The sequence below is a fragment of the Panulirus ornatus genome, chromosome 1 (genome assembly GCF_036320965.1).
Source record: "Panulirus ornatus isolate Po-2019 chromosome 1, ASM3632096v1, whole genome shotgun sequence".
NCBI classification, from domain to species: Eukaryota; Metazoa; Arthropoda; class Malacostraca; order Decapoda; family Palinuridae; genus Panulirus; species Panulirus ornatus.
The window spans coordinates 52,289,508-52,357,645 of NC_092224.1; the positions used below are offsets into that span (position 1 = coordinate 52,289,508).

At 42.0% G+C, this 68,138-nt stretch overlaps 2 protein-coding genes and 1 long non-coding RNA gene across 3 annotated transcripts; 2 read left to right on the top strand and 1 right to left on the bottom strand.

Moving 5' to 3' along the window:
• Positions 1-30,151: 30,151 nt before the first annotated feature.
• LOC139748970 (uncharacterized) lies at positions 30,152-56,246 on the bottom strand. The gene is made up of 2 exons (XR_011712852.1): positions 55,830-56,246; positions 30,152-37,663 (listed from the first exon to the last, which is right to left on the bottom strand). It is a non-coding gene; the product is annotated as an uncharacterized lncRNA (long non-coding RNA).
• Positions 42,740-48,046, top strand: LOC139748949 (uncharacterized). The gene has a single exon (XM_071662305.1). It carries the CDS (start codon positions 46,494-46,496, stop codon positions 47,163-47,165), a length of 672 nt encoding a protein of 223 aa, XP_071518406.1. The 5' UTR covers positions 42,740-46,493; the 3' UTR covers positions 47,166-48,046.
• Positions 48,990-50,801, top strand: LOC139748961 (uncharacterized; the record flags this gene model as incomplete). Its single annotated transcript, XM_071662315.1, has 1 exon — positions 48,990-50,801. A coding segment is annotated over one exon (1,215 nt), but the record flags the coding sequence as incomplete, so codon positions are not given.
• Positions 56,247-68,138: the final 11,892 nt, after the last annotated feature.

Below are 68,138 nucleotides of genomic sequence, written 5' to 3' on the forward strand. Positions count from 1 at the left end.
CCCTAACCCTCTCACTTTGCACACCACCTCGACCAAAACACCCTATATCTGCCACTCTATCATGAAACACACTCAACAAACCTTCAAAATACTCACTCCATCTCCTTCTCACATCACCATTACTTGTTATCACCTCCCCATTAGCCCCCTTCACTGAAGTTCCCATTTGCTCCCTTGTCTTACGCACTTTATTTACCTCCTTCCTTATTTATTTATTTATTTTGCTTTGTCGCTGTCTCCCGCGTTAGCAAGGTAGCGCAAGGAAACAGACGAAAGAATGGCCCAACCCACCCACATCCACATGTATAACATACACGTCCACGCACGCAAATATACATACCTATACATCTCAACGTATACATATATATATACACACAGATATATACATATATACACATGTACATAATTCATAGTCTGCCTTTATTCATTCCCATCGCCACCTCGCTACACATGAAATAACAACCCCCTCCCCCCTCATGTGTGCGAGGTAGCGTTAAGAAAAGACAACAAAGGCCACATTCGTTCACACTCAGTCTCTACCTGTCATGTAATAATGCACCGAAACCACAGCTCTCTTTCCACATCCAGGCCCCACAGAACTTTCCATGGTTTGCCCCAGATGCTTCACATGCCCTGGTTCAATCCATTGACAGCACGTCAAGCCCGGTATACCACATCGTTCCAATTCACTCTATTCCTTGCACGCCTTTCACCCTCCTGCATGTTCAGGCCCTGATCACTCAAAATCTTTTTCACTCCATCTTTCCACCTCCAATTTGGTCTCCCACTTCTCGTTCCCTCCATCTCTGACACATATATCCTCTTGGTCAATTTTCCTCACTCAGTCTCTCCATGTGACCAAACCATTTCAAAACATCCTCTTCTGTTCTCTCAACCACACTCTTTTTATTACCACACATCTCTCTTACCCTATTATTACTTACTCGATCAAACCACCTCACACCACATATTGCCCTCAAACATCTCATTTCCAGCACATCCACCCTCCTCCGCACAACTCTATCCATAGCCCACACCTTGCAACCATATAACATTGTAGGAACCACTATTCCTTCAAACATACCCATTTTTGCTTTCTGAGATAATATTCTCGACTTCCACACATTCTTCAAGGCTCCCAGAATTTTTGCCCCCTCCCCCACCCTATGATTCACTTCCGCTTCCATGGTTCCATCCACTGCCAAATCCACTCCCAGATATCTAAAACACTTCACTTCCTCCAGTTATTCTCCATTCAAACTTACCTCCCAATTCACTTGACCCTCAACCCTACTGTACCTAATAACCTTGCTCTTATTCACATTTACTCTCAACTTTCTTCTTTCACACACTTTACCAAACTCAGTCACCAGCTTCTGCAGTTTCTCACATGAATCATCCACCAGTGCTGTATCATCAGCACACAACGACTGACTCAGTTCCCAAGCTCTCTCATCCACAACAGACTGCATATTTGCCCCGCTCTCCAAAACTCTTGCATTCACCTCCCTAACAACCTCATCCATAAACAAATTAAACAACCATGGAGACATCACACACCCCCGTCGCAAACCTACATTTACTGAGAGCCAATCACTTTCCTCTCTTCCTACACGTACACACACCTTACATCCTCGATAAAAACTTTTCACTGCTTCTAACAACTTGCCTCCCACACCATATATTCTTAATACCTTCCACAGAGCATCTCTATGAACTGTATCATATGCCTTTAGAGATCCATAAATGCTACATACAGATCCATTTCTCACATACAATCTTCAAATTAAACACCTGATCCACACATCCTCTACCACTTCTGAAACCACACTGCTCTTTCCCAATCTGATGTTCTGTACAAACCTTCACCCTCTCAATCAATACCCTCCCATATAATTTCCCAGGAATACTCAACAAACTTATACCTCTGTAATTTGAGCACTCACTCTTATCCCCTTTGCCTTTGTACAATGGCATTATGCATGCATTCCGCCAATCCTCAGGCACCTCACCATGAATCATACATACATTAAATAACCTTACCAACCAGTCAACAATACAGTCACCCCCTTTTTTAATAAATTCCACTGCAACATCATCCAAGCCCGCTGCTTTACCAGCTTTCATCTTTTGCAAAGCTTGTACTACCTCTTCTTTGTTTACCAAATCATTTTCCCTAACCCTCTCACTTTGCACACCACCTCGACCAAAACACCCTATATCTGCCGCTCTATCATCAAACACATTCAACAAAACTTCAAGATACTCACTCCATCTCCTCACACCACCACTACTTGTTATCACCTCCCCATTAGCCCCCTTCACTGAAGTTCCCATTTGTTCCCTCGTCTTACGCACTTTATTTACCTCCTTCCCAAGCATCTTTTTATTCTCCCTAAAATTTAATGATACTCTCTTACGTCAACTCTCATTTGCCCTCTTTTTCACCTCTTGCACCTTTCTCTTGACCTCCTGCCTCTTTCTTTTATACATCTCCCAGTCATTTGCATTATTTCCCTGCAAAAATGATTCAAGTTCCCCTCTCTTCTCTTTCAGTAATAATCTTACTTCTTCATACCACCTCTCACTACCCTTTCTAATCTGTCCACCTCCCACGCTTCTCATGCCACAAGCATCTTTTGCACAAGCCATCACTGCTCCCCTGAATACATCCCATTCCTCCCCAACTCCCCTAACCTCCTTTGTTCTCACCTTTTTCCATTCTGTACTCAATCTCTCCTGGTGCTTCATCACACAAGCTCACTTACTCTCACCACTCTTCACCCCAACTTTCTCTCTTCTTTTCTGAAAACCTCTACAAATCTTCACCTTCGCCTCCACGAGATAATGATCAGACATCACTACAGTTGCACCTCTCAGCACATTAACATCCATAAGTCTCTCTTTCGCGTGCCTATCAACACGTAATCCAATAACGCTTTGCTGCTGTCTCCTGCGTTAGCGAGGTAGCGCAAGGAAACAGACGAAAGAATGGCCCAACCCACCCACATACACATGTATGTACATACAAATCCACACACGCAAATATACATACCTATATATCTGAACGTATACATATATATATACACACACAGACATATACATATACATGCACATAATTCATATTGTCTGCCTTTATTCATTCCCATCGCCACCCCGCCACACACGAAAATAACCACCCCCTCCCCCCAAATGTGCACGAGGTAGCACTAGGAAAAGACAACAAAGGCCACTTTCGTTCACATTCAGTCTCTAGCTGTCTTGTAATAATGCACTGAAACCACAGCTCCCTTTCCACATCTAGGCCCCACAGAACTTTCCATGGTTTACCCCAGACGCTTCACATGTCCTAGTTCAGTCCATTAACAGCACATCGACCCCAGTATGCCACATCATTCCAATTCACTCTATTCCTTGCACGCCTTTCACCCTCCTGCACGTTCAGGCCCCGATCACTCAAAATCCTTTTCACTCCATCTTTCCACCTCCAATTTGGTCTCCCACTTATCGTTCCCTCCATCTCTGACACATATATCCTCTTGGTCAATCTTTCTTCACTCATTCTCTCCATATGACCAAACCATTTCAACACACCCTCTTCTGCTCTCTCAACCACACTCTTTTCATTACCACACATCTCTCTTACCCTATTATTACTTACTCGATCAAACCACCTCACACCACATATTGTCCTCAAACATCTCATTTCCAGCACATCCATATAACATTGTTGGAACCACTATTCCTTCAAACATACCCATTTTTGCTTTCCGAGATAATGTTCTCTACTTACACACATTGTTCAATGCTCCCAGAACTTTCGACCCCTCCCCCACCCTATGATTCACTTCTTCCATGGTTCTATCCACTCCCAGATATCTAAAACAATTCACTTCCTCCAGTTTTTCTCCGTTTAAACTTCCCTCCCAATTGACTTGTCCCTCAACCCGACTCTACCTAATTACCTTGCTTTTATTCACATTTACTCTCATCTTTCTTCTTTCACACACTTTTACAAACTCAGTCACCAGCTTCTGCAGTTTTTCACATGAATCAGCCACCAGCACTGTATCATCAGCAAACAACAAGTGACTCACTTCCCAAGCTCTCTCATCCACAACAGACTGCATACTTGCCCCTCTTTCCAAAACTCGTGAATTCACCTCCCTAACAACCCCATCCATAAACAAATTAAACAACCATGGAGACATCACACACCCCTGCCGCAAACCTACATTCACTGAGAACCAATCACTTTCCTCTCTTCCTACACGTACACATGCCTTACATCCTCGATAAAAACTTTTCACTGCTTCTAACAACTTGCCTCCCACACCATATATTCTTAATACCTTTCACAGAGCATCTCTATCAACTCTATCATATGCCATCTCTAGATCCATAAATGCTACATACAAATCCATTTGCTTTTCTAAGTATTTGTCACATACATTCTTCAAAGCAAACACCTGATCCACACATCCTCTACCACTTCTGAAACCACACTGCTCTTCCCCTCTCTGATGCTGTGTACCTGCCTTCCCCCTCTCAATCAATACACTCCCATATAATTTCCCAGGAATACTCAACAAACTTTTACCTCTGTAATTTGAGCACTCACTTTTATCCCCTTTGCCTTTGTACCATGGCACTATGCAAGCATTCCGCCAATCCTCAGGCACCTCACCATGAATCATATATACATTAAATAACCTTACCAACCAGTCAAGTTAGAGTTGATAGAGATGCTCTGTGGAAGGTATTAAGAATATATGGTGTGGGAGGCAAGTTGTTAGAAGCAGTGAAAAGTTTTTATCGAGGATGTAAGGCATGTGTACGTGTAGGAAGAGAGGAAAGTGATTGGTTCTCAGTGAATGTAGGTTTGCGGCAGGGGTGTGTGATTCTCATGTTGCACTTCAATTTGGTACTCCGGGTTCGTTAAGGATCATTCAAATCTCTCTGGGCAAGTCATATGTCATTGGTCAATGACAAACCATTGAATACACTCTTTGCCTCGTGAACCACTCTTTTATTACATCTGTAACCTATATACTTACCGATCATTTGAAAGTGTCTGAAAACATTCATTTCATAAGACAGTCATTAACATGTGTGAGGATCCAGATTCATTGGGAAGAGTCATTTTGTGCCGAGAATAATGTTGGTACTGAAGTGTTTAATGATACATGGGATTCGATCCTCTCAGCACCATGAACGATGATCATAGGCTGGGGTCTATCGGGCGAAATTTTGAGCACTTATAACCTCCAGTTTTCCGTTAAACTTATCCGAAATGCTAAACCCGGTATGCTTTAATAGTTGTTTTATCACATTTATTTTCGTGCTTCTTCACGATTTAGAGATGCCGACGGTGGAGTTTTACAACGATGTATTAGCACAGATGTGTCTTGAAGGGATTGATCATTCAAGCTCTCTACACAGAAGATGATATGCCACATTTCAAAACTCTTTGAATTCAGCCTAAACCTCTTAAAATTGAAACAACATGGAGAGCATACACACCTGACCGAAACTAATTCGAGAACAATATCGTCTTCAACGAACATGTTAATCCGGATAAAATTTCATGCTGTGAAAATGGCTCCAAAAAGATTTTTGTACTTCGGAGCATCGTAGGTGAAAGAGGCATCAGAATAATGTAATTAGAAATCCATTGGTTTCAGGTATTGTCAATGATTCTTCAAAGCAAATGACTGAGCTCCAGGATCCACTACTTGAAACGCTATGTCATTCCTTCTGATGTGTGACTGCTCTTAAAACATATGGGGGGGGGGATTTCCGAATACTCACATTTTCCTGGCTAACTTCGCACTCAGCTTTTAGCCCTTGCCTTTGAACAAAATAAATAAAGAATCAATCCCAAAAACACCATCACACATGTACCTTTATTTTAAAAACTTTACCAACAGTCAACATAAAGCACCCCTTTTTGCCGCATTTCACTTCAAAGCTTCCAAACCCTGCTTCCTTGGCGTTAGTCTGAGAAGTTTATTAAACTTTTGGAGATAAAGGCTTGGGGAAGGAGGAAATAATGTTAATAGAGAATAAAAAAGGCTTGGAAGGAGGAACTAAGGTGGTGTAGAAACAATTAGTGGGATAGTGAGAAGGGGGAGTGGGGAGTTTGAAATTGTGTGATGTGATTGATGATAGAGTGGCAGGTATTTGGAGATTTGGTGAAGTGTGTGATAGAGTGGCAGGTTAGGGTATGATTTGGTAAACAAAGGAGAGGTAGGATAAGATATTGAAATGCGGAAGAGAAAAGCGCGGAAGAGATAGCGGATAAGTATGGGAGGATGTATTGAGTGGAAATATGTTAACTAATGTGGTTAACTGTATGGTAGGTTATTTATTTAATGTTGTATGTAAGGTGGTCTGAGGATTGGCGGAATGCTTGCATAGTGCCATGGTACAAAGGCAAAGGGGATAAAAGTGAGTGCTCAAATTACAGAGGTATAAGTTTGTTGAGTATTCCTGGGAGGGTATTGATTGAGAGGGTGAAGGCATGTAAAGAGCATCAGAGAGGGGAAGAGCAGTGTGGTTTCAGAAGTGGTAGAGGATGTGTGGATCAGGTGTTTGCTTTGAAGATTGTATGTGAGAAATACTTAAAAAAGCAAATGGATTTGTATGTAGCATTTATGGATCTAGAGAAGGCATATGGTAGAGTTGATAGAGATGCTCTGTGGAAGGTATTTAGAATATATGTTGTGGGAGGCAATTTTTCAGGAGTGAAAAGTTTTTATCTAGGATGTAAGGCATGTGTACATGTATGAAGAGAGGAAAGTTATTGGTTCTCAGTGAATGTAGGTTTGCGGCAGGGGTGTGTGATGTCTCCATGGTTGTTTAATTTGTTTATGGATGGGGTTGTTAGGGAGGTGAATGCAAGAGTTTTGGAAAGAGGGGCAACTATGCAGTCTGTTGTGGATGAGAGAGCTTGGGAAGTGAGTCAGTCGTTGTTCGCTGATGATACAGCGCTGGTGGCTGATTCATGTGAGAAACTGCAGAAGCTGGTGACTGAGTTTGGTAAAGTGTGTGAAAGAAGAAAGCTGAGAGTGAATGTGAATAAGGGCAAGGTTATTAGGTACAGTAGGGTTGAGGGACAAGTCAATTGGGAGGTAAGTTTGAATGGAGAGAAACTGGAGGAAGTGAAGTGTTTTAGATATCAGGGAGTGGGTTTGGCAGCGGATGGAACCATGGAAGCGGAAGTGAATCATAGGGTGGGGGAGGGGGCGAAAGTTCTAGGAGCGTTGAAGAATGTGTGGAAGTCGAGAACATTATCTCGGAAAGTAAAAATGGGGATGTTTAAAGGAATAGTGGGTTCAACAATGTTATATGGTCGCGCGGCGTGGGCTATGGACAGTTGTGCAGAGGAGGGGTGGATGTGCTGGAAATGAGATGTTTGAGGACAATATGTGGTGTATGTGGTGTGAGGTGGTTTGATCGAGTAAGTGATAATAGGGTAAGAGAGATGTGTGGTAATAAGAAGAGTGTAGTTGAGAGCAGAAAAGGGTGTTTTGAAATGGTTTGGTCACATGGAAAGAATGAGTGAAGAAAGATTGACCAAGAGGATACATGTGTCAGAGGTGGAGGGAACGAGGAGAATTGGGAGACCAAATTGGAGATGGAAAGATGGAGTGAAAAGGATTTTGAGTGATCAGGGCCTGAACATGCAGGAGGGTGAAAGGCGTGCAAGAAATAGAGTGAATTGGAACTATGTGGTATACCGGGGTCGACTTGCTGTCAATGGATCTAAACAGGGCATGTAAAGTGTTTGGTGTAATCCATGGAAAGTTCTGTGGGGCCTGGATGTGGAATTGGAGGTGTGGTTTCAGTGAATTATTACATGACAGCTAGAGACTGAGTGTGAACGAATGTGGCCTTTGTTGTCTTTTCCTAGCGCTACCTCGCGCACATGAGGGGGGAGAGGGTTGTTATTTTATGTGTGGTGGGGTGGCGATGGGAATGAATAAAGGCAGACAGTATGAATTGTGTACATGTGTATATATGTATATGTCTGTTTGTGTATATATATGTATACATTGAGACGTATAAGTATGTATATTTGCGTGTGTGGACGTGTATTTATATACATGTGTATGTGGGTGGGTTGGGCCATTCTTTCATCTATTTCCTCTCTTCTCTTTCACTAATAATCTTACTTCTTCATCCCACCACTCACCACCCTTTCTAATCTGCCCACCCCCATGCTTCTCACGCCACAAGCATCTTTTGCGCAAACCACCACTGCTTTCCTAAATATATCCAATTCCTCCCCCACTCCCCTTACGTCCTTTGCTCTCACCTTTCTCCATTTTGCACTCAGTCTCTCCTGATACTTCCTCACGCAAGTCTCCTTCCCAAGCTCACTTACTCTCACCACTCTCTTCACCCCAACATTTTCTCTTCTTTTCTGAAAACCTCTACAAATCTTCACCTCCACAAGATAATGATCAGACATCTCTTTTGTTGCACCTCTCAGCACATTAACATCCAAAAGTCTCTCTTTCACGCGCCTATCAGTTTAAACGTAATCCAATAACGCTCTTTGGCCATCTCTCCTACTTATATACATATACTTATATAAATCTCTCTTTTTAAACCAATCACCAGTCCTTTTTCAGTACACAAATGTACAAGCTCTTCACCATTTCCATTTACAACACTGAACACCCAATGTACACCAATTATTCCTTCAACTGCCACATTGCACACCTTTGCATTGAAATCACCCATCAGTATAACCCGGTCTCGTGCATCAAAACTGCTAACACACTCACTCAGCTGCTCCCAAAACACTTACCTCTCATGATGTTTCTTCTACTGCCCAGGCGCATAGGCACCAATAATCACCCCTCTCTCCATTCACTTTCAGTTTTACCCTTATCAGTCTAAAGTATATTTTCTTACACTCTATCACATACTCCCACAACTGCTTAATGAGTAGTGCCACTCCTTCCTTTGCTCTTGTCCTCTCATTATCACCTGACTTTACTCTCAAAACATTACCAAATCACTCTTCCCTTTTACCCTTGAGCTTCGTTTCACTCAGAGCCAAAACATCCAGGTTCCTTTCTTCAAACATACTACTTATCTCTCCTTTTTTTCTCCTCTTGGTTACATCCATACACATTTAGACACCCTTATGTGAGCCTTTGAGGATGATAAGCACTCCCTGCGTGACTCCTACTGTTTCCCCTTTTAGAAAGTTAAATATATATAGAATATATATTTATATTTATTCATTTATTATACTTTACTGAATTAGTGAGGTAGCGCAAGGAAACAGACGAGGAATGGCTCAACCCACCAATATATACATGTATAAACACTAACGCCCACACACGCACATATACGTACATATACATTTCAATGTATACTTATATATACATACGCAGACATATACATATATACACATGTACATATTCATACTTGCTACCTTCATCCATTCCCGTCGCCACCCTGCCACACATGAAATGCCATGCCCCCTTCACCCTCCAGCGAGGTAGAGCCAGGAAAAGACAAAAGAAAAGCCACATTCATTCAAACCCAGTCTCTACCTGCAGTATATAATACACCGAAACCACAGCTTTCTTTCCACATCCAGGCCCCATAAAACTTTCCATGGTTTACTCCAGATCCCCTGATTCAATCCATTGACAGGACATCGACCTCGGCATACCACATCGTTCCAATTCACCCTATTCCTTGCATGCCTTTCACCCTCCTGTATGTTGAGGTAGGCCCCGATCGCTCAAAATCTCTTAACCCATTTTTCCACCTCGAATTTGGTCTTCTTCTCCTTGTTCCCTCCACCTCTGACACACTTATCTTCTTTGTCAATCTTTCCTCACTCATTTTCTCCATGTGTCCAAACCATTTCAACACACCCTCTTCTGCTCTCTCAACCACTTTCTTTTTATTACCACAAATCTCTCTTACTCTTTCATTACTCAATCAGATCAGTTCACATTACATATTGTCCTCAGACATTTCATTTCCAACACATCCACCCTCCTCCGCACAATCTTATCTATGGCCCTTGCCTTGCAACCATATAACATTGTTTAAACCACTATTTCTTCAAACATACCCATTTTTGCTCCGAGATAACTTTTTCGCCTTGCACACATTCTTCAGCGCTCCCAGAACCTTCGACCCCTCCCCCACCCTGTGACTCACTTCTGCTTCCATGGATCCATCTGCTAAATCCACTCCCAGATATCTAAAACACTTCACTTCCTCCAGTTTTTCTCTATTCAAACTTACCTCCCAATTTCCTAACCCTCAATCCTACTGAACCTAATAACCTTGCTCATATTTACATTTACTCTCAGCTTCCTTCTTTCACACACTTTACCAAACTCAGTTACTAGCTTCTGCAGTTTCTCACCCAAATCAGCCACCAGTGCTGTATCATCAGCGAACAACAATTGACTCACTTCCCAAGCCCTCTCATCCACAACAGACACCATACGTGCCCCTCTCCCTAAAACTCTTGCATTATGTCCCTAACAACCCCATCCATAAACAAATTAAACAACCATGGAGACATCATGCACCCCTGCTGCAAACCAGCATTCACTGGGAACCAATTACTTTCTCCCTACTTGAACAGATGTCTTATATCCTCAATAATAACTTTTCACTGCTTCTAGCAATTTACCACCCACACCATATACTCTTAACACCTTCCACAGAGCATCTCTATCAACTCTATCATATGCCTTCTTCAGATCCATAAATGCTACGTACCAATCCATCTATTTTTCTAAGTGTTTCTCACATACATCTTCAAAGCAGACACCTGATCCACACATCCTTTACCACTTCTGAAACCACACTGCTCTTCACCAATCTGATACTCGGTACATGCCTTTACCCTCTCAATCAATACCCTCCCATATAATTTCCCAGGAATACTCAGTAAACTTATACCTCTAATTTGAACCTTTATTCCCTTTCTCTTTATACAATGGCACTATGTATGCATTCTGCCAATCCTCAGGCACTTCACCATGAACCATACATACATCGAATATTCTCACCAACATTCAACAAGTCACCCCCATTTTTAATAAATTCCACAGCAATACCATCCAAAACCGCCACCTTGCTGGCTTTCATCTTCTGCAAAGCTTTCACTACCTCTTCTCTGTTTACCAAATCATTCTCCCTGATCCTCTTTATTTTGCACCCCACCTCGACCAAAACACCCTATATCTGCCACTCTATCCTTAAACACATTTAACAAACCTTCAAAATACTCACTCTATATTCCTCTCACTCCACCACTACTTGTTATTATCTCCCCATTTGCCCCCTTCAGTGATGTTCCTGTTTGTTCTCTTGACTTACGCACTTTATTTACCTCCTTCCAAAACATCTTTTTATCCTCCCTAGAATTTAACAATATTCTCTCACCCCAACTCTCATTTGCCCCCTTTTTCACCTCTTGCACCTTTCTCTTGACCTCCAGCCTCATTCTCTCCCGGTAATTTACTCTATTTCCCTGCAAAAATCATCCAAATGACTCTCTTTTCTCTTTCGCTAACAATTTTTCTTCTTTATCCCACCACTCACTATCCTTTGGAATCTGCCCACCTCCCACCTTTCTCATGCCACAGGCATCTTTTGCACAAGCCATCACTGCTTCCCTTAATACATCCCATTCCTCTCCCATTCCCCTTACGTCATTTGCTCTCACCTTTTTCCATTCTGCACTCAATCTTTCCTGGTACTTCCTCACACAAGTCTCCTTTCCAAACTCACTTACTCTCACCACTTTCTTCAAATCAACATTCTCTCTTCTTTTCTGAAAACCTCTACATATCTTCACCTTCACCTCCACAAGATAATGATTACACATCGGTCCAGTTGCTCTTCTCAGCACATTAACATCCGAAAGTCTCTCTTTCATGCGCCTATCAATTAACATGTAATCCAGTAACACTCTCTGGCCATCTCTCCTACTTATGTACGTATACTTATTTATATCTTTTCTCTTAACCAGGTATTCCCCTACTTTCATACATGTACTTATGTATATCTTTCTTTTTAAACCAGGTATTCCCAATCACCAGTTCTTTTTTAGTCACCTTTTCCATATACAGCACTGAACACCCCATGTATACCAAGTATTCCCTCAACTGCCACGTTACTCACCTTTGCATTCAAATCACCCATCACTATAACCCAGTCTCATGCATCAAAACTACTAACACACTCATTCATCTGCTCCCAAAACACTTGCCTCTCATGACCTTTCTTCTCATACCCAGGTGCATATGCACCAATAATCACCCATCTCTCTCCATCCACTTTCAGTTTACCCATAGCAATCTAGAGTTTACTTTCTTACACTCTATCACACACTCCAACCACTCCTGTTTCAGGAGTAGTGATACTCCTTCCCTTGCTCTTGTCGTCTTACCAACCCCTGACTTTGTTCCCAAAACAATCCCAAACCACTCTTCCCCTTTACCCTTGAGCTTCATTTCACTCAGAGCCAGAACATCCAGGTTCCTTTCCTCAAACATATCTATCTATCCTTTTTTCTCATCTTGGTTACATCCACACACATTTAGACACCCCAATCTGAGCCTTCGAGGAGAATCAGCACTCCCCGCATGACTCCCCATGGAGAGTGCTCATCCTCCTTGAAGGTTCAGATTGGGGTGTCTAAATGTGTGTGTATGTAACCAAGATGAGAAAAACGGAGAGATAGGTAGGATGTTTGGCTCTGAGTGAAATGAAGCTCAAGGGTAAAGGGGAAGAGTGGTTTGGGAATGTCTTGGGAGTAAAGTCAGGGGTTAGTGAGAGCACAAGAACAAGGGAAGGAGTAGCACAACTCCTGAAACAGGAGTGGTGGGAGTATGTGATAGAGTGTCAAAAGTAACCTGTAGATTGATATGGGTAAAACTGAAAGTGGATGGAGAGAGATGGGTGATTATTGGTGCATATGCACCTGTGCATGAGAAGAAAGATCATGAGAGGCAAGTGTTTTGGGAGCAGCTGAAAGAGTGTGGTAGTAGTTTTAATGCACGAGACCGGGTTATAGTGATGGGTAATGTGAATGCAAAGGTGAATAATGTGGCAGTTGAGGGAATAATTGGCATACATGGGGTGTTCAGTGTTGTAAATGGAAATGGTGAATAGCTTGTAGATTTATGTGCTGAAAAAGGACTGGTAATTGGGAATACCTGGTTTAAAAAGCGAGATGTACATAAGTATACGTATGTAAGTAGGAGAGATGGCCAGAGAGCGTTATTGGATTATGTATTAATTGATAGGCGTGTGAAAGAGAGACTTTTGGATGTTAATGTGATGAGAGATGCAACTAGAGGGATGTCTGATCATTATCTTGTGGAGGCAAAGGTGAAGCTTTGTAGAGGTTTTCAGAAAAGAAGAGAGAGCGTTGCGGTGAAGAGAGTGGTGAGAGTAAGTGAGCTTGGGAAGATTTGTGTGAGGAAGTACCAGGAGAGACTGAGTACAGAATGGAAAAAGGTGAGAACAAAGGACATAAGGGGAGTGGAGGAGGAATGGGATGTATTTAGGGAAGCAGTGATGGCTTGTGCAAAAGATGCTTGTGGCATGACAAGTGTGGGAGGGGAGCATATTAGAAAGGGTAGTGTGTGGTGGGATGAAGAAGTAAGATTATTAGTGAAAGAGAAGAGAGAGGCATTTGGACGATTTTGGCAGGGAAATAATGCAAATGACTGGGAGATGTATAAAAGAAAGAGGCAGAAGGTCAAGAGAAAGGTGCAAGAGGCAAAAAAGAGGGCAAATGAAAGTTGGGGTGAGAGAATATAATTAAATTTTAGGGAGAATAAAAAGATGTTTTGGAAGGAGGTAAATAAAGTGCATAAGACAAGGGAACAAATGGGAACATCAGTGAAGGGTGCTAATGGGGAGGTGATAACAAGTAGTGGTGATGTGAGAAGGAGATGGAGAGAGTATTTTGAAGGTTTGTCAAATGTAATTGATGATAAAGTGGCAGCTATAGGGTGTGTCGAGGTGGTGTGCAAAGAGAGAGGGTTAGGGAGAATGATTTGGTAAACAGAGAATAGGTAGGAAAAGCTTTGCAGAAGATGAAAGCCGGCAAGGCAGCGGGTTTGGATGGTATTGCAGTGGAATTTATTAAAAGAGGGGGTGACTGTATTGTTGACTGGTTGGTAAGGTTATTTAAAGAGTAATATATATTTATTTATTTTGCTTTGTTGCTGTCTCCCGTGTTTGCGAGGTAGCACAAGGAAACAGACGAAAGAAATGGCCCAACCCACCCCCATACACATGTATATACATACACGTCCACACACGCAAATATACAGACCCATACATCTCAATGTACACTTATATATACACACATAGACACATACTTATATACACATGCACACAGTTCACACTGTCTGCCTTTATTCATTCCCATCGCCACCTCGCCACACATGGAAAGCATCCCCCTCCCCCCTCATGTGCGCGAGGTAGCGCTTGGAAAAGACAACAAAGGCCCCATTCGTTCACACTCAGTCTCCAGCTGTCATGCAATAATGCCCGACACCACAGCTCCCTTTCCACATCCAGGCCCTACACAACTTTCCATGGTTTACCCCAGACGCTTCACATACCTTGATTCACTCCATTGACAGCACGTCAAACCCGGTATACCACATCGATCCAATTCACTCTATTCCTTGCCCGCCTTTCACCCTCCTGCATGTTCAGGCCTCAATCACTCAAAATCTTTTTCACTCCATCTTTCCACCTCCAATTTGGTCTCCCACTTCTCCTCGTTCCCTTCACCTCCGACACATATCCTCTTGGTCAATCTTTCCTCACTCATTCTCTCCATGTGCCCAAAACATTTCAAAACACCCTCTTCTGCTCTCTCAACCACGCTCTTTTTATTTCCACACCTCTCTTACCCTTACATTACTTACTCGATCAAACCACCTCACACCACATATTGTCCTCAAACATATCATTTCCAGGCACATCCACCCTCCTGCGCACAACTCTATCCATAGCCCACGCCTCGCAACCATACAACATTGTTGGAACCACTATTCCTTCAAACATACCCATTTTTGCTTTCGGAGATAATGTTCTCGACTTCCACACATTCTTAAAGGCTCCCAGGATTTTCGCCCCCTCCCCCACCCTATGATTTACTTCCGCTTCCATGGTTCCATCCGCTGCCAAATCCACTCCCAGATATCTAAAACACTTTACTTCCTCCAGTTTTTCTCCATTCAAACTTACCTCCCAATTGACTTGACCCTCAACCCTACTGTACGTAATAACCTTGCTCTTATTCCCCTTTTACTCTTAACTTTCTTCTTTCACACACTTTACCAAACTCAATCACCAGCTTCTGCAGTTTCTCACATGAATCAGCCACCAGCGCTGTATCATCAGCGAACAACAACTGACTCAGTTACCAAGCTCTCTCATCCCCAACAGACTTCATACTTGCCCCTCTTTCCAAAACTCTTGCATTCACCTCCCTAACAACCCCATCCATAAACAAATTAAACAACCATGGAGACATCACACACCCCTGCCGCAAACCTACATTAACTGAGAACCAATCACTTTCCTCTCTTCCTACACGTACAAATTAAAGAATAAATATATATATATATATATATATATATATATATATATATATATATATATATATATTTTTTTTTTTATTTTTTTTTTTATTTTGCTTTGTCGCTGTCTCCCGCGTTAGCGAGGAAGCGCAAGGAAACAGACGAAAGAATGACCCAACCCACCCACATACACATGTATATACATACACATCCACACACGCAAATATACATACCTATACATCTCAATGTACATATATATATACACACAAAGACATATGCATATATACACATGTACATAATTCATACTGTCTGCTTTTATTTATTCCCATCGCCACCCCGCCACACATGGAATAACAACCTCCTCCCCCCTCATGTGTGCGGGGTAGTGCTAGGAAAAGGCAACAAAGGCCCCATTCGTTCACACTCAGTCTCTAGCTGTCATGTGATAATGCACCGAAACCACAGCTCCCTTTCCACATCTAGTCCCCACAGAACTTTCCATGGTTTACCCCAGACGCTTCACATGCCCTGGTTCAATCCATTGACAGCACGTCGATCCCGGTATACCACATTGTTCCAATTCACTCTATTCCTTGCACGCCTTTCACCCTCCTGCATGTTCAGGCCCCGATCTCTCAAAATCTTTTTCACTCCATCTTTCCACCTCCAATTTGGTCTCCCACTTCTCCTCGTTTCCTCCACCTCTGACACATATATCCTCTTGGTCAATCTTTCCTCACTCATTCTCTCCATGTGACCAAACCATATCAAAATACCCTCTTCTGCTCTCTCAACCACACTTTTTATTTCCACACATCTCTCTTACCCTTACATTACTTACTCAATCAAACCACCTCTCACCACATATTGTCCTCAAACATCTCGTTTCCTGCACATCCACCCTCCTCCGCACAACTCTATCCATAGGCCACGCCTCGCAACCGTACATCATTGTTGGAACCACTATTCCTTCAAACATACCCATTTTTGCCTTCCGAGATAATGTTATCGACTTCCAAACATTCTTCAAGGCTCCCAGAATTTTCGCCCCCTCCCCCACCCTATGATTCACTTCCGCTTCCATGGTTCCATCCGCTGCCTGATCCACTCCCATATATCTAAAACACTTTACTTCCTCCAGTTTTTCTCCATTCAAACTTACCTCCCAATTGACTTGACCCTCAACCCTACTGTACCTAATAACCTTGCTCTTATTCACATTTACTTTTAACGTTCTTCTTTCACACACTTTACCAAACTCAGTCACCAGCTTCTGCAGTTTCTCACATGAATCAGCCACCAGCGTTGTATCATCAGTGAACAACAACTGACTCAGTTCCCAAGCTCTCTCATCCACAACAGACTGCATACTTGCCCCTCTTTCCAAAACTCTTGCATTCACCTCCCTAACAACCCCATCCATAAACAAATTAAACAACCATGGAGACATCACACACCCATGCCGCAAACCTACATTCACTGAGAACCAATCACTTTCCTCTCATCCTACACGTATACATGCCTTACATCTTTTCACTGCTTCTAACAACTTGCCTCCCACACCATATATTCTTAATACCCTCCACAGAGCATCTCTATCAACTCTATCATATGCCTCTCCAGATCCATAAATGCTACATACAAATCCGTTTGCTTTTCTAAGTATTTCTTATACATTCTTCAAAGCAAACACCTAATCCACACATCCTCTACCACTTCTGAAACCACACTGGTCTTCCCCAATCTGATGCTCTGTACATGCCTTCACCCTCTCAATCAATACCCTTCCATATAATTTACCAGGCATACTCAACAAACTTATACCTCTGTAATTTGAGCACTCACTCTTATCCCTTTTGCCTTTGTACAATGGCACTATGCACGCATTCCGCCAATCCTCAGGCACCTCACCATGAATCATACATACATTAAATAACCTTACCAACCAGTCAACAGTACAGTCACCCCCTTTTTTGATAAATTCCACTGCAATACCGTCCAACCTGCTGCCTTGCCGGCTTTCATCTTTCGCAAAGCTTTTACTACCTCTTCTCTGTTTACCAAATCATTTTCCCTAACCCTCTCACTTTGCACACCACCTCGACCAAAACACCCTATATCTGCCACTCTATCATGAAACACATTCAACAAACCTTCAAAATACTCACTCCATTTCTTCACATCACCACTACTTGTTATCACCTCTCTATTAGCCCCCTTCACTGAAGTTCCCATTTGCTCCTGTGTCTTACGCACTTTATTTACCTCCATACAAAACATCTTTTTATTCTCCCTAAAATTTAATGATATTCTCTCACCCCAACTCTCATTTGCCCTCTTTTTCACCTCTTGCACCTTTCTCTTGACCTCCTGCCTCATTCTTTTATACATCTCCCACTCATTTGCATTTTTTCCTTGCAAAAATCGTCCAAATGCCTCTCTCTTCTCTTTCACTAATAATCTTACTTCTTCATCCCACCACTCACTACCCTTTCTAATCAACCCACCTCCCACGCTTCTCATGCCACAAGCATCTTTTGCGCAAGCCATCACTGCTTCCCTAAATACATCCCATTCCTCCCTCACTCCCCTTACCCCTTTTGTTCTCACCTTTTTCCATTCTGTACTCAGTCTCTCCTGGTACTTCCTCACACAAGTCTCCTTCCCAAGCTCACTTACTCTCACCACTATCTTCACCCCAACATTCTCTCTTCTTTTCTGTAAACCCCTACAAATCTTCACCTTCGCCTGCACAAGATGATGATCAGACATCCCTCCAGTTGCACCTCTCAACACATTAACATCCCAAAGTCTCTCTTTCCCACGCCTATCAATTAACACGTAATCCAATAACGCTCTCTGGCCATCTCTCCTACTTACATACGTATACTTATGTATATCTCTCTTGTTACGAAGACGTGTGTGTTTGTATCTATTTCTTATCAGGGCGAGGAGTGATGCTTGACGCTGGCTCGGAGTTTCTGTCCACCCAGCATTTTGCGAGAGTGTAACTACGCCGAGACTCTGGGACCCTCCAGCCAATGAGAATTTCTCCTATATTTCTATAGCCAATGGAAATGTAAGGTTTATGGCAGCAAGGGTGAACGATTGTCTTCTTGTACCCACAACACCCGCTGAGACTCGATTCCTCTCCTTCCAGCCCAGCGAGGTGGGTGGTGTCCCCTGCTGTAGCCTGTAAGCCTGTAAGCCCTGCTGTGTTATAAGCCCGTTACCCGAGTGCTGTGTTATAAGCCCGTTACCCGAGTGCTGTGTTATAAGCCCGTTACCCGAGTGTTGTGCTATAAGTGTTTACTGTGTTACATCAGGTTTAGATAAGTGTAACGATGAAGTTAATTGTGTCACGTCAAGCGTAACTGTCACAAGAAAGAGATCTCCTGGCTTGAAATCTTATCTGGAATATTGACTTATGTTCAGTGTTAACGTAATGTTTCATGCTTGATTTATGTACCTGTCTTTGTACACTTGAATTCTTTCATTATAAGTAGATTTAATGTAATGCTGGTCTTTAATTCAATCCCATAACTTTATTATTGTGTTATCTTGAGTTGTGCAACTTGACAAATCTATAACGTCCTTGCAAGACAAGGTCAGTAGTATTTGTAACAGATATGTTACTGGCGACCTGGCCTGAATAAGTATTGAGTTCGTAACATATGAACTGGCGACCTCGCCAGGATATTTCTTGACTGAACGGAATCTCTTTCCTTTTCGTTAATCATGCCGTTGACCAGCAACGCTGACGTTGACCAGTTCTGTCGATCTGAGCCCTCTCACGAGGACATCAAATCTTTAACAAAGCAAGAGTTGAAGCTTATTGCAAATAGGTTAAAATTGAATTATGACCGGAAAGCTAGTAAAGTACAGTTGGAGACCTTAGTCATAAATCATTTTGCTAGTGAACAGATAGTAGATCCTGCGCCTGATGTTGAAATTAGTGTCGACAATACCGCTCCATCAGTGACGTCGGCCGAAGCCTCGACCCCTCCCATATCCCTAGTGATGATAATGTTGATCCCGAATACTGGCGAATTCAACTAGAGATAGCTAAGATCAATGCCGAAATGCAAAAGGAGAGGATCGCCCTCGAACGTGAAAAACTTAGACTTAACGCTTCACCATCAGGACCAGTGTCATCTCGGTTGGGAGACTTACATCTCGTACCTAAGTTCGATGAAGATAATGTGGCTTCCTTTTTCCTTAAATTTGAAGACTGCTTTTGGCCGAAGTCAGCCTGGGTGACAGTTTTGCGGCCCCTCCTTTTTGGCAAAGCTGAATCCACATACACCGCGTTGAACGATGACCAGTGTGGTGATTATGAGGTCGTTAAGCAGGCAGTGATAAATTCTTATCATTTAAGTCCGGAAGCACACCGACTCAGATTTCGAGCTAAGCATAAGCGCCCTGATCAAACCTACCTAGGTCACTTTTGTGAGAAGTACAAGTTAGGCGCGCAGTGGGTTCGTTCTGCGGGAGCTTATATAGATGCTGAATCGGTCTTGAAACTATTTGTGTTCGAGGAATGTAAGGACGGTCTACCCCGTGATGTACGGCAGTACGTAATAACTAAATCAGCGAAGGATTTTGAGGGGGCTGGGAAACTAGCAGATGAGTACATGTTAGATGTCAGACTTGACGCGGGCAGGCATTCAAAGGGCTACGACGGCAGAGGGAGGACCAATGGTCATGTAATCCCACCTGAATCTGCTACCTTGCCGGTAACTCATAAAAGTCAGGGGAAATACTCCAACAGAGTTAAGAGTTGTTTTAATTGTGGCAAGGCTGGGCACCAGGTGAGGGATTGCTGGGCTCGAGTGAAGGAATCCAGAGATTCTACCAAGAGTAGATTGGTGAATCTCGTCTCAACTTTAGGGCTACTTAGTAAAGTAGGTGAGGCTCTCCCTGCTCTTAGGAAAAAGAGGGGTTGCGAGAGTGTTAATCACTTTGTAATTAAGGATCCGTTCTGTGGGAACTACAATGCGTTCCTGTCTGAGGGCTATGTTAGTAGGTGTGGTGTACGACGAAAAGTGACCGTATTACGGGATTCTGGTGCGCTACAGTCCCTGATGTTGGATGGCTTGGTGCCGCGAGGAGAGTTTGGAGACCGAGTCTTGCTAGATGGACTGTCGGGTCCCAAGGAAGCTCCACTAGTTGATGTGAGGGTAGAAACAGATCTCTTCACGGGCCATGCTCTCATAGGGGTTGTGGATAGGTTACCTGTCTCAGGTGTGGGCTTCGTGTTAGGCAATGACCTAGCGGGAGGGAAGATGAACCCAATGCCGGTGTTGCCTACGGGCCCGGTGGAGTCCACGGAGGCAGTGCAGCTTGAGGAAGAGGTACCGGACCTATTCCCCGTATGCACAGTTACCCGGTCCATGTCCGCTAAGAAAGCAAGTTGCAAGCCCCAGGAGACAGAGCGTGAGGCGGGAAAACTACAGTCACTGCCCGAGAGTGAGCCGAGTGAGGTGGAGCTCGCTGATACCTTCTTTGCTGAGTTAGGCACTGACCCCGCGTCGACGGATGGGAATGAGGCCAGCGAGGGGAGGCTGTGTGATACCCTCTCCCCTGGTATAGACTCCGTTGAAACGCAGGAAGTTAAGACTCTCCCCCCGACTGAGGCTAGCGAGAGGAAGCTGTGTGATACCCTTTCCCCTGATGTAGACTCCGTTGAGACGGAGGAAGTGAAGTCTCTCCCTACGAGTGAGTCTAGTGAGAGGAAGCTCTGTGATACCCTCTCCCCTGGTGTAGACTCCGTTGAGACTGAGGATTTGTCTCTCGCCCATTCAAGAGAGAAGACGTCTTCTGAGGATGAAATTAGTGAGGAGAAGCTGTGTGATACCTCCTGTGCTAGTTTCAAATCCGAACGAGATTCAGTGGGTGAGACTGAGGATTTGTCTCGCGCCCATTCAAGAGAGTCTCAGGAACGGAGGACAATATGGCCTGACAAACGATCTCGTTTGAGAAAGTTTGAGGCGGGCGACGAGGTGTTGCTTCTACTACCGCAGCCAGGTCAACCCTTGGCTGCCCGGTTTCAGGGCTCTTACACCATTATCCGGAGTGTAGGAGACTCAAATTACCTTGTCTCTACCCCCGATAGGCGCAGAGGTCGGAGATTATGCCACGTCAACATGCTTAAGCCATATTTCAGTCGTGATCCTCCCCCCTTGGAACCGAAGGTGCCAGTCTGCATCATCCAACGTCCAGCGGTAGCCGTGTGTGACGAAATCGACGACGTAGCTGCGAGTGCCTCGGAAGCCTGGGAACCGGACGGAGGCGCGAACGGGAAGTGGGAGACCAAGCTTTCGCATCTATCGGAAGATCAACGTGTGCAAATGTCCGCCTTGTTGTCAAAACACCCGGAGGTTTTCCGAAACACACCTGGACATACCTCGCTCGCAACCCATGATGTGGACGTGGAAGCAGCCCAACCGGTTAAATTGGCTCCGTACCGGGTGAGCCCACAACGAGAGGCCATCCTTCACACTGAGGTGAACTATATGCTTGAGCACGACCTGATTGAGCCATGTCAGTCAGATTGGAGTTCCCCTGTTACTCTTGTATCGAAGTCTGATGGGACCCATCGGTTCTGTATTGACTACCACCGGGTTAATGAGGTAACAAGAACTGACAGTTACCCCCTGCTGCGAGTGGAAGACTGCATAGATCGCGTCGGCAATGCTCGCTTCCTGTCAAAACTGGACCACAGAAAAGGGTACTGGCAAATTAGATTGACGGAGAGAGCACAAGATATTAGCACTTTTGTAGTGCTAGGACAAACTTATAAGTGTAAAGTGATGCCTTTTGCCATGAAGAATGCCCCTGCTACATTTCAACGACTTATGGACATCCTCATAAGAGACCTGCCTGGTTGTGTCGTCTACCTGGATGATATTGTGATATACAGAGTTGGGACGTACATCTACAGAGACTTGACAACGTTCTGACGGCCTTGAATAAAGCTAACCTTGTTCTCAATTGGAACAAATGCGAGTTTGTGAAGGCCAAGGTGCAATATTTGGGTTATGTGATCGGTCAAGGTGAGCTAGCCCCACCGACTGCAAAGGTCCAGTCTTTATCCCAGATGAGTGCCCCCCGATCTCGAAGAGAACTGAGACGTTTTATGGGTATGGTTGGGTACTATAGGATGTTCATTGTAAATTTTGCAACAGTCGCAACCCCTCTGACAGATTTATTGAAGAAAGATGTTAAATATGTTTGGAATGAGCAGTGTGACATAGCCTTTCATCAATTAAAATCCATACTTTGTAATAGTCCTATTTTGCAGGCCCCTGATTTTGATCAACCTTTCAAGTTAGCTGTTGATGCCAGCAGTGTGGGAGCCGGTGCTGTCCTCTTGCAGGAGGACGAGAACCATGTTGAGCACCCTGTAAGTTATTTTAGTAAGAAATTCAATCAAGCCCAAAGGAATTATTCCACCATTGAGAAGGAACTTTTGTCTTTAATATTAGCATTGCATCATTTTCATGTTTACTTGTGTCCTTCAGGCAATGTCATCAAGGTGTATACTGATCACCACCCCTTGAGATATGTTAATAAGTTCCGAGATAAGAATCAAAGGTAAACTAGGTGGGCCTTGTTCCTTCAAGAGTATAATTTAGATATTCACCATATTGCTGGCGCACATAATGTGTTAGCTGATTGTTTATCCCACTCTTAACGTGAGAAAATTCCTCTTCTAGGAATTTTCTCCTTTAAGGAAGGGGGTGTTACGAAGACGTGTGTGTTTGTATCTATTTCTAATCAGGGCGGGTAGTGATGTTTGACGCTGGCTCGGAGATTCTGTCCACCCAGCATTTTGCGAGAGTGTAACTACGCCAAGACTCTGGGACCCTCCAACCAATGAGAATTTCTCCTATATTTCTATAGCCAATTGAAATGTAAGGTTTATAGCAGCAAGGGTGAACGATTGTCTTCTTGTACCCACAACACCCGCTGAGACTCGATTCCTCTCCTTCCAGCCCAGCGAGGTGGGTGGTGTCCCCTGCTGTAGCCTGTAAGCCTGTAAGCCCTGCTGTGTTATAAGCCCGTTACCCGAGTGCTGTGTTATAAGCCCGTTACCCGAGTGTTGTGCTATAAGTGTTTACTGTGTTACATCAGGTTTAGATAAGTGTAACGATGAAGTTGATTGTGTCACGTCAAGCATAACTGTCACAAGAAAGAGATCTCCTGGCTTGAAATCTTATCTGGAATATTGACTTATGTTCAGTGTTAACGTAATGTTTCATGCTTGATTTATGTACCTGTCTTTGTACACTTGAATTCTTTCATTATAAGTAGATTTAATGTAATGCTGGTCTTTAATTCAATCCCATAACTTTATTATTGTGTTATCCTGAGTTGTGCACCTTGACAAATCTATAACATCCTTGCAAGACAAGGTCAGTAGTATTTGTAACAGATATGTTACTGGCAACCTGGCCTGAATAAGTATTGAGTTCGTAACACTCTTTTTAAACCAGGTATTCCCAATCATCAGTCCTTTTTCAGCACATAAATCTACAAGCTATTCACCATTTCCATTTACAACACTGAACACCCCATGTGTACCAATTATTCCCTCAACTGCCACATTACTCACCTTTGCATTCAAATCGCCCATCACTATAACCCGGTCTTGTGTGTCAAAACCACTAACACACTCATTCAGCTGCTCCCAAAACACTTGCCTCTCATGATCTTTCTTCTCATGCTCAGGTGCATATGCACCAATAATCACACATCTCTCTCCATCAACTTTCAGTTTTACCCATATCAATGTAGAATTTACTTTCTTACATTCTATCACATACTCCCACAACTCCTGTTTCAGGAGTAGTGCTACTCCTTCCCTTGGTCTTGTCCTCTCAATAACCCCTGACCTTACTCCCAAGACATTCCCAAACCACTCTTCCCCTTTTTACCCTTGAGCTTCGTTTCACTCAGAGCCAAAACATCCAGGTTCCTTTCCTCAAACATACTACCTATCTCTCCTTTTTTCTCATCTTGGTTACATCCACAGACATTTAGACACCCCAATCTGAGCCTTCGAGGAGGATGAGCACTAGCCCGCGTGACTCCTTCTGTTTCCCCTTTTAGAAAGTTAAAATAGAAGGAGAGGAGGGTTTCTGGCCCCCCAGGTCCCGTTCCCTTTAGTCGCCTTCTATGACACGTGAGGAATGCGTGGGAAGTATTCTTTTTCCCCTATCCCCTATATATATATATATATATTTATTATACTTTGTCGGTCTCCAGCGTTAGCGAGGTAGCGCTAGGAAGCAGACGAAAAAATGGCCCAACCCACCCACGTACACATGTATATACATACACGACCACACACGCACATATACATACCTATACATATCAACGTGTCCATATATATATACACACACAGACATATACATATATATATACACATGTTCATAATTCATACTGTCTGCCCTCATTCATTCCTGTCGCCACCCCACCACACATGAATGAAAACCCTCTCCCCCCACATGTGCACGAGGTGGTGCTAGGAAAGACAACAAAGGCCACATTCGTTCACACTCAGTCTCTAGCTGTCATATATAATGGACCGAAACCACAGCTCCCTTTCCACATCTAGGCCCTACAGAACTAACTTTCCATGGTTTACTCCAGAGGCTTCACATGCCCTGGTTCAATCCATTGACAGCATGTTGACCCTGGTATACCACACCGTTCCAATTCACTCTATTCTTTGCATGCCTTTGACCCTCCTGCATGTTCAGGACCCGATCACTGAAAATCTTTTTCACTGCATCTTTTCACCTCCAATTTGTTCTCCCACTTCTCGTTCCCTCCACCTCTGACACATATATCCTCTTTGTCAATCTTTCCTCACTCATTCTCTCCATGTGACCAAACCATTTCAAAACACCCTTTTCTGTTCTCAACCACACTCTTTTTATTACCACACATCCCTCTTACCCTATTATTACTTACTCGATCAAACCATCTCACACAACATATTGTCCTCAAACATCTCATTTCCAGCATATCCACCCTCCTCTGCACAAGTCTATCTAAAGCCCACACCTCACAACCACATGACATTGTTGGAACGACTATGCCTTCAAACATACTCATTTTTGCTTTCCAAGATAACTTTCTCAACTTCCACACATTTTTCAATTCAACGCTTTCAAAACTTTCGCCCCCTCCCCACCCTTAGAAAAGCAAATGGATTTGTATGTAGCATATATGATCTGGAGAAGGCATATGAAAGAGTTGATAGAGATGCTCTGTGGAAGGTATTAAGAATATATGGTGTGGGAGGCAAGATGTTAGAAGCAGTGAAAAGTTTTTATCGAGAATGTAAGGCATGTGTACATGTAGGAAGAGAGGAAAGTGATTGGTTCTCAGTGAATATTGGTTTGCGGCAGGGGTGTGTGATGTCTCCATGGTTGTTTAATTTGTTTATGGATGGGATTGTTAGGGAGGTGAATGCAAGACTTTTGGAAAGAGGGGCAAGTATGCAGTCTGTTGTGGATGAGAGAGCTTGGGAAGTGAGTCAGTTGTTGTTCGCTGATGATATAGCGCTGGTGGCTGATTCATGTGAGAAACTGCAGAAGCTGGTGACTGAGTTTGGCAAAGTGTGTGAAAGAAGAAAGTTAAGAGTAAATGTGAATAAGAGCATGGTTATTAGGAACAGTAGGGTTGAGGGTCAAGTCAGTTGGGAAGTAAGTTTGAATGGAGAAAAAGTGGAGGAAGTGGGGTGTTTTAGATATCTGGGAGTGGATTTGGCAGCGGATGGAACCATGGAAGTGGAAGTGAGTCATAGGGTGGGAGAGGGGGCGAAAGTTCTGGGAGCGTTGAAGAATGTGTGGAAGTCGAGAACATTATCTCGGAAAGCAAAACTGGGTATGTTTGAAGGAATAGTGGTTCCAACAATGTTATATGGTTGCAAGGCGTGGGCTATGGATAGAGTTATGCGGAGGAGGGTGGATGTGCTGGAAATGAGATGTTTGAGGACAGTGTGTGGTGTGGGGTGGTTTGATTGAATAAGTAATAATAGGGTAAGAGAGATGTGTGGAAATAAAAAGAGTGTGGTTGAGAGAGCAGAATAGGGTGTTTTGAAATGGTTTGGTCACATGGAGAGAATGAGTGAGGAAAGATTGACAAAGAGGATATATGTGTCAGAGGTGGAGGGAATGAGAAGTGGGAGACCAAATTGGAGGTGGAAAGATGGAATGGAAAAGATTTTGAGTGATCGGGGCCTGAACATGCAGGAGGGTGAAAGGCGTGCAAGGAATAGAGTGAATTGGAACGATGTGGTATACCGGGGTCAATGTGCTGTCAATGGATTGAACCAGGGCATGTGAAGTGCCTGGGGTAAACCATGGAAAGTTCTGTGGGGCCTGGATGTGGAAAGGGAGCTGTGGTTTCAGTGCATTATACACGACAGCTAGAGACTGAGTGTGAACGAATGTGGCCTTTCTTGTCTTTTCCTAGTGCTACCTCCCACACATGTGGGGGAAGGGGGTTATTATATCGTGTGGTGGGGTGGTGACGGGAATGAATAAAGGCAGACAGTATGAATTATGTACGTGTGTATATATGTATATGTCTGTGTGTGTATATATATGTACACGTTGAGGTGTATAGGTATGTATATTTGTGTGTGTGGACGTGTATGTATATACATGTGTATGTGGGTGGGTTGGGCCATTCTTTCATCTGTTTCCTTGCGCTACCTCGCTAATGTGGGAGACAGCGACAAAGCAAAATAAATTAAATAAATTGATAAATATTTATTTTGTATACTTTGTCGCTGTCTCCCGTGGTAGCGAGGTAGCGCAGAGAAACAGATGAAAGAATGGCCAACCCACCCTCATACCCAAGCATATACATACATGTCCACACACGCACTTGTACATACCTATACATTTCAACATATACATATATATACACAAAGACAATACATATATACACATGTACATAATTCATACTTTCTACCTTTATTCTTTCCTGTTGCCACCCCACGAACATGAAATAGCATTCTCCCCTCCCCATGTGATGTAGCGCTGGGAAAGGACAAAAGGCCACATTCGTTCACACTCAGTCTGTAGCTGTCATGTGTAATGAACCGAAGCCACAGATCCTTTCCACATCCAGGCCCCACAAAACTTTCCATGGTGTACCTGATATGCTTCAATGCCCTGGTTCAATCCACTGACAGCACAATCAAACCACCTCACACCACATATTGTCCTGAAACTTCTCATTTCCAACACATCCACCCTCCTCCGAACAACCCTACCTATGGCCCATATCTCACAACCATATAACATTGTTGGAACCACTATTCCTTCAAACATACCCATTTTTGCTCTCCAAGATAACATTCTCGCCTTCTACACATTCTTCAATGCTCCCAGAACCTTTGCCCCCTCCCCATCCTGTGACTCACTTCTGCCTCCATGGTTCCATTTGCTGCCAAATCCACTCCCAGATATCTAAAACACTTCACTTCCTCCAGTTTTTCTCCATTCAAATTCACCTCCCAATTTACTTGTCCCTGAACCCTACTGAACCTACTAACCTTGCTCTTATTCACATTTTCTCTCAGCTTTCTTCTTTCACACACTTTACCAAACTCGGTCACCAGCTTCTGCAGTTTCTCACCCGAATCAGCCACCAGTGCTGTATCATCAGCGAACAACTGACTCACTTCCCAAGCCCTCTCATCTACAACAGACTACATACTTACCTCTCTCCAAAACTCTTGCATTCACTTCCCTAACCACCCCATCCATAAACAAATTAAATAACCATGGAGACATCATGCATCCTTGCCAGAAACCAACATTAACTGAGAACCAATCACTTTCCTCTCTTCCTACTCATACACATGCCTTACATCCTCAATAAAAACTTTTCACTGCTTCTAGCAACTTACCTCCCACACCATATACTCTTAATACCTTCCACAGAGTATCTCTATCATATGCCTTCTCCAGATCAATAAATGCTACTTACAATTACATTTGTTTTTCTCACATACATTCTGCAAAGAAAACACCTGATCCACACATTCTCTACCACTTCTGAAACCACACTACTCTTCCCCAGTCTGATGCTCTGTACATGTCTTCACCCTCTCAATCAACACCCTCCCATATAATTTCCCAGGAATACTCAAGAAACTTATACCTCTGTAATTTGAACACTCACCTTTATCACCTTTGCATTTGTACAATAGTACTATGCATACATTCTGCCAATCCTCAGGCACTTCACCATGAACCATACACACATTGAGTATCCTTATCAACGAGTCAACAACACAGTCATCCCCTTTTCAATATATTCCACAGCAATACCATCCAAAACTGTGGCCTTGCCGGCTTTCTCTTCCGCATAGCTTTCACTACCTCTTTTGTGTTTATCAAACCATTCTCCCTGACCCTCTCACTTCACATACCACCTCGACCAAAACACCCTATATATGCCACTCTTATCATCAAACACTTTCAACAAACCTTCAAAATAATCACTCCATCTCCCCCTCACTTCACCACTACTTGTTATTACCTCCCCATTTACCCCCTTCACCGATGTTCCCATTCTTTTTCTTGTCGTACGCACTTTATCTACCTCCTTCCAAAACATCTTTTTATTCTCCCGAAAATTTAATGATACTCTCTCATCCAATCTCTCATTTGCCCTCTTTTTCACCTCTTGCACCTTTCTCTTGACCTCTTGCCTCTTTCTTTTATACACTTTCGTCATTTGCACTATTTCCCTGCAAAAATCATCCAAACGCCTCTCTCTTCTCTTTCACTAACAATCTTACTTCTTCATCCCACCACTCACTACCCTTTCTAATCTGCCCACCTCATACCTTTCTCATACCACAAGCATCTTTTGCGCAAGCCGTCACTGCTTCCCTAAATACATCCCATTCCTCCCCCACTCCTCTTACGTCATTTGCACGTGACAGCTAGAGACTGAGTATGAACAAATGTGGCCTTTTTTTGTCATTTCCTGGCACTACCTTGCTGGTTGTGGTGGGGGGGATGCCATTTCATGTGTGGCGGGGTGGCGACGGAAATGGATGAAGGCAGCAATAGTGAATATGTATGTGTATATATGTATCTATGTGTATGTATATGTATGTTTACGTTGAAATGTATCTGTATGTATATATGCGTTTATGTATATACATGTGTATGTGGGTGGGTTGGGCCATTCCTCGTCTGTTTCCTTGAGCTCCCTTGCTGATGTGGGAGATGGTAATTAAGTATAATATTAATAATGTAATTTTTTTGCGATTTACATATGTACTCTTGTACAGCTAAGTGATAGGCATTATAAAATTTAACAAATAAGAGAAATTCTAAGATAATGTTTATTCAAAATATACTGTACATGTATGTTTTTTTTTTTTTTTTTTTCATACTATTCGCTATTTCCCGCGATAGCGAGGTAGCGTTAAGAACAGAGGACTGGGCCTTTGAGGGAATATCCTCACCTGGACCTCTTCTCTGTTCCTTCTTTTGGAGAAAAAAAAAAAAAAAAAAAAAAAAAAAAAAAAAAAAAAAACACGAGAGGGGAGGATTTCCAGCCCCCCGCTCCCTTCCCTTTTAGTCGCCTTCTACGACACGCAGGGAATACGTGGGAAGTATTCTTTCTCCCCTATCCCCAGGGAAAACATGTATGTATAACAATAAAAGAATTATGTTTTATAGATGAAAAACATTATGCTGGTTTTATTTTGTTAATATATGTAGTAACATATGCATCTTCTTAATTTAGTGGTTTTAAGTAATCGTTGATAATACTGAAACGTTGTATTAATCAAAAGTATAAATAACAGAACTCTATCTTCATGATTATCAAAATGATAGTTTATAACATCTGCAACTGTTTCAAGATAGTGAATTATAACATGTATAGTTGTATTGCAAATTGATAGGCATTATAAAATTTAACAGACAGGAGAAATTCTGATACTGTATATCTAAAATATACTTCACATGTACAACAATCAAAAAGTATGTTCTTTAGTACCAAAATTGTATCATGTTTATTTTATCTCATTGATGTATGTATACATAGATATTTTGCCTTTTTGCCAGAATTAAATACATTCCCTTACGTTGGCACTCACTCATCCTTCAAATGAAATATATTCCCTTATGTTGGCACACAGTAATCCTTCAAACATAATGCTGGTAATAATTAACATTGCATTAACTATAGATGTAAAAACAGGACTCCGTCTTCACAACTATCAAAATGAGAGTTCATAATATCTGCAACTTTGCTCCTTAAAATATCAAAATATTTATTATATACTTTTATTATACTTTGTCACTGTCTCTAGTGTTAGCGAGATAATGCAAGGAAACAGAGGAAAGAATGGCCCAACGCACCCACATACACATGTATATACATACACGCCCCCACATGCACATATACACACCTATACATTTCAACAATAATACACAGACATATACATATATACACATGGACATATTCATAGTTGCTGCCTTCATCCATTCCCATCACCACCCTGCCACACATGAAATGGCGCCCCCCGCGTGCGTGCGAGGAAGCACTAGGAAAAGACTACAAAGGCCACGTTAGTTTACACTCAGTCTCTAGCTGTCGTGTAATTCACCAAAACCATAGCTCCCTTTCCACATTCAGGCCCTACAAAACATTCCATGGTTTACCCCAGACACTTCACATGCCCTGGTTCAATCCACTGACAGCACGTCAACCCCTGTATATCGCATTGCTCCAATTCACTCTTATTTTTTGCACGCCTTTCACCTTCCTGTATTTTCAGGCCCCAATCGCTCAAAATCTTTTTCACTCCATCCTTCCACCATCAGTTTGGTCTCCTGCTTCTTCTTATTCCCTCCACCTTTGACACTATATCCTCTTTGTCAATCTTTCCTCACTCATTCTCTCCATGTGACCAAACCATTTGTGCTCTCTTAACCACACTCTTTTTTTAATTACCACGCATCTCTCTTACCCTTTCATTACTTACTCGATCAAACCACCTCACATCACATATTGTCCTCAAACATCTCAATTCCAACACATCCACCCTCCTCCGCACAACCCTATCAATATCCCACACCTCACAACCGTATAACATTGTTGGAACCACTATTCCTTCAAACATACCCATTTTAGCTCTCTGAGATAACATTCTTGCCTTCCATACATTCTTCAACGCTCCCAGAACCTTTGCCCCCTTCCCCACCATGTGACTCACTTCTGCTTCCATGGCTCCATCCGCTGCTAAATCCTCTCCCAGATATCTAAAACACTTCACTTCCTCCCGTTTTTCTCAATTTAAATTTACCTCCCAATTGACTTATTATTTATTACATATGGGCGCCGTTTACTGCATTAGCGAGGAAACATCAGGAAACAAACGAAGAAAGACCCATCCACTCATATACACACATATATATATATAAACGTACATGCACATACAAGTACATATACATATGCATACACATACACACACATATATAAACATGTACATATTCATACTTGCTTGCCTTCACCATTTCTGGCGTCACCCCACCTCAGAGGAAACAGCATCCCGACTCCCTACATCAGTGATGAAATGCCAGGAAACAGAAGAAAAAAGGCCACATCCACTCACCCTCATTCTCAAGCTGTCATATGTAATGCACCAAAACCACAGCTCCTTATCCACATCCAGGCCCCACAGACTTTTCCATGCTTTACCCCAGACACTTGATAGTCCATTGACAGCACATTGACTCCAGTATACCACATCATTCCAATTCACTCTACTCCATGCACACCTTTCACCCTCCTGCATGTTCAGGCCCCGATCACTGAAAATCTTTTTCACTCCATCCTTCCACCTTCAATTTGGTCTCCCACTTCTTGTTCCCTCCATCTCTGACACATATATCCTCTATGTCAACTTTTACTCACCCATTCTCTCCATATGTCCATACCTATAAACACATCCTCCTTTGCTCTCTCAACCACACTCTTTTCATTACCACATCTTGTCCTCAAACATTTCATTTCCAACACAACCACCCTCCTCCGTACAACCCTATCTGTAGCACAAGCCTCACAGCCATAAAAAGGGCCTGTCTACATGAGCGGGCCTGATCGGCGGGCTTGCCCGTTAATGGGCATATTTGACGGGCAAACGATCAAATTGCCCGAAAGCCCGATGAGCGAAATCACTGAGCTGGTGCCCGGTAGCTGGAGTTTCTACCCTGCCAGACGCAAGATAATATCGTGAACCCACAGCGGGCCTTCATCCCACATCCCACGGCATAGTAGCACAGTGAACATTTAACGATGGCAGCCCAGGATAACTCTAGTGAGCCACCAACAATTTTTTGGTCTAGAGCACTTACTAGTACTTTGATTGACCTTTATCGTAAGAATCCATGTTCATGGAATGTGAAGCTGAATAAGTAGACCCACTTGCTAAAAATCGCAGAGTTGCTTCCAGACGAGCTTCTGCTGTAATGCTGTTTCTCATAACTGTGTCTTTCTTCACTATGTATTGCTCCACCTTTGATAACAAGATGTAAAAAGTGCTTACACTCATCCTCAGGTAATTTCTGAAGTCGTGTTCCTCACTACTTTGTAGTTCATGAAGTATTGTTGCAGTGCTTCCAAACATACTTCTTTTCTTTAACCAATCTTTACACCATATCCTTTTCTTCTTTTTCTCCTTGAGACACAAAGCTATTATCATAGAGCACAAAATCTTTTTCTTTACAATGCTAGGCACCATGGTTCTCGTACCACACTCCACTCGCTACTGGCAACATCGTCGGGCAGGCCCGGCTGTTCATCACTTCGGTCGTGTGGACAACATTCACGGGCAGGCCCGCTTGTGTAGACAGGCCTTAATATTGTTGGAATTACTAATCCTCTCCAACATAACATTCTCTCTTTTCACACATTCTTCATTGTTCCCAGAACCTTATAACAAATGACTTGCTTCCCAGGCTCTCTCATCCCTAAAAGAATGCATATTCATACCTCTCTCTAAGTCTCTTGCCTTTACCTCCCTAACCAACCCCCATCCATAAACGAATCAAACAACTAGTGGGACATCACACACCCCTTTCAAAGACTGACCCTTACTGGGAACCAAGCACTTTCCTTTCTTCCTGCTTATACTCTTGATAAAAACTTCTCACTGCTTCTACTGGCTTACCTTCCACACCATACATTCTTAAGACCTCCCAGAAAGCATCTCTATCAACCTTATCATATGCCCTCTCCAGATTCATAAATGCCACATACAAATCCATTTGTTTTTCTAAGTATATCTCACATACATTCTTCCAAGTAAACACCTGATCCACACATCCTTAATCACTTCTGAAACCACACTGCTCCTACTCAATCTGATGCTCTCTGTACATGTCTTCACCCTCTCAATCAATTACCTTCTATACAATTTTCCAGGTATACTCAACAAACTTATGCCTCTGTAGTTTGAACACTCATCTTTATCCCCTTTGCCTTTATACACTGGAACTACACATGCATTATGCCAATCCTCAAGCACTTCACCATGATCAATACTTACAATGAATATCCTTACCAACCAATGATCAAAACAGTCACCCCTTTGTAAATAAATTCAACTGCAGTACCATCCTAGCCCACTGCCTTGCTAGATTTCATCTTCTGCAAAGCTTTCACCTCCTCTCTTCATCCAACCACTCCTGACTCTCTCTTTGCACACTATCCCAACCAAAACACCTTACATTTGCCACTCTTATCATCAAACACATTCAACAATCCTTCAAAATACTCACTCCTCACTTCATCACTACCTCTTATCACTTCCCCCCTAGTCTCCTTCACCAATGTTCCTATTTGTTTTCTTGTCTTTTGCAAATTATTTACCTCCTTTCAAAACATTTTTATATTCTCCCTAAAGTTTAATGATACTCTCTCACCCCAACTCTCAATTGCCCTCTTTTTCAACCCTTGCACCTTTCTCTCAACCTCCTGCCACTTTCTCATATATATCTCTCAGTCATTGCACTCCTACCAAGTGAGTGCCATCCAAATGCCTCTCTTTTCTCTTTCACTAACAACTTTACTTCATCTCACCACTCACCTCCATTTCTAATCTGCCCACCTCCCACTTTGCTCATGCCTCATGTCTCTCTTGCAAATGCCATCATTGCTTCCCTAAATACATTCCATTCCTCACACATTCCTATCACCTCATTTGCTCTCACCTCTTGCCATTCTACACTCAATCTTTCCTAGAATTTATTCACACAACTATCCTTTCCAAGCTCGCTCACTTTGACCATTCTCTTCTCCCCAACATTCTCCACTCTTTCTTGAAAACCTCTACAAATATTCACCTTCACCTCCACAAGACAGTGATCAGACATCCCAACAATTGCCCCTCTCAGCATGTTTACACCTAAAAGTCTCTCTTCTGCATGCCATCAATTAATACGTAATCTAAGACAGATACACCACCAATTTTCCGGCAATCTTGGTTCCAAAGCCTTGCCGGATTAACCACTTTGCCGGACCCACCATGGTCACATAATAATAATTCATCAACACACCTCTAACCCACTAATTATACATCTCCCAAGTGTCTAAAGTATTTGCCTGCATTATACACCTGCTCAGGACTGAGGTGCTCATTAGCTATGAGTTTTTCCAATTCGTTCACATACTCAGCAGCTCCTTCGTGATTTGCAGACCACTTTTCTCAGCACACTTTATTCACAGAGATTCCATGATGCTTCTTGAATCTTTGAAGCCATCCTTCACTGTAGTCACACTCATGTTCTAATCTAAGTTCTCTATGGAACAACTTAGCCTGGTCTATTATCATGCTACCTGACAAGTCCTATCCATCACTCCAATGCTGTCGAAACCATTCCATCATCACTCGATCGTGCTCAGTACTCTTAACATCTTTCATAGTTTTTCTAATCGTCATTTGCCTCTTGGAATCACTGTCTGCATAGAATTTCAATATTTTGTCCCTTTGTTTTTTATATCATAAACAGTTGATGAACCAATACTGTAGATGTCACGTAGCTTACACACCGAAACACCATGTTCCATTTTTTTCAACAGTTCTATTTTATCTTGGATTGATATGGACTGGTGTTTACTTTTGACAACGCGTATTACACTCTCATATGTTTTAGAAGCCATAACTAGGGTTAAATCTAAGCAAAATAAGTTGAGAAATGCACAGAATTGTGGTATAACCACCAACAGGTGCAGTGTAAAGAATGTAAATAAGTGCGCCCTACACACAATGCCATCTGTGGCTGCCCAGTAAACTAGTCTGGTGGCCGCAGTAATTTCAAGTTCCCTCACGTAATTTTGTCCGGGCTAAAGGAGCTGCCAAACCATCAGTTGCTGGAAATTTGGTGGTGTACCTGTAATTCCCTTTTACCATCTATCCTACTCACATACATATACTTGTGTATATCTCTCTTTTTAAACCAAATATTTCCAATCACCAGTCTTTTTCAGCACACAAATCCACAAGCTTTTCACCATTTCCATTCACAACACTGAATACCCCAAGTGCACCTATTACAGTAAACCCTTGATTTAACAGACCAATCAAGAGGGAGGGGATGTCCTTTACCATCCAAAGTCCATTAAATCAAATGTAACCTGTGGGCCATTTTTTCAATACAGTATACAAAAAACAGTTCACGTCTTCCTTTAACTCCTCTATCACTTGATGTCATTTTGAATTGTAAGAATTGCAAAATTATTCATAAATAAAGTCACAATTCTCTGTATACATCCTGACTACACAATAGCTTGAGGCAGACTGAGACTGAAACAAAGTGAGTATGTCCCATGCTACCAAAAACAAGTGAGATATGAAATGTATATGGTGTGACATTTGAGATTTTCTATTTTTTTCAAACTTTTCAAATCATTATTAAATAATGTATTATCATTTGCCCGGTCCATTAAATCCAAAATCCGTTAAATCAGGGTCCATTAAATCAAGGGTTTACTATATACACTCAACTGCCACATTTCTCACTTTTGCATTCAAATCACCCATCACCAATACCAGGACAACCAAAACTGCTTACACGCTCACTCAGCTACTGCCAAAATACTTGCCTCTAATGATCTTTCTTCTCATGACCAGGTGCATTAGCACTAATAAATACCCATCTCTTGCCATTCATTTTCAGTTTTACTCACATCAAGACTATGATTAATATAATGAAAAGGAACTACATAAAAAGCATCAAACTTAACAAAAAATTGACATGAAAAGACATAAACACTAGGCAATAACTATGCTTGTTATTGCTGTTATCAACTCAGTTTTAAAATATTACACAACAGGAATAATTTTCTGTGATGTGGAATGTATGTCTTGTTAGACAAAAGAATTCTTATTCTTTGAAATGTGTTAACTATTTCTGCCTTGGCTAGATAGTACCAGAAATACGCAACTAAGCCTTAGAGGAAAAATTCTCTTTATGTTTCTTTATTTTGAAAGTAACAATAATGAAGGGAAGGACTTCTGTCCTCCTATCCCTGCCACTCAAAGACACATGGGTAGTATTCATTCTCAACTATCCCAAAGAGAACTTATTACTTAAAATTTCAGTGATAACATTCTAATTCATAACTCCAAGTGGCTCGGAAAAATTTAATCAATGAATCTAGCATGAGATAAATTTTTGGTTGTATGCGTGTGTGTGTGTGTGCAAACTTAACAAGTAATTTACACCGCATTTAAATTTCTAGAAAAATTATGAAACACATAAGTGATATGAAAAAAAAGAACCTACAGGATACATATGAGTTTCAAAAAGGTATAAGGTACACTCTGTAATCAACTGATAACAGGGTCTGCATCAGCATTCATTTACAGAAGTTTCTAACTCCTTGTTATCTGAAAGGTCTTGAACTGCTTGGGATGTAGGTTGGAAGACTGTTTTGGGTTCAGTTAGGGCTTCCAACCGACTGAGAATGAGCGAAGCTAGTTCCCATGGGTTGTGCTGGTAAATTGAAGATTAAGATATTAGATTAAGATATTAGAACCACTATAATAAATGTTGACTTTCCATAGTGTGCATTAAACATATCTTAATATTATTAAAAACGATTATAATGGAAGAAGTTTATATGTGAGAATAAGTGCTAGTGCAGATGGTGTACAATAACTCAAGGGGTGCATCAAAATTGTGTCATGTCACTATGGTTGTTTACTGCTTTTACGACAAGAAAGTAAGGTGACTAGTGTAATGCTCAACCAGTGTGAAAAAAAGAAGGTACACCAACATTGTATGTAGATGATACTGTAACAGCTGAACCGGTGGAGGTTGCTAAAAATGAATGCAAATAAAAGTAAAATTTTTTATCTAAAAGAGATGGGTTGCTAAATTGGTTGGTGAGGATATTCAGTGTATGTATGGTTCATGGTGAAGTGCATGAGGATTGAAGGAATGCATGCATCGTGCCATTATACAAAGGCAAAGGGGATAAAGGTGAGTGTTCAAATTACAGAGGTATCTGTTTGTTGAGTATTCCTAGGAAATTATATGGGAGGGTATTGATCGATAAGGTGAAGGCATGTACAGAACATCAGATTGGGGAAGAGCAGTGAGGTTTCAAAAGTGGTAGAGGATGTGTGGATCAGGTGTTTGCTTTGAAGAATGTATGAGAGAAACACTTAGAAAAACAAATGGATTTGTATGTAGCATTTATGGATCTGGAGAAGACATTTGATAGAGTTGATAGAGATGCTCTGTGGAAGGTATTAAGAGTATATGGTGTGGGAGGCAAGTTGCTAGAAACAGTGAAATGTTTTTATCGAGGAAGTAAGGCATGTGTACGATTAGGAAGAGAGGAAAGTGATTGGTTCTCAGTGAATGTCAGTTTGCGGCAGGGCTGTGTGATGTCTCCATGGTTGTTTAATTTGTTTATGGATGGGGTTGTTAGGGAGGTTAATGAAGAGTTTTGTTGTGGATGAGAGGGTTTGGGAAGTGAGTCAGTTATTGTTTGCTGATGATACAGCGCTGGTGGCTGATTCGGGTTAGAAATTGCAGAAGCTGGTGACCGAGTTTAGTAAACAGTGTGAAAGAAGAAAGCTAAGAGTAAATGTGAAGAAGAACATGGCTATTAAGTACAGTAGGGTTGAGGAATAAGCCAATTGGGCGGTAAGTTTGAATGGAGAAAAACTGGAGGAAGTGAAGTGTTTTAGATATCTGGGAGTGGATTTGGCAGCGGATGGAACCATAGAAGCAGAAGTAAGTCACAGGGTTGGGTAATGGGTGAAAGTTCTGGGAGCATTGAAGAATGAGTGGAAGTCGAGAACATTACCTCGGAAGGCAAAAATGGGTATTTTTGAAGGAATAGTGGTTCCAACAATGTTATATGGTTGTGAGGCATGGGCTATAGATAGGGTTGTATGGAGGAGGGTGGATATGCGGGAAATGAGATGTTTGAGGGCAATATGTGGTGTGAGGTGGTTTGATCGAGTAAGTCATGAAAGGGTAAGAGAAATGTGTGGTAATAAAGAGTGTGGTTGAAAGAGTAGAAGAGGGTGTACTGAAATGGTTTGGTCACATGGAGAGAATGAGTGAGGAAAGATTGACAAAGAGGATATATGTGCCAGAGGTGGAGGGAATGAGAAGTGGGAGACCAAATTGGAGGTGGAAGGGAGTGAAAATGATTTTAAGCGATAGGGGCCTGAACATGCAGGAGGGTGAAAGGCATGCAAGGAACAGAGTGAATTGGAACGATGTGGCATACTGGGGTTGATGTGCTCTCAGTGGATTGAACCAGGGCATTTGATGAGTCTGGGGTAAAACATGGGAAGTTCTGTGGGGGGTGAATGTGGAAAGGGAGCTGTGGTTTCGGTGCATTATACATGACAGCTAGAGACTGAGTGTGAACGAATGTGGCCTTTGTTGTCTTTTCCTAGTGCTACCTCGCGCGTGTGCGGGGGAGGGGGTTGTCATTTCATGTGTGGCGGGGTGGCAACGGGAATAAATAAAGGCAGCAAGTATGAATTATGCACATGTGTAAATGTGTATATATCTTTGTATGTATATATATGTATATGATGAAATGTATAGGTATGTATATGTGCGATAGTGAATGTGTACGTATATACATGTGTATGTGGGTGGGTTGGGCCATTCTTTTGTCTGTTTCCTTCCGCTACTTTGCTAATGCGGGAAACAGTGACAAAGTATAATAAATAAATGAATATTTCTCTGGTATTAGTGTTTGATGAAAAATAATGTTATTTTTTCATTTGTTCATATATATAATTTTTGGTATGTGAAAATGTGTAAATGAGAGGGTTAGGGAAAATGATTTGGTAAACAGAGAAGAGTTAGTAAAAGCTTTGAGGAAGATGAAAGCCGGCAAGGCAGCAGGTTTGGATGGCACTGCAGTGGAATTTATTAAAAAGGGGGTGACTATATTGTGGACTGGTTGGTAAGGTTATTTAATGTATGTATGATTCATGGTGAGGTGCCTGAGGATTGGCGGAATGCATGCATAGTGCCATTGTATAAAGGCAAAGGGGATAAGAGTGAGTGCTCAAATTACAGAGGTATAAGTTTGTTGAGTATTCCTGGGAAATTATATGGGAGGGTATTGATTGAGAGGGTGAGGGCATGTACAGAGCATCAGATTGGGGAAGAGCAGTGTGGTTTCAGAAGTGGTAGAGGATGTGTGGATCAGGTGTTTGCTTTGAAGAATGTATGTGAGAAATACTTAGAAAAGCAAATGGATTTGTATGTAGCATTTATGGATCTGGAGAAGGCATATGATAGAGTTGATAGAGATGCTCTGTGGAAGGTACTAAGAATATATGGTGTGGGAGGCAAGTTGTTAGAAGCAGTGAAAAGTTTTTATCGAGGATGTAAGGCATGTGTATGTGTAGGAAGAGAGGAAAGTGATTGGTTCTCATTGAATGTAGGTTTGCAGCAAGGGTGTGTGATGTCTCCATGGCTGTTTAATTTGTCTATGGATGGAGTTGTTAGGGAGGTGAATGCAAGAGTTTTGGAAAGAGGGGCAAGTATGCAGTCTGTTTTGGATGAGAGAGCTTGGGAAGTGAGTCAGTTGTTGTTCGCTGATGATACAGTGCTGGTGGCTGCTTCATGTGAGAAACTGCAGAAGCTGGTGACTGAGTTTGGTAAAGTGTGTGAAAGAAGAAAGTTAAGAGTAAATGTAAATAAGAGTAAGGTTATTAGGTACAGTAGGGTTGAGGGTCAAGTCAATTGGGAGGTGAGTTTGAATGGAGAAAAACTGGAGGAAGTAAATTGTTTTAGATATCTGGGAGTGGATCTGGCAGCGGATGGAACCATGGAAGCAGAAGTGAACCATAGGGTGGGGGAGGGGGCGAAAATCCTGGGAGCCTTAAAGAATGTGTGGAAGTCGAGAACATTATCTCGGAAAGCAAAAATGGGTATGTTTGAAGGAATAGTGGTTCCAACAATGTTGTATGGTTGCGAGGCATGGGCCATGGATGGAGTAGTGTGCAGGAGGGTGGATATGCTGGAAATGAGATGTTTGAGGACAATATGTGGCGTGAGGTGGTTTGATCGAGTAAGAAATGTAAGGGTAAGAGAGATGTGTGGAAATAAGAAGAGCGTGGTTGAGAGAGCAGAAGAGGGTGTTTTGAAATGGTTTGGGCACATGGAGAGAATGAGTGAGGAAAGATTGACCAAGAGGATATATGTGTCGGAGGTGGAGGGAACGAGGAGAAGTGGGAGACCAAACAGGAGGTGAAAAGATGAAGTGAAAAAGATTTTGAGTGATCGGGGCCTGAACATGCAGGAGGGTGAAAGGCGGGCAAGGAATAGAGTGAATTGGATCGATGTGGTATACCGGGGTCGACGTGCTGTCAATGGATTGAATCAGGGCATGTGAAGAGTCTGGGGTAAACCATGAAAGTTCTGTGGGGCCTGGATGTGGAAAGGGAGCTGTGGTTTCGGGCATTATTGCATGACAGCTAGAGCCTTTGTTGTCTTTTCCTAGCGCTACCTCACACACATGAGGGGGGAGGGGGATGTTATTCCATGTGTGGCGAGGTGGCAATGGGAATGAATAAAGGCAGACAGTGTGAATTGTGTGCATGTGTATATATGTATATGTCTGTGTGTGTATATATATGTGTACATTGAGATGTATGGGTATGTATATTTGCGTATGGGGACGTGTATGTATATACATGTGTATGGGGGTGGGTTGGGCCATTTCTTTCGTCTGTTTCCTTGCGCTGCCTCGCAAACGCGGGAGACAGCGACAAAGCAAAATAAATGAATAAATAAATAAATGTGTAAATGGTAAAGAAATACATAAATAATGCATTTGTTAAATTATAATATGTGTATTACATAAAAGAATCAGTGAATTATTCATATGGAATGTGTAAAATCATGGATGGAAAAAAGTAAACAGTGTAATGTGTTTAGGTGTATGTAGAACATATTCACACCATGAAAAAACAATAATTATCTTTATATAGGCACCTCTCAAATTTTATTTTATGTGGTAACTGCATTCTTGAAAATGGTCCCTGTAAATCAAAAACATGTAAATAAAATAATGTGAATGATGAAGATTAAGGGGAATCATTATTAATAAGACAATATCATGTATCACAACAGTGAAAAACTTGAACATACTCATACCAGGAAATATAAAATACTGTACAATGAATTGCATTAAAAAAATAAAAAATTCTAGTACTTACTTTTACTACTGTTTTTGAACTGCTTGCTGGTGCTGATGGGTGTGTGTGTGTGTGTGTGTGTGTGTGAATAGAAGAGTAACTTGGAAAGTTACTGAGGATGTTACTGGGGAGTTACTACATCATCTTGGTCAGATGATGTAGCTAGTGAAGGTGGTGGTAATGGTTGAGTAGGCTAAGTTATTATGACAACAGATGTTGATGGTAGGTTCTCATACAAGAGTCCTTTCTCTTGAAATAGAAATCTAGCATTGTCTGTTTAGCCTTCCTTGTCTTGCAGTCACCTTGTGTGTTGACACCCCCCCCCCCCACCACCACCACCACCACCACCACACACACAACACAAAGTATCATAAAGTGATCCTCAGGAGCTCTGAATCCTTGTATAGTCTTTTCTCATGGGAAACTGACATTCTCAAAGGAATTCTTGTCCAAAATAATCAGGTCTTGTCCAAGTTAAAAATCTACTTAAGAGAATAACTTTCCCCTTCAATAATGGTCTTCAAGGTTTCTGGAAAATTTTCAGCAGCAGTGAAATAAGAAGCAGCCTCACTAGTCATCCTGATGCTAAGGTAATTATAACAACTAAAATTCAGAAATCATCCAGAATTTGAAATGTCTTCGTTGCTCCTTGCTCCACTACAAAGTCATCACATATACTCTGAGCCTTTGCTTGTATCACAACCATGCTGACAGGAACATTTTCGTGATTATGATGTTCAATCCATGTGCTCAACTTTCATTCCATTCTCCTCATAATTGAATTTCTGGAATTCCAGGTCTCAGATGCACTGATTAATGTTCCACTCTTGGAACTCTCCTTGATCTTCTCTGCACTATCAAGAATAGTCCATAAAGTAGATTCCCTAAGTCGAAGGGCAAGCTTAATATCAGCTGTTTGTTCTCCTCTCCCATAACGTTTGAGCACATCCATCTTACCTTCATTAGTGATATCTTTATGCTTCTTATCACTACTGGTACCAGAAGAATGTAAAAGAAGCTTTGGTGACATCAAGCAAGTAGCAAAACATGTGGAATATGCAGTAAACTGTAGCATAAGCAGTACCACACTACAGTGCTGCCAGCCCACTGATGAATGCATTATTCCAAACTTAAGCCCAAATGAATTAAGAAAAAAGTATAAATGGACCCTGCCATTAACCTAAATATGGCAAAATAAAACATGCATAAATCGAGGTCCCTGTATTTAAATAAACAGCCAGGTCCCTACTATGTTAACTCAATACACTTCCACACCAATACAGAGGAATGTATGGTACTTTTGGGGGATTTTCTTCAATAACATATGATAGAGATATTCTATACAGAAAAATATATATGTACTTTTATTTTCATAATGGGTGAGTATTATTTGAGACATATGACATAGTTTGGGGGTTAAGTAATTGAAAGTGAAGACTAACAAGAACAGAAGTAGGAAAGCTGAAGTTCAGTGCAAAGTCTTTTGGAGGAGAAAAATTAGTAGAGCAAAAAAACCTCTGGTGCATGGAAAGAAATCAAATGAAGGGTGTGTTAGCATTGTGCATAAAGGAATACCTGTTTCAGTTTTAATAAAATGGATGCAAAACCAAGTTTTATACTGGTTAAAAGAGGTGAAAAATAAGAGTAACAGAGAGAGAGAGAGAACTTGCACAGTAAGATGTAATTAGCATGGGAAAGATATGTGGTGTGGAGATATCAGTAGGAAGGCACATGGAAAATAAACCCTGAAACTTTATGACCATATAATGGGTCTCTTGCAGTGTTTTGGAAGTCAGTTGCATCCACTAGGTGGGGTTCACAGGTCATGAAGTGTGGTAAAGTTGTAAGTCTGTCCTGGCAGGGTAAGTGCCAGGCAGTTGAAAAGTGCTTGGAAGCTGCATTTTGAGCATTAGGGGTCCTGCAATATGTTGAAACAATAATTGTAATACTGAAGAGATGGGTGATGTCCACAGCATATGAGAGGAAATCTGACTCATACACATCTGGAAAGTGTAATTACAGGTGGGTGTATATCAGGTGGACTGAAATTCAAGATTGGTTGGGTGAACAATATTTTGAGTTTGTTAGGTCATTTTGATGTGAATATTTTTTGTCAATGTGGTCTCTGCTGGGGACTGAGAATCTGTGAGTACAGGTGGTTGAAATGTGAAATTTAAATGAACATCTTATTAAAGCATCAAGGTTGAGTAGTGGTTATTAAATGGCATGGTTGGTTGGGGGTCAATACTTCTCCAGAGAACTGGGTTTTGAGCATGCTCAGGTGAGACTGCACTGGAGGTATTTTTGCTTTGTTGAGGTGTTGAATGTTTGTTATTGCTAAGCTAACAGTGATTACTCTGATTGCTCTGTGTTTCTTGTGGTTTGTAGTTTTGTTATAGTGAAGATACTTAATGTTGAGAATCCTGAAAGATTCTTCTTTCACTCCTGGAATTGATGCAAATATAATGAGGGCATTTAGTAGATACCTACTATACGTACTCTGACATGCATAATTTTATGGAAAAATGTAATGTAATGTATGTAAAAAGGGTAAACCTAGAAATTCAAAACCCAAAACTCAATCTTTTCAATATAACCAGCCTATAGTAAGATAGAGCTTAGGTTCATGGCTTTGAAAAACTTGCCACAGGGACTGACGTGTGTTTCACATACACGGCATTTCTTTATTTTAAGTGGGAGTAGTTAGTCATTCAGGGTGATGTGGGGGTAAAGGTTGGATTCATGTATGGCATGCAGGGTGATGTGGGGGTAAAGGCTGGATTCATGTATAGCATAGAGTTAACAGTAAGATGGTGGATTTACGTGGGAATGCAGATACTGTTTTAAGCAAGCCAGTGTTCAAAATGTACAATGCACACAAGCATGTTCATTTTTGCTTGTGTAATGCTGCACTGCTATGATGATAAAGTGAAATCCTTCAAATATATGAGGATATTCACACTATGGTTTCGGGGGTAGAGGAAGGTAATGCAAAATGATTTAAAAGAGAAAAGCTGTCCAAGGGACTCCATTTGTAGAGTTTGAGAGTTTTAGAAGCCTTTGTGATGGTTCTGGCTTAGCAACCAGCACTGAAGCTAACCAACCATTTTTGCGATTTCTACGAAGGGTCATGTGAAGCATCTTTTGTCTGAGGACATAAAAACAGCAACTGTTTTTTCATAACTACACTATTTCCCACATATCAAGGTAGCACCATGAACAATAAAAATGGCCTCATTTACTCACATCTACTCTCTAGATATAATGTATAATACACCAAAACCAAAGACCTCTATCAACAGCAAACTCCACAGACCTTTCCATGGTTTTCTATGACCATTTCAAGTGCTGCAGTTCAGCCTAATTGACACCATGTCATTCCTTCTATACCATATCACCCCAATTAGCATTTTACGTCAGCAAATCACACCTCTGCTAGAGGTCGCTTTCCCATGAGATACGCTTTGCCGCTTCATGCCACCAGTTGCTGTGCTTCCTTCGCGCTGTCCAGACGGTTTTCTGCAGCTGCGAGATTGGCAGCCTTCTTCTCGTGATCCCTCTGGAGCGGAAAGGCTTTGCTACAGCCTGTGACCCACTTTGGGGCTGGCTGCAACACCACCCGTGATCCGTTTAGGAGCGGGGAGGGAAGTGCGTTGTTGATGCACTTGTGGAGTTGACGACTCTCACACTGACCTGCACCGCCGCCTTGCTATCGCCGCCGCCATGTCGGATGTCCCAGGCAGTTCCACCAGCATACGGAGGTTGAGTAAGGAGGGCGATTCTGAACCTGCCAGGCATGTGAGGAAAGGCTCCTCGCATAGGACTAGCTCCAGGAGCAGCCCTTCTCAGCGGGAGGCTCTTCAGGGCGGTAACAATAGGCCCCATGGTCACGTCACTGGTGATGGCGGTGACTCTACTTCCCAGCACACACGTTCCTTGCCTTCTACCTCATGGGATGAGGCATCTGCGCCGCCCTGGAACATGGTGATGGACGCTTTGGCTGCTTTACGTGGTGATGTGGAGAAATTGAAGGAGGAAAGGAACTTTGGCCCCAGTCGGGGGGCTGATGACGCCGCGGCGGCCGCCGATGTAAACATTGCCTTTCTAGCCAGGTGGTACCTCCCTCGTGCTCACCCATGGGTTTTTCGGGCTTTACTCCAGCTGAGCATTACCTTTCCAGTGATGATTGTGTCTCTCAGAATGACGGGCGGCCTGACAGTGTTCTCCTGCAGTGCACCAGGGCTTACGGTCCTGTGGATGAGGTGTCTGATGGCATTGACCAGCATGTTACCGATATGGTTAACCATGTATTTGCTCACGGCTTGCGAGAGGAGGAATATAAGGAGATTTTAGAGGATGCTGCAGCCAAGAGGCCAGATAACTGTCATGCCTTAGCGCCCGTGGATTGCAACTTGCAAGTTTTAGATGCACTGAAGACTGATGCCAAGAAGGCAGACTTCCATTTGAAGGATGTTGGGAAAGACATTATTACGGCTGCCACAATTTTGACGAAGTCACTCACAGTGCATGACAAGATCACCCAGACTAGCCAACCAGATGCTGCCCAGGAAGTGGGCATGCTTGATGGTGCCCTGGCACTCCTGGGTCATGCTAATCACAAGAATAATCTGGCTTGCCGGTTCATCATCAAGCACGAAATTAACCACAAGTGTGCTCACCTCTGTTCAGACAAGGTGCCCATGACTCGTCTTCTGTTTGGGGATGATGTCTCACTCTCAGCCAAGCTCAATGAGGAGTCTGAAAAGTTAAGGAGTAAGATTGCTCCAAGGAAACCGCTCTCTACCTAGAAGTTTGGTCCTGGCAACTTTAGGGGCTCTTCTGGGAGACTGCCATACAGGGGTTTTATGGCCAGGTTTCATCCATATGGCTAACGCACGCATGGTCCCCGGAGTGAGCACCGGCAATCCTTCTCACGGCAGGGTCCTGAGACAAAAAACTCCCGAGGCCTGGGTCACAATCCCCGGCAGTAACAGAGGTGAGTCATCCTTTTCAAGCTGGCAGACCACTATTTTGTACATGAGTGGCATGCTATTACCAGTGATCCAAATATTTTAGATATTGTTCAGCATTGCCATTTAGATATTGATGATGCTAACATTGGTACTTTATTTGCTGAAGAAGTTGAGTATGTGTTTAATGTCGAGGAAAAGGAAATTGTTTGCCAGGAAATTGTACAGCTTTTGAGTCTGGGGGTTATCAAGGAGACCCAGAGACAGGAGGGGCAGATTCTTTCCCCTATTTTCTTAAGACGGAAGAAGGATGGTGGGATTAGGTTGATCCTTAACCTGGAAAAATTTAATAAATTTTTAGAGTACAAACACTTCAAGATGGAAAATTTTGAGCAGGCGATTCATCTTGTTAACAGCGGTGTCTTCATGGCCTCTGTCGATTTGCGGCACGCCTATTATTCTGTTAAGATAGCTGAGGAGCAACAACGCTTTCTGTGTTTCAAGTGGCAAGAAAAAATTTATCAATTCACATGTCTCCCTAATGGGGTTGCGGATGGTCCCTGTCTGTTCACTAAATTAATGAAACCTGTTTTTGCTGTACTTAGAGAGAAGGGGCATATCATCACGAGTTTCATTGATGATACTCTTATTTGTCACTGCACTTTTGATGGATGTTGTGAGAGTGTGCATGCCACTGTTGACTTGCTCAAGAAGTTAGGTTTCTGTATTAACGAAAGCAAATCTGTCTTCGTCCCCACTAAGTGCTTGGAGTATTTGGGGAACATTATAGATTCTGAGACTATGACAGTAACATTACCTGATTGTAGGATACACAAGATACTACAATGCTGTGAGGAATTGTTACATAGTGACAGAGCCAAAATTCGGAATATGGCCAGAGTTGTTGGGCTATTAGTTGCAGCCGTTCCAGCAGCAGAGATGGGGAAACTGCATTACAGGCGGTTAGAATGTGCTAAGATTGCAGCGTTAAGAGTCGCAAAAGGTAACTTTGACAAGTGGATGGTGGTCACTCATGAGATGAGACTGGACTTGCTTTGGTGGTATCTCACATTGCATTGCAAAACAGACGGATTTTTCGGAAGGGTACAGAATTGGATCTGTATACTGATGCATCAAATTTAGGTTGGGGTGGCCACCTCAATCAACAAAAAGTTAATGGGAGATGGTCATTATCAGAATCTGCCTTGCACATTAATGCAAAGGAACTCAAAGCCATCTCCCTGGTAGTGCGCTCATTTGCATCTCTTCTCAAAGGACGACATGTTCGGGTGTTTTGTGATAACACGACGGCGGTGGCCTATGTCAATGAAATGGGTGGCACACGGTCCTCACTGTGTAATGACATTTGCCGTGACCTTTGGGAGTGGTGTGCGTTGAATGATATCTGGCTTACCTGCTCTCATGTACCGGGTGAAGTCAATCTCATGGCAGAGACGCTGCATCTTGGACATTCAATGACAGGCATGAGTGGAAACTGAATGAAGAACTCTTTAGGGCCCTCTCTGAAGTATTTGGGGTTCCAAGCATTGATCTCTTTGCTTCTAGACTGAATGCTCAAGTGACTCATTTCTGCTCCTGGAAACCTGACCCAGATGCAGAACATTTTGATGCCTTTTCTATCTGCTGGTAGCAGTGTGAACTAATCTACCTTTTCCCACCCTTTGCTCTGATTGCCAGGTGCCTACAGAAAATTCGAGCAGAGTCAGCGAAGGGGTGGATGGTATTGCCTCTCTGGCCGTCCCAGCCCTGGATGGGGACTCTACTCACTTTGCTGGTCAAGGAACCACGGGTGATTCCGAGGGGGGCACACGTCTTGCGTCACCCATCGACGGAGGAGGAACACCCCATTCTCCGACACACCCGACTGATGGCTTGCCTCTTATCCGGCAACGTCTGCGAGACAGGGGCATTTCTCAGGCAGGTACGGACATCATCCTTGCCTTCTGGAGACCTGCGACTGCGAGGCAGTACCAGCCACATATTAACAGGTGGTTACAGTTTTGTGGTAGCCGGAACATCGATCCCTTTGCTCCCACCGTAACTAATATTGTGACTTTTCTGTCCGTCACTTTCCACAGAGGTGTTAGTTATACTTCAATCAACACTGCCAGGGGTGCACTCTCCTCCCTGGGGATTACTGTGGATAGTTGCAGTGCAGGCAGCCATCCTCTTGTCACCAGGTTCTTAAAGGGAGTTTTTAACTTGCAGCCATCTGTCCCTAGGTATACAAAAACTTGGGATGTTCAGCAGGTGCTACAGCATCTGCGTGCCATGGATCCTTTGTCCTCCCTCTCTTTAAAGGATTTAACACTGAAGCTTGTGATGTTGATGGCACTTACGCAGGCTGCCAGACTACAAACTTTGCATTGTTTGTTGCTGAAGAATATTAGTTTTGGGCAGGATTCTGTTTGTGTTTGGTTAGGGGAAACTATTAAACAGTGCAGGCCAAAGTTCAATGTGCGGTTTGTGACCTTTAAAGCATATTCTACTGACATTAGATTGTGTGTGTGTGAAACTCTGAAAATGTATATTGCTAGGACAGAGGAGTTCAGAAATTCTGCACATCAGGAGAATGGGAAGTTACTCCTAAGTTTTATCAAGCCCCACAAGCATGTAACGAGGGACACTGTTGCAAGGTGGATTCGAACAGTGCTTTCTCTGTCGGGCATAGACTCCAGCCAGTATTCAGCGGGCAGTGTTCGGCCTGCAGCTGCATCAAAAGCCAAAGCCATGGCTCTACCGATTGGACACATCATGGCAAGGGCTGGGTGGTCCAGGGCTGCCACTTTTGCCAAGTTTTATGACAAGGAGATTGTCCCGAGTCACGATCCTTTCCAAGATGCTGTCCTTCAATAGTCTGTTCATTTTGTTTGCATAGGAGATGTTGTCTCTTGTCACTTGGTCCATGGCTATGTAAATTTCTTACTATACTGCAGTTGGTTACTGCTTGTATCATTTCTCCTCTCTGCACGTCTACAGTACGACACCCACATGGCTTCAAAACCTCATGGGAAAGCGACCTCTAGCAGAGGTGTGATTTGCTGACGTAAAATTAATGAAGTACATGAGACTTACCGTAGGTCAATTGAAATGTGCTTCGAATTTTATGAAGCAAATCACCTCTGCTAGAAGGGAGCTTTCACATGCCCACCTCTCCCACCCTACGCTCTGTAGTGTCTTGTGGCTTACATATTTCTAGCAGTGCAAAATGTTCAGTTACTTTCATGTGGTTGGTCGTACTCTTTAAAGTCTGGTAGCGTGAAGCGGCAAAGTGTATCTCATGTGAAAGCTCCCTTCTAGTAGAGGTGATTTGCTTCATAAAATTCGAAGCACATTTCAACCGACCTACGGTAAGTCTCATGTACTTCATTAATTATCTCGTGAAATGACACACACCCTCGAGTATGTTAAGGAACCAGTTCCTCAAAACATCTTTCATTCCATTCCATTTCATCCTCAGTCTCCCCTTTCTCGATATTCCCTCGCCTCTAACAAGTATACTCTCTTAGGCAGTCTCTCCTTGCTCATCCTCTACATAGTTCTAAACAATAAAAGCACACCCTCTTTAGTGCTCTCAGCCATGCTCTTCTTACCCTAACACCTCTCTTTTACCCCATCATTTCTTACTTAATCAACCCTCATATACCATGCACTGACCCCAAGCATTCTATTTCCAACACATCCACTGGGACTACTATACCATCAAAGATTACAATCTTTGCACTTACAAAGACTGATCTCTCTCCACACACTCCTTAATGCATCCAGGACCTTAGCTCCCTCACCCACCTTATGGTTCACTTCAGGTGTCAAAGCTATATCTGTTGCTATGTCCACTCCCAGGTATCTAAAGCCCTCCTACTTGCTCCAGCTTCTCCTTAGTCAAACTCACACTCCAACAATTCTGTCTCTCTCCCCTACTGAACTTAATACCCTTACTTTTATTCACATTAACTTTCAATTTTCTCCACTCAAACATCAGATTCTGCTGTTTCTTATTTGAGACTGTCACCAAAGCCATATCATCAGCAAACAGCAACAGACTCACCCCCTAAGCCCATCTACCCTCAACAGACTACAGAACCACCTATCTCTCCAACACAATTTCAATATGTCCTATTTCACATACTCCATACGCAGATTAAACTGTCACGATGACATTGCACACCCTTGCCACAGACCTAATTCACTTAGGACCACTCACCCTCCTCTCTTCCTCATTGTACACACACCTTACTCTTTTGAAAGAATCTCTTCACTGCTTTTAATAACTTTCCTCCCACACCTACATTCATAACACCATCCATAAAGCACTATCACCCCTATTGTACACTTTCTCTAGATCCATGAATGCCACACAGAAATCCTTGTCTGAATATTTCTCACAAACATTTTTCACAGCAAACGCCTTAACCACGTATTCTCTTCCACTCCTGAAGCAACATCACTTCTTGCTCTTTGATGTTCTGTGAATGCTACCACCCTCTCAATCATACTCACCAGGTATACTCAATAACCTTACCCCTCTACGATGTGAACATTACCTTCTGTCGTCCTTGCCTTTACACAAGAGGTAAAGGGTATTCTATCAATACCCAAAAACCTCACCTTGAGCCACACACAATCAAAATCCTAACTAACCAATGTATAACAGTGTCACTCCCTTTCTTGAGAATTTCAACTCCAATCCCATCCACTCCAACCACTTTACCACACTTCGTCTGTCACCATCTCTTCTCTTTTTACCAAATCACATGCTATGATGCTCTCTCTGCATGTATCCATGTCCTAAACAACCTAAACATGCCATCTAACACATTCAACAGTCCTTTAAAATATGTACTCTCTCTTCACCACTTTTTTGCCTGTTACCACTTCTCTATCTGTTCCCTTCATTGATGCTCCTGTTTGTTTTCATATTCTCCTCACATTATTGATCCCTTTTAATAACAGTTTCTTATTCTCCTTGAACCTTGCCACTTCTCTTTCACCCAACCTCTCATTTAACCTCTATTTCAGCCCTTGCAACTACCTTTTGACTTCTGATGACTTCTATGTCTTCCAATCACTAACACTCCTTCCTTGCAGGTAATGCCAATAAACCTCTTCTCTTTCATTAACAGCTTAACCTTCTCATCCCACCATTCATTACTCTTTCCTTACATGTCCAAATCCCACCTTCCACACTTTTTATGAACATATAAACACTGCTTCTCAAAACACCTCCCATTCTTCTCCTGCTCCCCAAGTTATGTTTACTCTCATCCTCTGCCATTCTTCACCCAACCTCCCTTGATATTTCCATCTTGTTGGGTTATTTCACTGTGTTTGTGTTTTATCAGGGTTATTTTTGTTGGAGTGGGGGATCTGTGAGGAAAGGTTACTTAAGTTTAAGTCAGGGAAGAGCTTCTTGGAGACTAGTGGTTTGGGTGAAAAGAAGTCTAGTGTTGTTGCACAGAACTGATTGCCAAGCAAGTTCAGGCAGGAATGTATTGGGATCTTTGTTTCATTGAGAGAGAGTGCTGAAAGGTTTCTAGGCAGGAACTACTTTGTTTCTTTTGCACCTTTGTTATTTTCGCTTTTGAGAGGGTGGAAGATTAGGCAAGTGGTGGAATGGAGATATTGTTTGTACAGGATACTGAGGGGTTCTCTTTCTTGATCATATCTAGTGTCAGTTAGTGTTCTGAGTGCATTTACTTTTTGCATTGTTTCTGCATTTGATGTTATCACATATAGGAGGTGCATGCCATGTGCTGTATGTGATGTCATGAATGGTTGGTGTTTTGTACAACAGGAGAGATTGTCCTTTCAAGACAACTGGAGAGTGTGAGCTGGATTTATGTCTGTCTGGGGCTGAAAGAGTGACACAAGACTTCTGTAGTGATGCGGACATTCTGTTCTCGGTGAGCTATTGTCCCAATCATATGATGATGTGCTGCATGTCTGATGATGCTGCTGTGGTGTCAGGGTGTCGCGATGTGATTGTGAGGTCGTCTGCATATGAAAGACCCTTCATGTTGACATTTGCCTGAGGTTATGGGAGGTTTTGTAGGAAGAGATTAAAGAGAGGTGGAGAAAAAAATGCTTCTTAGGGAACTCCACTGTAGAGATTTTAGGCATTTTAGAGGTGAGGTCATTGTGAGTGACTCTGCTATGGTGGCTGACTTTGAAATTGGCCAACCACTATTTGTCACTGTTGTGAATGGTGGTGTGAAGTATCTTTTGTGTGCGGATGTGTCAGGGGAGAGTGTCAAATGCTTTGCTGATGTCTATTACCACAAGTAACATGCAGCAAGGGTGTTCTAGTTGTTTGGTTCCATTTAGGATATATTGTGTGAGCTCAGTGTGTAGTGTGGTGATAGGGTGTTTAGGTCTAAAGCCATACTGTAAGGGCAAAAGTGAGATAATTAGTTTGATTATTTTATGGGTCATATTTTCACAGAGCTTGGATATTGAGGATAGAAGTGATTAATGGTGATGGGGGGGGGGGTTCTGAGTGTTTTAGGATTCGTATTAGGTTGACATGTTTCCAAATGTTAGGGATTCTGTTGTGTGTAACTACTAGTAGTTGATGATATCTGTAGGTACGTGGATTAAAAATAGGCCATAGTTTTTTATATTAAACTTCAGTATGTTAACAAGGCCTTTAGCAGTAGAGTTTCTTTAGTTTTTAATTGCAATGCTTGTATCGGTGGGAGTGAAGGGTGGGTAGGTAGATGTTTCTGGAAGAATTTTAAGGTTTTTCATGAACTTGCTGTTTAGGGGTGTAGTTGATTTGTAGCTGATTTCTGAATAGTGTCTCATGAGTATGTTTGTGTGTTCTTTGGAGAGAAAGGATCTCCCAGATTATTTCATAAATGGGGACTGTGCTCCTAGAGCAGGAAATTAGTAAAACATTGACTAAAGCACACTTACACTTAACCATACCCTTACTAAACTAAATAATATGAAAAAATTAAGATCAAGGGATACTGATCCATAGGATGGAAGAAAGCCAGTTTGGTAAATGCCTGGTCAGCACATGATCCAAGAGAATTCTGTGCTGTTGGTTTGTCAGAAGTGGGTAAGCTGATGATGCTATCTTTGTGGAAGTCTCTTCTAGCCAAATATGGACCTGGAAAGTGAGAGTTGCTGCTACAAAGTTGGGAGGACAGCAATAGGTGAGGAAAGCTAATGTTTCCCTACCCAAAGGACAGGTCAGAAGGACCTAGCCCAAAATTTTCTAGAAAATATCTGATATGTTCCTTTAACCCTTTCACTTACCATTTTTTTCTGACATGTATTTCTGAGTGAATATAAGAAAAGGAGAAAGAGAACACCTCTGTATCATGTACTATGTACAAAAATACTAAAAAAAAGTTGCAGACTTTTCTCTATACAGTGTGAGGTGTTGCAGAGGCCAGAGGACAGGCCCTGATGGCAGCATGGATCCTCAGTATATTCTATTTATTCATAATCACCCCAGGACCAATTTCTATGAGAGTCCTGGTGTTACCCAAGACTCTTCTAAAGGTTCCTGGAGCCTAAGACTTCATTAATTCCAGCAGCTGAAAAATGTAGACTCCTTTGGAGTGAGGATATGTTTTTTACGAGACTGCTCTCCTAATGATATGCCCTTGCCAAAGGTGACTTTCCACCTGCAGTGTAACCTTGTACAGCTGCAGTCCAACAACAACGATCATTATATCTGTAAACATATGATGATTATCGGTTTTACCTTGGAGTAACTGTGTTATATGTACAATTTAACACATTACTATACACATTGTAAGCTTGCTTACAAGATTTGATTTCACAAACCCCCTTATTCTTTATATTTCATATGCATTATTTACATATTCATTAATCATTTACACAGACATGACATTATCAAAAATATAAACAGAAACAGAAGAAAAAATTTTTCTTTTATGGTAAAAGTTTTAAAAATTGTTGCTCATACATCTCACTTCCTGCAGAAATAATACAGTTACATTCACTTTGAAAACTTAAATGTGTCTATGATGTGTGACTTTTTTCCAGCAGTGTTGTTAGGTTTCTAATGACATCTATGGATAAGATGCAGAATCATACATTAGCCATGAATTCAAATGAGGGCACACTCGTTTAGAGACACAATAGTGGTGTGGTGCATCGCATTACGTAATGCCTCATTGGTTGCATTCCACAATGAGAGAGTTAAAGTGTATCTGATACCAGAGGTGGATAAATGGGAATACAGGCTACAATTTCAAACAGCCTGGTTGATTTACTATCCATAGAAAAAAAAGCCTACCTTATTATTAGGCTGTTGGGTTACATAAGTATTCTCAAACTAGCTCCAGTTTAATGCATGGGAAGAGTGAATGTTGACAACTGTACAATGTGTGGTGATTTATACTACTGAAAAACTTATGGTTATTTTGAATTCTTTTAGAGATAACCTATGATTTTAATTCAATTATGAAATGCAAGTCACTTAAGAAGCAGCTTAAATAATACCTGAATGATATGTATGCCTGTGGTGGTCATAACAACAAGTTGAAAAGAACCATCTCCTATAACATCACAGTAGGCCAAGGATAATATTGGACATGGTACTCTTATTGTGTGGAAGATGTCCCATGTCGATGGTTCTTCTTCACTGTGCTTGTATACTATCACAATCTGGAAACAGATGCCAAGTATTAATGCTACAAATTTGTTGAAACACTAAATATCATAAATATTGGCATTATGAGATACATACTTCATGAAATCCACTCAGATGGCTAAAAATTTAAAGCAGGACTGTGTTGGAAGAATGTGTTACATTGTGATGATAATGAGTGACAGTGGTGACTAAGCAGCCAGTGATTGCTCTTAGTGTGCAATTTTCTAAGGTATGCAACTTCTTTTGAGAGGGTGAAGGACCAGGCAAGTGATGCTTAGTTTAAAGTGGAGGGGATGAATTGCTGGTAGGTGATGCTGTGGGATTCTTTTCCTTGTACAAATCCAATGCTATATAATGTTCTGAGAGCATTTAGTTCGTGTGTTCCTCTTGTGTTAATAACAATGCTGTGTATTCCTGGGAAATCGATTGAGAGGGTGAAGGCATGCACATAGCATCAGACTGGGGAAGAGCAGTGTGGTTTCAGAAGTGGTAGAGGATGTGTGGATTTGGTGTTTCCCTTGAAGAATGTGTGAGAAATACTTAGAAAAATATATGGATTTGTATGTAGCATATATGGATCTGGAGAAGGCATATGATAGGGTAGATAGAGATGCTTTATGGAAGTTTTAAAGAGCATGTGGTGTGGGAGGTAAGTTGCTAGAAGCAAAGAAACGTTTTCACCAAGGATGTAAGGCATGTGTACGAGTAGGAAGAGAGAAGAGTGATTGGTTCCCAGTGAATGTCAGTCCCCATGCTGTTTAATATGTATATGGATAGGATGGCTAGGTAGGTAAATTCAAGAGTTTTGGAGATAAGAAGGCCTGGGAAGCAAGTCAGTTGTTCACTGATGATACAGCTCTAGTGTTTAATTTGAGTGAGAAACTGCAGAAGTTGGCAACTGAGTTTGGAAAAGTGTGTGAATGAGAAAGTTGAGAGCAAATGCAAATAAGAGCAAGGTTATTATGTTCAGCAGGGTTGAGGGACAAGTTTACTGAAGTGTAAGTTTGAAGCGGAAGTGAGTCACAGGTTGGGGGAGGGGGCGAAGGTTCTGAGGGTAGTGAAGAATGTGTGGAAGGAGAAAGCATTATCTCAGAGAGCAAAAATGGGTATATTTGAAGGAATAGTAGTTTCAACAATTTTATATGATTGCGAGGCATGGCCTATAGATAAGGTTGTACAAAGGTGGGTGGATGTGTTGGAAATGAAATGTTTGAGGCCTATCAGATGGTCTGATCGAGTAAGTAATGAAAGGGTAAGAGAGATGTATGGAAAAGAAAAGAGTGAGGTTGAGAGAGAAAAAGTGGGTGTGTTGAAATGGTTTGGACATATGAAGAGAATGATTGAGGAAAGATTGACAAAAAGGATATGTATGTGTCGAAAGTGGAGGGAACAAAGAGAAGGAGACCAAATGGGAGGTGAAAAGATGGAGAGAAAAAGATTTTGAGCGATCAGGACCTGAACATACAGGAGGGTGAGTGGTGTGCAAAGAATAAAGTGAACTGGAATGATGTGGTATACCAGGATTGACATGCTGTCAGTGGACTGAGCCAGGGTACGTGAAATGTCTGAGATAACCATGGAAACATCTGTGAGGCCTGGATGTGGATAGGGAGCTGTGGTTTTGGTGCATTACACGACAGCTAGAGACCGAGTGTAAACGAATGTGGCCATTTTTGTCTGTTTCCCTGGTGCTTCCTCGCTGAAGCAGGGGATAGCACCAGGAATGGATAAAGGCAAGCAAGTATATGTACATGTGTATCTATGTATATGGCTGTGTATGTATATGTATGCACATGTGTATATGTTGATATGCATATGTAAGTATATGTGTGTGTATGGCTATTCATGTGGGGTGGGTGAGGGGGCAAAAGCTCTGGGAGCGTTGAAGAATGTGTGAAAGTCGAGAACATTATCTCGGAAAGCAAAAATGGGTATGTTTGAAGGAATAGTGGTTTCAACAATGTTATATGGTTGGGAGGCGTGGACTATGGATAGAATTGTGTGAAGAAGGGTGGATGTGCTGGAAATGAGATGTTTGAGAATGATATATGGTGTGAGGTGGTTTGATCGAGTAACTAATAATAGGGTAAGAGAGATGTGTGGTCATAAAAAGAGTGTGGTTGAGAGAGCAGAAGAGCGTGTTTTGAAATGGTTTGGTCACATGGAGAGAATGAGTGAGGAAAGATTGACAAAGAGGATATATGTGTCAGAGGTAGAGGGAACGAGGAGAAGTGGGAGACAAAATTGGAGGTGGAAAGATGGAGTGAAAAAGATTTTGAGTGATCGGGGCCTGAATATGCAGGAGGGTGAAAGGCGTGCAAGGAATAGAGTGAATTGGAACGATATGGTATACTGGGGTCGACGTGCTGTTAATGGATTGAACCAAGGCGTGTGAAGTGTCTAGGGTAAACTATGGAAAGTTCTGTGAGGCCTGGATGGGGCAAAGGAGCTGTGGCTTCAGTGCATTATTCATGACAGCTAGAGACTGAGTGTGAACGACTGTGGCCTTTGTTGTCTTTTCCTAGCTCTACCTCGCACACATGCAGGGGGAGGGGGTTGTTATTTCATGTGTGGCGGAGTGGCAATGGGAATGAATAAAGGCAGACAGTATGACTATGTACATGTGTATATATATATATATGTCTGTCTGTGTGTATATATATTTATACCTTGAGATGTATAGGTATGTATATTTGTGTGTATGGACATGTATGTATATACATGTGTATGTGGGTGGGTTGGGCCATTCTTTCGTTTGTTTCCTTGCGCTACCTCACTGTCATGGGAGACAGTGACAAAGCAAAATAATAAATAAAATAATATATTTTATTTTTATTATTTCTTATTTTGCTTTGTTGCTCTCTCCTGCATTAGCGAGGTAGCACAAGGAAACAGACGAAAGAATGGCCAAACCCCCCCACATACACATGTATATACATACACGTCCACACACGCAAATATACATACCTATACATTTCAATGTATACATATATATATACACACACAGACATATACATATATACACTTGTACATAATTCATACTGTCTGCCTTTATTCATTCCCATCGCCATCCCACCACACATGAAATAACAACCCAATCCCCCCAAATGTGCGCGAGGTAGCGCTAGGAAAAGACAACAAACGCCACTTTCGTTCACACTCAGTCTCTAGCTGTCATGTTTAATGATGCACCGAAACCACATCTCCCTTTCCACATCCAGGCCCCACAGAACTTTCCATGGTTTACCTCAGACACTTCACATGCCCTGGTTCAATCCATTGACAGCACATCGAACTCGATATACCACATCGTTCCAATTCACTCTATTCCTTGCATGCCTTTCACCCTCCTGCATGTTCAGGCCCCGATCACTCAAAATCTTTTTCACTCCATCTTTCCACCTCCAATTTGGTCTCCCACTTCTCCTCTTTCCCTCCACCTCTGACACATATATCCCCTTGGTCAATCTCTCCTCACTCATTCTCTCCATGTGACCAAACCATTTCAAAACACCCTCTTCTGCTCTCTCAACCACACTCTTTTTATTACCACATATCTCTCTTACCCTATTATTACTTACTCAATCACACCACCTCACACCACATATTGTCCTCAAACATCTCCTTTCCAGCACATCCACCCTCCTTCACACAACTCTATCCATAGCCCATGCCTCGCAACCATATAACATTGTTGGAACCACTATTCCTTCAAACTTACCCATTTTTGCTTTCCGAGATAATGTTCTTGACTTCCACACATTTTTCAACGCTCCCAGAACTTTTGCCCCCTCCCCCACCCTATGATTCACTTCCGCTTCCATAGTTCCATCCGCTGCCAAATCCACTCCCAGATATCTAAAACACTTCTTTTCCTCCAGTTTTTCTCCATTCAAACTTACCTCAACCCCCTCAACCTACTGTACCTAATAACCTTGCTCTTATTCACATTTACTTTCAGCTTTCTTCTTTCACACACTTTATCAAACTCAGTCACCAGCTTCTGCAGTTTCTCACACGAATCAGCCACCAGCTCTGTATCATCAGTGAACAACAACTGACTCACTTCCCAAGCTCTCTCATCCAAAACAGACTGCATACTTGCCCCTCTCTCCAAAACTCTTGCATTCACCTCCCTAACAATCCCATCCATAAACAAATTAAACAACCATGGAGACATCACACACCCCTGCTGCAAACCTACATTCATTGAGAACCAATCACTTTCCTCTCTTCCTACACGTACACATGCCTTACATCCTCGATAAAAACTTTTCACTGCTTCTAACAACTTGCCTCCCACACCATATATTCTTAATACCTTCCACAGAGCATCTCCATCAACTCTATCATATGCCTTCTCCAGATCCATAAATGCTACATATAAATCCATTTGCTTTTCTAAGAATTTCTCACATACATTCTTCAAAGCAAACACCTGATCCACACATCCTCTACCACTTATGAAACCACACTGCTCTTCCCCAATCTGATGCTCTGTACATGCCTTTACCTTCTCAATCAATAGCCTCCCATATAATTTCCCAGGAATACTCAACAAACTTATACCTCTGTAATTTGAGCACTCACTTTTATCCCCTTTGCCTTTGTACAATGGCACTATGCAAGCATTCCGCCAATCCTCAGGCACCTCACCATGAGTCATACATACATTAAATAACCTTACCAACCAGTCAACAATACAGTCACCCCCTTTTTTAATAAATTCGACTGCAATACCATCCAAATCCGCTGCCTTGCTGGCTTTCATCTTCCGCAAAACTTTTACTACCTCTTCTCTGTTTACCGAATCATTTTTCCTAACCCTCTCACTTTGCACACCACCTCAACCAAAACACCCTATATCTGCCACTCTATCATCAAACACATTCAACAAACCTTCAAAATACTCACTCTATCTCCTCACATCTCCACCACTTGTTATCACCTCTCCGTTCACTGAAGTTCCTATTTGTTCCCTCATCTCACGCACTTTATTTACCTCCTTCCAAAACATCTTTTTATTCTCCCTAAAATTTAATGATACTCTCTCACCCCAACTCTCATTTGCCCTCTTTTTCACCTCTTGCACCTTTCTCTTGACCTCCTGCCTCTTTCTTTTATACATCTCCCACTCATTTGCATTATTTCCCTGCAAAAATTGTCCAAATGCCTCTCTTTTCTCCTTCACTGATAATCTTACTTCTTCATCCCACCACTCACTACCCTTTCTAATCTGCCCACCTCCCACGCTTCTCGTGCCACAAGCATCTTTTGCGCAAGCCATCACTGCTTCCCTAAATACATCCCAATCCTCCCCCACTCCCCTTACATCCTTTGTTCTCACCTTTTTCCATTCTGTACTCAGACTCTCCTGGTACTTCCTCACACAAGTCTCCTTCCCAAGCTCACTTACTCTCACCACTCTTTTCACCCCAACATTCTCTCTTCTTTTCTGAAAACCTCTACAAATCTTCACCTTCGCCTCCATAAGATAATGATCAGACATCCCTCCAATTGAACCTCTCAGCACATTAACATCCAAAAGTCTCTCTTTCGCGCGCCTATCAATTAACACATAATCCAATAACGCTCTCTGTCCATCTCTCCTACTTACATATGTTACATATGTCTTTCTTTTTAAACCAGGTATTCCCAATCACCAGTCCTTTTTCAGCACATAAATCAACAAGCTCTTCACCATTTCCATTTACAACACTGAATACCCCATGTACATCAATTATTCCCTCAACTGCCACATTACTTACCTTTGTATTCAAATCACCCATCACTATAACCTAGTCTCGTGCATCAAAACTACTAACACACTCACTCAGCTGCTCCTAAAACACTTGCCTCTCATAATCTTTCTTCTCATGCCCAGGTGTAGAGGCACCAATAATCACCCATCTCTTTCCATCCACTTTCACTTTTACCCATATCAATCTAGAGTTTACTTTCTTCTACTTTATCACATACTCCCATCACTCCTGTTTCAGGTGTAGTGCTACTCCTTCCTTTACTCTTGTCCTCTCACCAACACCTTTACTCCCAAAACATTTCCAAACCACTCTTCCCCTTCACTCTTGAGCTTTGTTTCACTCAGAGCCAAAATATACATGTACCTTTCCTTAAAAATACTACCTCTCTCTCCTTTTTTCTCATCTTCATTACATACACACACATTTAGACACCCCAATCTTAGCCTTCGAGGAGGATGAGCACTCCACACGTGACTCCTTCTGTTTCCCCTTTTAGATTAGAAAGTTAAAATACGAGGAAGGGAGGTTTTCTAGCCCCCCCTGCTCCTGTCCCCTTTAGTCGCCTTCTATGACACATAGGAAATGCATGGGAAGAATTCTTTCTCCCCTATCCCCAGGGATAATACCTGGTTTAAAAAGAGAGATATACATAAGTATTATACTTTGTCGTTGTCTCCCATGTTAGCGAGGCAGCAAAAGCAAATAGACGAAAGAATGGCCCAACCCACCCACATACACATGTATATACATACATGTCCACACACACACATATACATACCTATACATTTCAACATATACATATATATACATAAACGTCCACACACACACACATATACATACCTATAAATTTCAACGTATACATATATATACATACACAGACATATACATATATACACATATAAATAATTCATATTTGCTGTCTTCATTCATTCCTGTCACCACCCCCCCCACACATGAAATGACAACCACCCTCCCCCTGCATGCGTGCGAGGTAGCACTAGGAAAAGAAAACAAAGGCCACATTCATTCACACTCAGTTTCTAGCTGTAATGTATAATACACCGAAACCACAGTTCCCTTTCCACATCCAGGCCCCACAAAACTTTCCATGGTTTACCCCAGACGCGTCACATGCCCTGGTTCAATCCATTGACAGCACATCAACCGCGGTGTACCACATTGTTCCAATTCACTCTATTCCTTGCACGCCTTTCACCCTCCTGCATATTCAGGCCCCGATCACTCAAAATCTTTTTCATTCCATCATTCCACCTCCAATTTGGTCTCCCACTTCTCCTTCCTCCCTCCAACTCTGACACATATATCCTCTTTGTCTATCTTTCCTCACAAATTCTCTATGACCAAACCATTTCAAAATACCCTCTTCTGCTCTCTCAACCACACTCTTTTTATTACAACACATCTCTCTTACCCTTTCAATACTTATTCAATCGAACCACCTCACACCAAATATTGTCCTCAAACATCTCATTTCCAACACATCCAACCTCCTCTGCACAACTCTATCTATAGCCCATGCCTTGCAACCATATAACATTGTTGGAACAACTATTCCTTCAAACATACCCATTTTTGCTCTCTGAGATAACATTCTCACCTTCCAAACATTCTTCAACACTCCCAGAACTTTTGCCCCTTCCCCACCCTCACTTCCGCTTCCATGCTTCCATCTGCTGTCAATTCCACTCCCAAATATCTAAAACACTTCACTTCATCCAGTTTTTCTCCATTCAAACTTACCTGCCAATTGACATGTCCCTCAACCCTACTATACCTAATAACCTTGCTCTTATTCACATTTACTCTCAGCTTTCTTTTTTCACACACTTTCCCAAACTCAGTCACCAGCTTCTGCAGTTTCTCACCCGAATCAGCAACCAGTGCTGTATCATCAGCGAAAAACAACTGACTCACTTCCCAAGCTCTCTCTTCCAAAACAGACTGCATACTTGCCCCTCTTTCCAAAACTCTTACATTCACTTCCCTAACACCCCCATCCATAGACAAATTAAAAAGCCATGGAGACATCACGCACCCATCCCGCAAACTGACATCAACAGAGAACCAATCACTTTCCTCTCTTCCTATTCGTACACATGCCTTACATCCTCGATAAAAGCTTTTCACTGCTTCTAACAACTTGCCTCCCACACCATATATTCTTAATACCTTCCACAAAGCATCTTTATCAACTCTATCATATGCCTTCTCCAGATCCATAAATGCTACATACAAATCCATTTGCTTTTCTAAGTATTTCTCACATACATTCTTCAAAGCAAACACCTGATCCACACATCCTCTATCATTTCTGAAACCACACTGCTCTTCTTCCTCAGTCTGAAGCTATGTACAAGCCTTCACCCTCTCAATGAATACCCTCCCATATATTTTCTCAGGAAAACTCAATAAACTTATACCTCTGTAATTTGAGCACTTTATCCCCTTTACCTTTGTACAATGGCACTATGCATGCCTTCGACCAATGCTCAGGCACCTCATCATGAGTCATACATACATTAAATATCCCTACCAACTAGTCAACAACACAGTCACCCATTTTTTTAATAAATTCCACTGTGATATCATCCAAACCAACTGCCTTGATGGCTTTCATCTTCCGCAAAATTTTTACTACCTCTTCTCTGTTTCCCAAATCATTCTCCCTAACCCTCTCACTTCGCACACCATCTCGACCAACACACCCTATATCTGCCACTCTATCATCGAACACATTCAACTAACCTTCAAAATACTCACTTCATCTCCTTCTCACATCACCACTACGTGCTATCACCCCCAGATTAGTCCCCTTCACCGATGTTCCCATATATATATATATATATATATATATATATATATATATATATATATATATATATATATATATATATATAGATATATTAATATATTTATCATACTTTGTCGCTGTCTCCCGTGTTAGCGAGGTAGCACCAGGAAACAAACGAAAGAGTGGCCCAGCCCACCCACATACACATGTATATACATACACGTCCACACACGCACATCTACATACCTATACATCTCAATGTAAATATATATTGAGATGTATATACGTATATATATGTATATATGTGTATATATATATATATATATATATATATATATATATATATATATATATATATATATATATATGTGTATATATATATATATATATATATATATATATATATATATATATATATATATATATATATATATATATACATATATATATATATATATATAGTGGTTCCAACAATGTTGTATGGTTGCGAGGCGTGGGCTATGGATAGAGTTGTACGCAGGAGGATGGATGTGCTGGAAATGAGATGTTTGAGGACAATGTGCGGTGTGAGGTGGTTTGATCGAGTGAGTAACGTAAGGGTAAGAGAGATGTGTGGAAATAAAAAGAGCGTGGTTGAGAGAGCAGAAGAGGGTGTTTTGAAGTGGTTTGGGCACATGGAGAGGATGAGTGAGGAAAGATTGACCAAGAGGATATATGTGTCGGAGGTGGAGGGAACAAGGAGAAGAGGGAGACCAAATTGGAGGTGGAAAGATGGAGTGAAAAAGATTTTGTGTGATCGGGGCCTGAACATGCAGGAGGGTGAAAGGAGGGCAAGGAATAGAGTGAATTGGAGCGATGTGGTATACCGGGGTTGACGTGCTGTCAGTGGATTGAAGCAAGGCATGTGAAGCGTCTGGGGTAAACCATGGAAAGCTGTGTAGGTATGTATATTTGCGTGTGTGGACGTATGTATATACATGTGTATGGGGGGGGTTGGGCCATTTCTTTCGTCTGTTTCCTTGCGCTACCTCGCAAACGCGGGAGACAGCGACAAAGTATAATAAAAAATAAATATATATATATATATATATATATATATATATATATATATATATATATATATATATATATATATATATGTATATGTATATATATATATATATATATATATATATATATATATATATATATATATATATATATATATATATGGATGGGGTTGTTAGGGAGGTGAATGCAAGAGTTTTGGAAAGAGGGGCAAGTATGAAGTCTGTTGGGGATGAGAGAGCTTGGGAAGTGAGTCAGTTGTTGTTCGCTGATGATACAGTGCTGGTGGCTGATTCATGTGAGAAACTGTAGAAGCTGGTGACTGAGTTTGGTAAAGTGTGTGAAAGAAGAAAGTTAAGAGTAAATGTGAATAAGAGCAAGGTAATTAGGTACAGTAGGGTTGAGGGTCAAGTCAATTGGGAGGTAAGTTTGAATGGAGAAAAACTGGAGGAAGGGAAGTGTTTTAGATATCTGGGAGTGGATCTGGCAGCGGATGGAACCATGGAAGCGGAAGTGGATCATAGGGTGGGGGAGGGGGCGAAAATCCTGGGAGCCTTGAAGAATGTGTGGAAGTCGAGAACATTATCTCGGAAAGCAAAAATGGGTATGTTTGAAGGAATAGTGGTTCCAACAATGTTGTATGGTTGCGAGGCGTGGGCTATGGATAAAGTTGTGTGCAGGAGGATGGATGTGCTGTAAATGAGATGTTTGAGGACAATGTGTGGTGTGAGGTGGTTTGATCGAGTAAGTAACGTAAGGGTAAGAGAGATGTGTGGAAATAAAAAGAGCGTGGTTGAGAGAGCAGAAGAGGGTGATTTGAAATGATTTGGGCACATGGAGAGAATGAGTGAGGAAAGATTGACCAAGAGGATATATGTGTCGGAGGTGGAGGGAACGAGGAGAAGTGGGAGACCAAATTGGAGGTGGAGAGATGGAGTGAAAAAGATTTTGTGTGATCAGGGCCTGAACATGCAGTAGGGTGAAAGGAGGGCAAGGAACAGAGTGAAATGGATCGATGTGGTATACCGGGGTTGACGTGCTGTCAGTGGATTGAATCAGGGCATGTGAAGCTTCCATTATTCCATCCGCTGCCAAATCCACTCCCAGATATCTAAAACACTTCACTTCCTCCAGTTTTCTCCATTCAAACTTACCTCACAATTGACTTGACCCTCAAGTCTACTGTACCTAATAATCTTGCTCTTATTCACATTTACTCTCAACTTTCTTTCACACACTTTACCAAGCCCAGTCATCAGCTTCTGCCGTTTCTCACATGAATCAGCCACCAGCGCTGTATCATCAGCGAACAACAACTGACTCACTTCCCAAGCTCTCTCATCCACAACAGACTGCATACTTGCCCCTCTTTCCAAAACTCTTGCATTCACCTTCCTAACAACCCCATTCATAAACAAATTAAACAACCATGCAGACATCACACACCCCTGCCGCAAACCTACATTCACTGAGAACCAATCACTTTCCTCTCTTCCTACACGTACACATGCCTTACATCCTCGATAAAAACTTTTCACTGCTTCTAACAACTTTCCTCCCACACCATATATTCTTAGTACCTTCCACAGAGCATCTCTATCAACTCTATCATATGCCTTCTCCAGATCCCTAAATTCTACATACAAATCCATTTGCTTTTCTAAGTATTTCTCACATACATTCTTCAAAGCAAACACCTGATCCACACATCCTCCACCACTTCTGAAACCACACTGCTCTTCCCCAGTCTGATGCTCTGTACATGCTTTCATCCTCTCAATCAATAGCCTCCCATATAATTTCCCAGGAATACTCAACAAACTTATACCTCTGTAATTTGAGCACTCACTCTTATCCCCTTTGCCTTTGAACAATGGCACTATGCACACATTCTGCCAGTCCTCAGGCACCTCACCATGAATCATACATACATTAAATAACCTTACCAACCAGTCAACAATACAGTCACCCCCTTTTTTAATAGATTCCACTGCAATACCATCCAAACCTAATGCCTTGCCGGCTTTCATCTTCCGCAAAGCTTTTACTACCTCTTCTCTGTTTACCAAATCATTTTCCCTAACCCTCTCACTTTGCACACCACCTTGACCAAAACACCCTATATCTGCCACTCTATCATCAAACAAATTCAACAAACCTTCAAAATACTCACTCCATCTTCTTCTCACATCACCATCACTTGTTATCACCTCCCCATTAGCCCCCTTCACTGAAGTCCCCATTTGTTCCCTTGTCTTATGCACTTTATTTACCTCCTTCCAGAACATCTTTTTATTCTCCCTAAAATTTAATGATACTCTCTCACCCCAACTCTCATTTGCCCTCTTTTTCACCTCTTGCACCTTTCTCTTGACCTCCTGTCTCTTTCTTTTATACATGTCCCACTCATTTGCTTTTTTCCCCAGCAAAAATCGTCCAAATGCCTCTCTCTTCTCTTTCACTAATAATCTTACTTTTTCATCCCACCACTCACTACCCTTTGTAATCAACCCACCTCCCACGCTTCTCATGCCACA

Excerpts from the sequence above, each read along its gene's own strand:
- LOC139748949 (XM_071662305.1), top strand. The coding sequence starts at position 46,494 with ATGGGTTTTTCGGGCTTTACTCCAGCTGAGCATTACCTTTCCAGTGAT.